Source organism: Haliotis rufescens, unplaced genomic scaffold, assembly GCF_023055435.1.
Source record: "Haliotis rufescens isolate VD_foot unplaced genomic scaffold, xgHalRufe1.0.p SCAF_7, whole genome shotgun sequence".
Classification (NCBI taxonomy): domain Eukaryota; kingdom Metazoa; phylum Mollusca; class Gastropoda; order Lepetellida; family Haliotidae; genus Haliotis; species Haliotis rufescens.
In genome coordinates, this window is record NW_025964361.1 from 56039786 (window position 1) to 56109994 (window position 70209).

A 70209-nucleotide genomic window follows, 5' to 3' on the forward strand; every position below is an offset into this window, starting at 1 on the left:
TGGAATACTGTTAAAAGCGGCGTTAAACCCAACTCATTCACTCCATGTAAGTTAACTATTGGTTCTTGTGTATTTAAGGTACTTGTAATGAAAACATTAATTGCGGTTCTCGTGTTTGTATTTTGTTCTCTTTGTATCCAAGGGTACTTAAACACATGTCTTCAAGGCCATTAATGTGATAGAGGGATCAATCATGCATTTCCTAAGTCGCCTCTTCGTTTGACACGGTGTATGTGATATATCGCCTTTCCACGCTATTAGCAATGCCTATCCCCCACTGTTAACCCTAAAGCAAGGTAATACATTAAGCTGTATGATTCTGCTTCTGATGTTATGGTTAAGTCCTCAGAATAAGAAGTGATTGCAATTATGAAGTTATATCTGCTAATGGCAACACTGAGAGTAAGGATGTGATGATTCTCGGTATCACAATACCATAGGGTGCTTTCCTATTTCATGGGAACAATCTGCAATGATTCGCTATATCGACAATTAAATATTTGCATGTTTGATCGTCGCTAAAATCATGTTGATAAGGTGAGGTGAGATGAAATGGAGTTTAACGTCGCGTCAAAAATAATTGCACTTCTATAGCGACTTTTAACGCCACTTTTAACAGTATTTCAGTTATGTTACGTAGTATTATAAAACAAATTTAAGTCCAATTAAGAAGACAAGACGAAGAGATATGATGTATTTTGTTTGTATTCCTGAAAGTAAACTAGCGGTTAAATTGTCAGTAAATTACGGCCATTTGCGAATTTTCTGCTACAGAAATGATACTCATGCCTGACAAGACGATGGTCCCATACACATTAACCAGAACAAACCAATATCGACTTTCGGTAGTATTTCAACATAAATCATTTTAATTAGAATGGTACATATAATGAAAAGATGGCATTTAGTTGATGGAAGACGCTTAGCAGTATATATTTGAGACCTGAGTAATAAAGTTATATCATTAGAATACAGGCATTTATTATAAACATGGTTTGTTTAGGTCTGAGGAACTGCCATTCGCTGTGCGGAGTTGCGTCCCTTAGGCTTGCCAGAAGCCAATTATCGTGGGTTTGAAACGAGTGAAACCAAACTCACTCCCTCACTCACACAGTTAATTGGGTTTGTATGCCGTTGAAATTATAGCTGCATTTGTAAAGGTGAACACATGGAGGTGTCTATTGGACTGATGTGTTCCCTTGTGTGATGCATATATTCCGAGATATTTAACAAAATTAAAAATGTACGAGTTGATAGTGGTTGGTTTAACACTGTCCAGGTTGTTGATTTGTTTATATGAACTGACCGTTGTGGTAGTTGTAGCTTGACAAAATCTCATTGTACCTTGTTCCTGCCTTTCAGATTGGACCCGGGAAGATTCCGGGGTAGAATAGGTCTTCAGCAACCCATGCTTACCGTAAAAGGTGACTATGCTTGTCGTAAAAGTCGACTAACGGCATCGGGTGGTCAGGCTCGCTGACTTGGTTGATGCATGTTATCGATCCCAAATTGCGTGGATCGATGCTCATGATATCAATCACTGGATTGTCTGGTCCAGACTCGATTTTTTACAGACCGCTGTCATAAAGCTGGAATATTGCTGAGAGCGGCGTTAAACAACAAACCAACCAACCAACCTTTCAGATTGCCAAAAAGACAAAAAATGATGCCATGTTGCAGATATGTATCCTTCTAGGAATGATGGAAGACATTTCTCATCGCTGTTACTGATTACAGTGAATTCTAATCACGTGCAGTGACAGCTAAGGGACTTGTGTTAAATGACACACACGACGAATCAATTGCCCCGATGTCCATGGTTCTGAAAGAAAAAGAATAATGTCAAACTGACACTAAAGACACACGAAATAACTAGGGACAAGTGGCAAATAAGTTTATGCTACATATTAGTTTTAGGTCTGTATGTCAACTGAGGAAGAAATCTGAAACACGTATTAGTACTATGGAATTATGACATGACTCTAAAACCTGAACACATGTCCTTTCCTCTTTTAGGGGGCACGGGTGGCCCAGTCGTCTAAGGCGCCGCGATTCGCTGTGCAGAGTTGCGTCCCTTGGGCACGCCAGAAACCTATGATTGTGGGTTCGAATCCCGTTTCGCCCCGATTATGTTTCTAGGTTTGTCAGCACCTTGCCCGTGCTCGTGGGTTTCACCGAAGTGGTAAACGTCTGAGACCTGCATCACTTCGGGCTTTCCTCCCACATTAAGCTGACACGCCGTGATATAACTGGAATACTGTTAAAAACGGCGTTAAACCCAACTCACTCACTCACCTTTCCTCTTTTGTACTGGAATCCAAAACTCAGGGATTTCTTTCTTGGACATGGGAGAGTTGTGTGGATATACAACTTCTTTATTACAATGAAAGCGACGTTTCTGTTCAGATACTAACACCGTTATCAAGCAAGTGATGTACATCCATATGAAGTAGGAAGGTTATATACATATGGATATTTGATGTACAAGGTATAATGATGGTTGATGCCCAGATAAGGTTGAAGTATGAATGAGTGAGTGAGATGGTTTTAACGTCGCTTTTAACATTATTCCAGTTATATCACGGCATGTCAGCTTAATATGGGAGGAAGCCCAAAGTGATGCAGGTCTCGGACGTTTACCACTTCGGTGAAACCCACGACCACGGGAATGGTAGTGACAAACCTAGAAACAGGTTTCTGGCGTGCCAAAGTGACGCAACTCTTCACAGCGAATCGCGGCGCTTTAGACGACTGGGCCACCCGTGCCCCCTGGTTGAAGTATGAAGCCTGGTGATGTACATATAAAGAGGATTAATATTCTAATATGTACATCACCAGGCTATATACTTCTACCTTCAAAGAAGAACTTCGTTGTCCAAATTCAGAGTAACGGAGTTTTTCAATACGTTAGAAACTAGTATGTGGGTTGTCTATTCTTCACAAACTATTTGAAACTTGAGCCTGTAGAACAGGGTTACCTGTCATTTTACGTATGCTTCACGTCAGTCCCGTGTTAGTTTGTAAATTCGAGGCGACGAGCAGCAAAAGGCTGACAACCCACTTTTGGTACGCGGTATTCGGCGTCTATTTAGACGGTATTCGGTACTCGGTAGTGTGGTATGCGGCACGCAAATAAAATCATATTTGGTACGCATTATCAACATTTGAAACAAATCAGTTGTGTAGTTAAAACTTTCCGTTATAATAAACTGACGGTCGGGAGAAATTTTACCACTTTAAAAGTAAAATTGCAAAAACTAAAAAAATACAAGTTCAAAACTAAATCAATACAAAAAACATACTTTTTTTGCAGAAAAAGTGAACGTGCCGCTTGCGTAGTCGAAACTCCACGTGCAATAAGGGTACATATACATGATACGGACGGCATGTCAGAGACTGACGAAAAATCAACACAGAAATGCCACGACTGACACCGCGAGCGGGCCCTGGGTATGTACAGATAGGGGACATCCATGCCCACATTGCTGGAAGTTTTGGTCGCTCCCGTGTTGCTGTAGCAAACCTAATGTAACGTTACATACAGACCGGGCAGACATCAGACAGGCCAAGAACAGGCCGACCCAGGGTAACTACGCCCAATGAAGACCGGTACTTAAGTACTTTGAAGAATGATAATGCACAAAATGTATGATTTTAACGATGTGTACATTCACACTAGTAATCTAGAGCAGTTGCGATCCTAAGCATCTACTGATAATTATATTTAGTTCTTGTTTATGGGTAAATAAGGCGCCGCAATTCGCTGTGCCAAGTTGCGTCCCTTTGGGCACGCCAGAAATCTATGATTGTGTGTTCGAATCCCGGTTCTCCCCGATTATGTTTCTAGGTTTGTCAGCACCATATCTTCGTCACTTCGGGCTTTCCTCCCACACTGACAGGCTGCGATTTGAAGGTTGTATGCTTGAGTTCATGTAGAACGCCCTACTTGGTACTGACGTAACACATGATGCAGAACCTAACATACCCTTCATCACACTGAACGAAAAAGCAGCAATCATACTTTAGCCATATATATTCCAGCAACATCATTGCTGTAAGTACAAATAAAATAAATACGCTGTTCACAAAAAAACACATCTTAAACTCACTTTGAGCTATGTTTGCGGGGGGCGGTCGGGTAGCCTAGTGGTTAAAGCGTTCGCTCGTCACGCTGAAGACCCGGGTTCGATTCCCGACATGGGTACAATGCCGTGATATTGCTGGAATATTGCTAAAAAAAGCGGCGTAAAACCATACTCACTCACTCATTCACTCACTATGTATGCGGATAGTCCTATATTCGATATACCCATATATCGCGGTGGGTAGACATATATCTTCATAGCGGATTTAAATGCATCAATTGCGGGTCCAAATCTTTGTATTCATACTACACTTCGTATCATTTCCACACAAAACAATTGACCACTCAATCTTGAGAATTATTACAGAAGCCAGAGGGCACTTCTTCCTAAGACATGTTAGAGAAGACAGGGTCACATCATTTTGAAGAGATGTAAACAGGTAGGGATCACTTCATCTGAGAACACTGAGAAATGTTAGAGAAGACGGGGACACTTCATCCTGAGAAATGTCAGAGAAGACGGGGGGACACTTCATCCTGAGAACTGTCAGAGAAGACGGAGACACTTCATCCTGAGAAATGTTAGAGAAGACGGGGACAATTCGTCCTGAGAAATGTCAGAGATGACGGGGACACTTCATCCTGAGAAATGTTAGAGAAGACGGGGACAATTCGTCCTGAGAAATGTTATAGAAGACGGGAACACTTCATCCTGAGAAATGTCAGAGAAGACGGGGACAATTCGTCCTGAGAAATGTTAGAGATGACGGGGACAATTCATCCTGAGAAATATTAGAGAAGACGGGGACACTTCATCCTGAGAAATGTTAGAGAAGACGGGGTCATTTTATCCTGAGAAATGTTCGAGAAGAACTGAACACTTCGAAGCGGCGTGAGCCAAGCGAATACAATGGAACTATTCAGTGGTAATCCTTGAAAAATTAACTAATGAGAGAAAATCTCATTTGACACCAAGGTGATGAGATTGTTCTAAGCATTATGGGACATTACAAATATTTAATGAGATTTGTGACAATTTTCATCAGGATTTGAACTTGTTTTCTCATCATATGAAGTTGACTTGTGACTAAATTAATAAAACAATATACAAACAAAAGTGTGCTTTGCTTTCCATATTTGTTTTATTTGGGCACAGACCTTGTAATTAACTTTGACTGGCACAGAACTTGTTCATTAACTTTGACTTTGGAACAGAAGTTCAACATAATTTTCTGTAAATACAGAGTTTAGTCCTTGGGACTTAAACTAACTCATAACGAATCCCCTCAACATCTCTCCAATCCTGCGAGGCAGCCAGAATGCTGAACTCGCCCTGATCATGACCATGAATCAGGACTCTCATCAACTGGTCACACTGCCCAGAAGACAATCTGCCCCTCACATGGTTCGCATTGAGCTGAGAAAGTCTGATGTTAGAGCTGGAGTTCGTTTTGTCCTTATGTACAGGAAGTGCAGACAACAGCTCCATTCGGAACTTTTCCGTGTGACTTTAATTGTCTATTATTTCTTCGCAACCTTACGATGCCGAATCGGTCAGGTGGACTGGTGCCGTGTCATTCGTCACCACTCGCCCCGTAACCTGCGAGAAGACTATTCGTATTCGTGACCAACTCGTGTTATTCCAGGACAAGCCGAATGCAGGTTACGGAAAGGGGCGAGTGGTGGCGAATGGACTATTCGGCTTGTCCCGGAATAAGACGAGTTGGTGACGCATGGTGCCTGGTGAGTTTAGACTGGTTTGTCTGTCCAAGAGCGCTTGGAGCGAAGGACAGCGAACCAGTCTACTTCTGAGTTCTGTGGAAACATTTCGCTATTCGGGACATAGAAGGAAACGTTATGCCGAAATGTGGTCACTTTACTGATTTATGGTCTCTGGTAGTATCTACCACATGCAGTTCTATTGTCAAAAATAAACAACCTTTCTGGATCAAAACCAAAATAATTCGTAAGGAAAATATCCTCTGGGTTCACCTCCGATGCGCCCGTAAAATCACTTTATATCAACCCGCCTTCTACCAGATTTATTAATTAAAGTCCGGTGGCAGAAGTATCAGAGCGCGTGCTGCAACGAGAACTAATCTTATCCTAAATTGATAATTTGTTCTTTGGCAATTCCATAAAATGACAATACAGACGGTGAAATTATCATATCGATGTTTGGTCTTTTAGAAAATGAAAGACTTAGTTTCCAATCTTACCTCTTGACAGATGTCATGAAAGGTGATGTGAGGTGAAATTGGGTGTAACGTCGCGTCCAAGGTTTTTGCACTTATATAACGACGTGCATGCACGTGTGTGTGTGTGGCTGCTTGTACTAGTCCGGACTGGTGCCGATTTATAGTGCTAGCCCGCTGAGATATCATGCCGCAGTTTAACATGAATACCCCACTCAGACACAGTATACTGACTCCGAACCGACCAGTCCTTGTTTTAGCCCCTTCATGCCGAGCGCCAGACAGGGTAACAACAAGTACCAACTTTTAACGTCTTTTGGTATGACGCGGCCGAAGATCGAACCCCGGACCTTCCGCTCTCTGGGCGGACTCTCTGACTCTAGACCACGGTGGCGGTTGATCTCATATGGAATTTGGAATAGGGTGGATTCCACACATTCATTTGCAAGCAATTAGTATGGTAATAATAATTTTCGAAATAATAATTTTGATATTAAATCAAAACCAAACATATGTATTATACGCTGGGCAGAAGTTGCATTACAAAAAAACATAATTTGTTTTATTGCAGCTTTTGCGACTTAAGTATATTCCAACAAAGGTATGAAGAACTGTCCAACCCGTTTCTAAACCAGTTTGCCTACTCTTCTTCACACATTATAAATAATAAGCCACACGTGTATGTATTTTATTTCTGTCTCGTAATAAATACAAAAAAAACATTTCGTTATTCTTGTCGTTACGGATACCAATTAAAACAAATGTACATAAATGCAATTTTAATATAGAAACAAACAATTGACATGGTTGGTATATAAACAAGGAACTGCTAGATATCTATCTCTGACTGTTAAATTTGCGTTTGCATTAGAAATTAATAGCCCCCACATCATATATTTCCAACACAAATAACAGCTATGTTGCTTTGTAGGTTCATTGTAAAATATGTTTCCAAATGTGAAAAATTGTTCTAGATAATTCAGTTACATTTAAAAATTATAAAAATTAATTTCCTTGTTCAACAATCCACATCAGTGCGGCGAGGGTGGAGCTGACATGTTGCTTATTCGACAGGAACGTTTGTTGTTTCAAAATGAAATTTGGAAACACAGATTTCATGTCACTGGAGACACCTAAATGCTACATACAATGCACAATAAATGTAAATATTGTCAATACAAATTTCACATTATGTAGTCTAAATAATACATATCCCAATCCATTAATGACAATACTCTTAGATTGTTTTTTTAGCATTCCACGTTCGCTGGGCCCCCAGCTGCCTATGATTCATATGCGAGGCAACTTAAATGGATCAGATTGATAGCGTATCGTTACCTAAATGGCGTGCTCATTATATCAATCACTGGTTTGGCTGGCCCAGATTTGATTATTTACAGGCCACCATCGATCATGTGTCTTGAGCTTGAATTTTACTGAATGTCTCGTAAATCAACAAGCAAGCAAATGCATGTATGATTTTGTAAATCGTCCTTTCAACCAGTGCATCAAAATATGCAAAATAAATATAATGCTAAGGACAGATAAATTCTGTATCGAGCCCGCACAGAGAGGAAATATATTTCTGCTTCAAATGTATGAATGGGACATCAGCTAGAAAAAAAAAACAACTAACAATTTCAAGTGATGATCTTTCAGTCTGTATATTACCAATATATCAGCTTCTCTTCTAACAACGTTAGCCTGAAAAAAACTATGGTTTTAGACTTTAATCATGCACTTTCGTTAAGAGTGTAAATGCCCATATATTTAGGCTTATGTGCTATAAACTCGGCACATAAAATGTACCATAGAATACTGCGCTAGTTTCTTTGGTTCTTCTTTTTCATGTTATAAATGTAGCGCAAAGCCAATTTTATTGAGATACGGAGCATTCGAAGCTTCTATCTGATAGATCTGTACCAGCCTGTAATATCAGTTAGGATTTACTCGGCTCTGAGAGATGACGTTTTGCGAGATTGGGCGTCACAGCACGAACAACCAATCAGAATAATTCCTCACCGTCGCTGCGACCCTGTCACATACCGAAATGTTTTGATTTCGCATGGTTAGCAGGGAGACAGATATCACCGAGTGTGTGTCATGATTTGATTATACTCACCATCTAAATTGCCAATCAAGCTCGGGATAAATCATTTTGCGTGCTGAGACTTTCAAAGAACAAGCAAGATGCCGGTGAGTGTAATTGCCTCGAATGACCTGAGTCACTAAGCGTAAAAATGTAAATTTTAGGCCTAGGCCTGTTTGACATATCTGTTTTTGCCATTTATTTATTCTGTGAAAAGATGTTAAGTCCGTCATCAAGTTTGGACATTTCCGAGGAATTCATTGTACATGTCAATCGTTTGCAAGTGTTGACCAAATTGTATATCATGACGTAATGTGATCCTAATGTATTTTGTTTTAATTTAAATATTATAATGAAGGCAACATGTTTTTTACTTGTTGAATTAAGTCACATAGAGATTCTAGCCGTCAGTCACGACTCACGAACTATACTTTTATTAATATTTTGTATTCTTCATTTCCTGATATGCAAATATGTATACTTTCTCAGGTTATCTGTAACTAACCCGTCTGGAGTATAATCTAGAGGTATATTCAGCTCTTTGATTTCACTTGCATCTCTGATCTTAGTCACAGCACGCTTTGATTTGCCGATTTTAACCTTTGGCTTTGGAAACGGGGAATCCTTTTGTATTCTTAGCTGCAGAGTTCATTCCAGGCTATGTCATTGCACCATTCCCACTGTTTAGTTTTATCCCATTTTGAATATGACGTAAATCTAATTGTTGGGGTAGTTCACTAGTTTACATATCAATATCAATTAGTATTGGTGACCTCACACTCAGCCGCAGTGATGACATACCATTACAGTACCAGCATAACACCACTGCCAAGAGCTAATTTGCATATCACTTGACCAGACTTTTAATCTGGGCTGATACAAATATTCCAGTGGTATTTACAGATCATTTTGCATAATTATAAAGATATACAACCACAACTTGGACACCAAAGTATGACTATATATGACGAATCGTCACATCTCGTTGGCCTGTGGAAGAGGTACTAGTTGGACGACAAGAAACGCTGGGTAGGAGAGTGTCATGACCTCTCAGAATGAACAATATTTTAGAGACCATGAACCAAGATTTGAAATTAGCAGTAGCCCGCTAGCCCGGGGCTAGTACAAATTCCTGTGGGCGAGTAGAATATGTCCAATTTTCCCTATTGTTTTAAGGGCATTTTATCTTTACCTGGGCTAGTAAAACATTTCAGTTAAGTTATAACTCTGTGAACCCACAACCGAACGTCTAGAATGAGCTCTGTTTAGGTTAAGTTTGATGTGGGGTCGGATGTTCTATACCTGAAGCACCACTATCACGCACTGCACAGATTGCTCTACAATCAACTTTTCAGCTTTTGTATCCCTCGCCTTGATATGGCTGGAATATTGCTGAAACCCTCAATAAAGATAACTCGCTAATGAGCTTTTCACTCAGCAATGTTCAGTCATTCACATTCATGTTCATCATGAGACAACGTATTGAACGTATTAACAAAATTGCAGTTACTATTACTAACCATAGACCAAATGCACAGCAACACATACCCCAGTGTCGCTTGCTTATGAGATGCCTGTTCACTTAACATGCTTAAGTGGCAATTGCAAGCAAGAGTTGCAGTTGGAACCATGCACAGAGTGACAGGTACTGCAGGGATATAAATTAGCTCTAACCCCCTCGCCAGGACCATTTTTTAAAATGTTAATGGTATCCTGAGGTCTGTTAGAAGTTTAAACACTTTTGTGTGGTATTGCTTTTTGTTTAATATCAATATTCTGGACAGATTTTCTTGATTAATTTCTATCCCTGCGGTAGAAATATATACTTCACTAACTAACACAATACACCATATTCACATGAATTCAGTTCTAGGTCAATATATATATATATACTACTCAACTCCTTTAAGGATACTGTGCTAGTTAACACGCTTATGGAAATAGGGAGACAACAATATACATGTATGTAAATATTTACTTTTAACATATATAAATGTTGTCTTTTGTTTATTGATTCTTGACATGAAGCTTAACATGCGACAGGTCCGGCCCAAATCACATCCTATTCGTATGACAGTATCTCCAGACAACCAGTCAGATATAGGCCCCATCTGGACACCCAGAATCCCTTTCAAATGTTGAGTAGTATATATAGAAGCAGTCCAAACTGATAGTAGCATGTCATGGGGGTATTGCTTCAGAGCCAAGGTAGTCAAGGTATTGGTAGTAGTTACCCTGTCACCTAGTTACCATGGTTACAAGAAAACATTGGAAAACAACACTGATTCAATGTCAATATTTTTAGCAATGACACATTAACCATGTTATTGTAAGACTGGTTGTTACATAGCTCAGTTGCCAATACATTCCATTTATATTTCATGTCAGAACTTCTCACATATTTATGAATTACCTTCACTGATTTAGGTATTTGCATATATATTTTGAGTACAAATGTTTTTACCATAAAGCTTTCTTTCTTACCCTTCTTTCTGTTTTGCAAAGTCTGTGAGTATCAACATGATTTTGAGCAATTATATTTTGATAAGTCTTTGTGCATTTACCATGTTTACCAACTGATTTCAATGATCACTATTATTATATTTGTGTAAAAGAGTATATTTCTTTCTACTTTCTCTTAACATGTTGTGTTAGTTTTGTTATAATATGTTCATGGTCGCTATGATCAGCTGATGATAGATCAGATTTACTTGTCATTAACATGATGCATCATCATGTGAACATGGTGAACATGGTGAAAAACATTAAATTATAAAAATTGTTTGTTTCAGGAAAACAAAACAAAAAGCATGAAAGAAACGGATAATGTGCGGGTTGCGGTCAGGTGTCGTCCCCTCAATGAGAAGGAAATCTCTACAGGATGTAAAACTATGGTTAAGGTAAGAATGCTTGAACCTCCGAGAATTAGTTTAGGGTCTTTCATTATTGTCAGTGAAGCAAGTTTAGTGCTGTTTATGGGTGGGACAATTCACTGCTGTGTCATCATACACCAGGTTTCAATACATGTCTTAGGTTGACTTACTGATTCGAAACAATTTATGACGTTATGAGTACGCCTAAAAGAATTACCGTATTCGACATAATAAGCGCCCAGGGCGCTCTCAAAATTAGAAATAGGGGGCTCTTATTAGAATATTATTTTGGAGTTGAAAGATAAATTTCGTGTGTTATGCTGACAGCCTGAAATGTTTATGTACGACAGATATATTTTTCCAGAATTTAATTGCCAATAATTAAGGGTGCACATAACACACGAGTGCGTATTATACGCAAATAGGGGAAGGAAGCGGTGCGTATTATATGCGAATAGGGGTCGGAAGGGGTGCTAATTGGGATTGTTCACTAGCCAATATATTAGCAAATCTCGACGTGGGCGCTTATTAGAGCGGGGCGCTTATTATATCAAATACGGTATCGTATATTGAGGACTACAGATGTGCACCCCAGTACCTTTCTGCTTGCTGAAAGATACCCGAACTTAAATCAGAATACACAGATTATATATTGGCAGATTTGGCATGAAGGATCTGTCCATTCGACAATGCTGGACCACTGTCCAGAAGTTCTAAACTACACAGCTGGTAAATTCTTAAATATACTCGTCCTGGCTCCAGTGCTTTCCTGGCTTTCCTCCCACATTAAGCTGACATGCCGCGCTATAACTGGAATACTGTTAAAAGCGGCGTTAAACCCAACTCACTCACTCACTCAGTATACAGAAAGGTACATGGGTTGATTAACTTGATATCATTGTACCCCATAGGGATGCTGGGTTAGAATTCGTCACCAGCAAACTATGCTGGTCCTATGTGGAGACTTGATGGATCAGACTCGGTGACTTGGTTATCTGATAGTGTGTCATGGTACGCTGATGGCGTGGATCGTTGCCCAAATGTCAAGCATTTTATTTGTCTGGTCCAAACTCACTTACTAACAGACCGCTGTCATATAGCTAGATTATTGCAGTGCGACGTTAAACAACAAACAAACATATCAGTAATACTCAATATCATGTGTGTGACAACGATTCCTTCCCCCAGTGTCCAACCCAGGCCGCGCGATTCATGCTAAAAAAATCAAATCGCCCCTCATAAAAAATCAAAGCGCGATCTGTCGTGCACAGTAATTTCTTGTACAGTCACTTACTTTATCAGCTGTTTATCCCTACCTTTAGATTCAATACTCACTAAATTTTTAATCAATTAACGAAGAAAGACAGTTGACAGCAAACATTGTAAACAACTGTCGAAGACCGATCGATAACAACTGGAAGTTCGAACACGAGTGACGTCCCTTGGGTTGCTGAATAAACTATCGATAGGATTTGCATAGGAAACGAAATTTGATTTACTTAAGTAGAAAACGTATCAAAACTTTGATCAAAATTATGTTGTATTTTGTTGTTTAGTAATCAAAAACCTTTGACAAGATGTTAAAGACAATAAATATTCTATCTTGAATAGTTCTGAAAATATTTTTGAGCATTTGAGTTCGTTTTAGTTTCATTTCTGAAATCACACTATGAATCGCCGACTGTCATAGCAGACGATCTTTTGAATAGTGAATGACCATGTCGCGCAAAAACAAAAGAATTACAGACTTTTTTAATCAAAATAGAAAAAATCACAAAGCATTGTTATTCATTTCAGTTCTTTATTCTGATCTGTTACACTTTTATATGATGATGCTCCAGTACATAATACAAAATACGACATTTTTGAAGAAAGCAATTATCTCCCCTATTTTTTCAAAATCCCTCCTATTTTCTACATGATGGGGGGACAAGTCCCCCCTTGATTTTCAGTTCTGGGTTGGACACTGCTTCCCCATGTTCAATGCTACATCAACAGCATTGTGGGGTAGTCTATTGGTTAAAATGATCACCCGTCATGTCGAAGGCCCGGGTTCGATTCCCCACATGGGTACAATGTGTGAAGCCTGTTTCTGGTGTCCCCTGATACTGCTGGAGTATTGCTTGAAGCTGTGTAAAATCACACTCATTCTTTCACTTAATCATGTTAATTCAAGTACCTCAAGGATTCCAGAACATCCCTTAATTTTAAACACTAGTAATCATTTATCATTTTAATATAATATCTGCCCTGATTCCAACAATAATATGGTTAACAAGATATTAACTATGTGTTAACCTCTGGTGAGAGAAATTGTGAAATTGTAGTTAGTTTTGACTAATATTACGCCCTAAATGTTAATTCCTATTTAGGAATTTTTACCATGTTAACTGACATTTCCTGAGTTGGGGCCAAATAGCGGCCTCTGAGCAGGCAGGTATAGATAAATCCCTATCATGACACATGACACAAAAGAAATAGTGTGCAATCAGTGTTGGATATAACCACAAAAGGCAAAGGGTTCTTGAAATAACCCAAATGTTCAAAGAAAATATTATGAGTTCCCTAGATTCAAATACAAAAGGAGCCAACCTCAAGGACTCCAGAACACCCCTTACTTTTAAGCATTAATCATTTATCATGTTTATGATATCTGCCAATGGTGCCGGAAAAAAACATGGTTAACGAGATATTAATCATGTGTTTAAATTATGAAACTCTTCGAAATATATCAGGTGAGCTAATCCTCTGTCAACCCCCTGTGTTTTGTGTGATCAGGTGGAGTCCGTGAGGGGGACTATCACGGTCAACCACCCCAACGCCTCCCCGGGAGAACCGCCCAAGATCTTCACTTTCGACATCGTGTTTGGCCCCGACTGTAAGCAGCTGGATGTGTACAATGAGGTGGCCAGGCCTATAGTGGACTGCTGCCTTGCAGGGTACAATGGTAGGTCCTCACAGGAGCTCATACTAATTTTGTGATTTTTTTTGTATATCTTTTGCAGGTCAAGTCTGATTTTTAGTCTTTTTTCAATAAGTCACAAATGTTAGACTGGCATGTTTGACTGAGGATGTCTGCTGGTATGATTTTGTAATCACTGTACAACTTGAACTCTTGTGTATGAGAGTGTTGTTGCAACATGTCGGTAATTAATTTTTTGGGTATGTCTTTTGCCCTCCTGATTTCTTTAATCATAATTAGTGAATCTTAAGCTAAAATTCAAATTGTCCAAGTTACATCATTATCATGATTACATAAACATGATAAAACAAAGAGTCCCATATTATGATTTTTGTGGCATATTGCTTAGTGCAAAGGTGAATGTCGCTGCATTTTATAAATTGACGTAAATCTCCATGTTTTTATCAATTTTGCCAAATACATCACACGAACATATAGGTATTTAAAAGATATTTTATGATTTTTCCTCATGGATAAACGTGTATGGGACAATTACATATATGACCCTGTTGGGTTTCCAGGTAAGAATAGGTCCCCAGCAACCTATGCTGGTCATGAGAGGCGACTAAATTATACCGTAACTAAGGATACATGATCTGTGTGAGATGGAACAAACTGTCTGTTTACAAAGGGGCATAACTCTTGTAGCCCTTCTTGCATACCACTAATAATATAGTAACCTCATAACAATATTCAGAGATTGTTCATCTTTCAGGGACCATTTTCGCCTATGGACAAACGGGTACTGGTAAAACATTCACCATGGAGGGTGTGAGATCTGTGCCAGAACTTCGTGGAATCATTCCTAACTCTTTTGCACATATTTTTGGTGCCATAGCAAAAGCTGAGGGAGACATCAGGTAAAGAAAGAGTCAGATTAAGACATACATATCTGTCAATGAGATAGATCAGATCAAATGCTTTATTCTGAAACGCCAAATGGTACAACTCTCTGCATGAAGGTCTGACAACGTTGTCATAGAAGTCAGATCAGGTGTACCATGTGCTAACATTGACTGCCCACTGTAAATGATGGATGTTGGGCTCTTTAGCCAAAACCATGTCAGCTTTCTAAAACAATATGACTTCATTTATTTTCCACCTCGATTCCGAAATTATTATTTTTACAAAGGCTAACAAAAATAATAGTCTTGGTTCTCAGGCACCGCTTGGCTCCCTAACAAACAAACAAAATTAGAAGGATGAGCTTTGGACTCCCATGGCTGTATTGTACTGCTGACGATTCACAATAACAGTCACTGGATTGTCTGGTGGCAATCATACAGCTGGAATATTGCCGACTTTGACATTAAAGAACAAACAGATACTCACTCACTTTAGCATGTATCACAAGTGCTTCCATGTTTTTTACATTGTTTATCAGAAATTCAGTGTTTTACTGTTCATGATTTTCTGTTTTCGTTTTGTTAAATTCAGATTTTTAGTGAGAGTGTCCTACTTGGAGATCTACAACGAGGAAGTGCGGGACTTGTTGGGGAAAGACCAGGAACACAGACTGGAGGTAGGTAGAGTTGACAACACAAGGAAACTCACCTCATTACTCCTCTATTTTCATGTACTAATTAAAGTATTACATTACGCATGTTAATTATAAGGGATTAATGTTTGGTTCAGTTCAGCCACAGGTCAAGTAAGCTGATCTTAGACTTTTACATTTTACAACTGTTTTATGAAATCTTACATCAATTGAAATGATTGAAACTCATCTAATTGTATTTGATACGCTACCACTGTTCACTCCAGGTCAAGGAACGCCCTGATGTTGGCGTGTACGTGAAAGATCTTTCAGCTTTCGTAGTGAGCAATGCAGATGACATGGACCGAATCATGACCCTCGGCAACAAGAACCGTGAGTTTCAGCTACTTCTATGGTGGGGCAGAGGGGTGGCCTAGTGGTTAAAGTGTTTGTTCATCACGCCGAAGGCCTGGTTTCAATTCCCCACATTGGTACAATGTGTGAAGCCCATTTCTGGTGTCCCCCGCCGGGATATTGCAGGAATATTGCAAAATCCAATTCACTCACTCACTATTTCTACCATATGTTACTGGGAATTAGCCGTATTGCTTTACAAATCCAAGGTATGAAAAAGGAGGTCAGCCAATACCTGAACCGATGATCTTTGAAAGTATTGTGCAGGACAACGGTCTGAAGAGAGTATGAGACACATGATGCGTATGAACTTTGAGAACGCGTCAAAATGTAAACACAATTGATGACACTGCTCAGGCATGCTTGTTTTGCAGCACTGATTACATATTCTAAATTAGTAATTAATTGTACACCAGTATTACTCGGAGAACTTAAAACACCACATTGTCTTTCTGAAAACTGGTGTCACAAAGTAGTTTATTAATGCTTGGAGCTATGACCATGTGTTTCGCTTACGACTGGGGCTACTGAAAATGTCGAAGTGAAACCCAGCATCACGGTACTGTCAACATTATTCTTTTTCACATGAAAGTATGCTGTTACATCAAAGCTTCAGTTAGGATAGGCTTCTCTGATTGTGTGGTGTTTGTTTCCAGGGGTAGTGGGCAGCACCAACATGAACCAGCACAGCTCCAGGTCTCATGCTATCTTCACAGTCACCATCGAGTGCAGTGAGAAGGGAGCTGATGGTCAACAACATGTCCGTGTTGGGAAACTTCACCTGGTTGATTTAGCAGTGAGTTGCAGATTTCTGTCGGAATAAACACTTGTTTTTCAAATTTATCCTATCCCACACTTTGCATTTCTCTGTTCTCAGCCGATCCTAGAGTGGAAACGATCCTTGAACCCATTTCCGGCTTCAAAAAACACCTCAAATGTACACATCCCAGCTGTGACCATTGTCACCACTATCACCACTGGCTCTTGCAATGCATGGACCTCATGCAGCCTGACCATGTGACCTGCGCTGCCAACACATTCTTGTTTGTTCAGTAGCTTTTGTTTGCCACACTTGTTATTACCCACGAAGGTCCGGGGTAGAATAGGTCTTCCGCAACCCATTCCTGCTGTAAAGGCGACTATGCTTGTCGTAAGAGGCGACTAACAGGATCTGGTGGTCAGGTTCGCTGACTTGGTTGATGCATGTCTCGCATTCCAATTGCGTGGATCGATGCTCATGTCAATCACTGGATTGTCTGGTCCAGACTGGATTATTTACAGACTGCCATCATATAGCTGATTAATATTTGTCAAGCCGTTACCTCCATACTTATAACATGCTCAAAGTACATGGTCATAAAATAGAAGTAGCCATGGCTTCGAATTTGAAAGGGAGATAATAATTGTTTTATCGCATTATCTCCCCTCATTCTATGACACATTTAGGTCCTGTTGTAGGAAGTTTGTAATATATTTCAGGGCTCTGAGAGACAGTCCAAAACAGGGGCCACTGGTCAGCGCCTGAAGGAAGCTACGAAGATCAACCTGTCTCTTTCCACACTGGGAAATGTTATTTCTGCACTTGTAGATGGGAAGAGTAGTCACATCCCCTACAGGAACTCCAAACTGACACGACTACTCCAGGATTCTCTAGGAGGGAACTCAAAGACTGTCATGGTATGTCCTGGGAATTGTTGACAGTGATCTCCATGGTCAAGAACTCCAGGGGTCGGTGGGGTAGCCGAATGGTTAAAGCGTTCGCTCATTACACTGAAGACTCAGATTTGATTCCCCACATGGGTACAATGTGTGAAGCTCATTTCTGGTGTCCCCCGCCGTGATATTGCTGGAATATTGCTAAAAGCGGCATAAAACCATACTCACTCAAGAACTCAAGAACTCCATGGTACTCCATGGTGTTATGTGAGGTCATGGGTAGCTTCTCTGCTTCATCAATTTGTTCATCTTACACCTGAGATTGTTGTAGGACAAAGATCACTCTCCTGAAGCATATCCTAATTTGTTTTATTCAACTATGTTCAGATAAACAGTTAGGTCTCTGGGTTTGGAGTGCAAATTTTAGTAAGTTCCTGTGTGGAGTTGTACAAAGCAACCTTAGTGCTAAGGCTGTCGTAAGTTAATGTAAAGGTATGGGAGTTACGATCACCTTAGTGCTAAGGCTGTCGTAAGTTAATGTAAAGGTATGGGAGTTACGATCACCTTAGTGCTAAAGCTGTCGTAAGTTAATGTAAAGGTATGGGAGTTACGATCACCTTAGTGCTAAAGCTGTCGTAAGTTAATGTAAAGGTATGGGAGTTACGTTCACCTTAGTGCTAAAGCTGTCGTAAGTTAATGTAAAGGTATGGGAGTTACGATCACCTTAGTGCTAAGGCTGTCGTAAGTTAATGTAAAGGTATGGGAGTTACGTTCACCCTAGTGCTAAGGCTGTCGTAAGTTTATGTAAAGGTATGGGAGTTACGATCACCTTAGTGCTAAAGCTGTCCTAAGTTAATGTAAAGGTATGGGAGTTACGATCACCTTAGTGCTAAAGCTGTCCTAAGTTAATGTAAAGGTATGGGAGTTACGATCACCTTAGTGCTAAAGCTGTCGTAAGTTAATGTAAAGGTATGGGAGTTACGATCACCTTAGTGCTAAGGCTGTCCTAAGTTAATGTAAAGGTATGGGAGTTACGATCACCTTAGTGCTAAAGCTGTTGTAAGTTAATGTAAAGGTATGGGAGTTACGATCACCTTAGTGCTAAGGCTGTCCTAAGTTAATGTAAAGGTATGGGAGTTACGATCACCTTAGTGCTAAAGCTGTCCTAAGTTAATGTAAAGGTATGGGAGTTACGTTCACCTTAGTGCTAAAGCTGTCGTAAGTTAATGTAAAGGTATGGGAGTTACGATCACCTTAGTGCTAAAGCTGTCCTAAGTTAATGTAAAGGTATGGGAGTTACATTCACCTTAGTGCTAAGGCTGTTGTAAGTTTATGTAAAGGTATGGGAGTTACGATCACCTTAGCGCTAAGATTGCTTTGTACAACAGCACCCTGGTGTTTGAAAGGCATGCTTGGATTTCACGTTTCTTTGATAAATATAATGCCTTCTGATGATGACTTGATGCAGGAAATCTGTATGCAAGTTTTGGAATGAATGCTGCTGTTTCTTAATTTGATGCTACTTTTTAACCTGGGATGCCTACAGAGTCCCCTCGGCCCTTATATAAATAAGCCAGGTAGGTCCACAATATGCAGCTATCTTGGATAACCTGTTCAACTGTCATTGATCTACAATATGAATGTACAGTCATCCCATGACCGGGGCGGTCGGGTAGCCTAGTGGTTAAAGCGTTCGCTCGTCACGCCGAAGACATGGGTACAATGTGTGAAGCCCATTTCTGGTGTCCCCCGCCGTGATATTGCTGGAATATTGCTAAAAGCGGCATAAAACCATACTCACTCACTCACTCATCCCATGACCCTATAACATTGCAGAAAGTGGTCATTAGTGTATACGATAGTGTTCATAAAATGTAATCACTTGATAGAACTCCTTATCTTACTCATGGGCATTTCATTGTGATTTTCTCTTGCAGGTTGCCAACATAGGCCCAGCTGACTACAACTATGATGAGAGTATCAGCTCTCTAAGATATGCCAACAGGGCCAAGAACATCAAGAACAGAGCCAAGATCAATGAAGATCCCAAGGATGCACTGCTGAGACAGTTCCAGAAGGAGATTGAAGAACTACGCAAGCAGCTGGAGGATGGTAGGCAGTTGTGCTTTCTTTGAGGATTGAATTGAACCTCATATGAACCTTGAATTGTTTCAACTGGTTTTGTGTCTTATGAATCTAATTAAGATCAGATCTTATTGCACGCTACTGCAACACCAAAGATGTGAGGACATCCCATTACAGGTCACATCAGAATAATCTTTCGCAAATATTGAGGGACCAATAACATGGCCTACAGGAAGTAAACATTAGCCAATCAAAAAGCAGCTTTCGAAAGCTTAACGTCTCAAGTTTCAAAATAGTGACTTCTATTTTAGACTACACTCTGAAAAATATTTGAAAAAATTCACAATTCAAAATTTGAACCTGAATAAAAATAATTCTTAAATGTTTATCAAATGACTGAGATTGTCTGGCAATGACCTGTAATGGGATATACATAGATATTTGTGTAGCAGTAGGGAGCTCTAAGATTGGATTTTAATGAGATAATGTTTTTCATGTTCCTACTTGGTTTGATTGTTTTCTATCAACACAATCTTGACCACATGGTTTGATGCTCACTTTATCGACCACTGGTTTGTCTAGAACTAGTGGCACTGCAGGCTGCCAAGGTTTGTTTGACATACAACCCAGTCTGCAACTTTTGTCACAACGATGGCATATCACCAGCTAGCTCTCACAGAGTGTAATTTGTTGCCCTGCAGGAGTGACAGATGAGGAGGGGGAAGATGAGGAGGACTCGGAGGACGATGACGGAGAGCCTGGCGAGGGAGGAACAAGGCGGAGGCGGAAGAAGAGAGGTATGTGATCATCTCCTCATTTTTCCATCAATTCATATTGTGAGCCTTCTTGTCAGCACAGGGGAGCACAAGTCGCCCTGTTGTTGAAGGCGCAGTAATTCACTGTGGGAGTTGTGTCCCTTAGGCAGGCCAGTATCCTTTGTTCAAGGCAATGTTGAACCAATCTCCCAATTAATACTCACACAATATTCGATGCCTCTTTAAAGTGAACTTCTCTCCTTAAGGTGTTGAGAGAGCGAAGTGAAAATGTTAACCCTCCTGATCTGAAGGTTCAGTATTTTGTTTATGTTTGCTGAAACCACCACCCCCATGAAGTAACTTTGTATACATCTTCCTATAAACAATGAAATCTTGTCTGAATGGTGTTACCAAGCGACGTTAAAGAAGGTACTGGTTGTTACCCTGCCTGGCAGTCGACAAGGGCTGCTTGGCGCAGGGCATACTGTGTCAGAGTGGGGTATCCATGGTAAACTGTGGCATGGTATCTCAGTGGGCTGGCACTATAAAACAGGAATTCATCCGGACTAGTACAAGCAGCCAAATACACACAAACATGTGCATGCATGTCACTACATAAATGCAATAACCTTGAACATAGTGTTAAACCTGATCCATTACTCATGGATACAAGTTCTCTGATTGGTTGTTATGTTCAAACACACTTATGTCATTTTATCCATCTTTGTGGGTGCAGACAGGGAACTAATTGCATGAACACTGATATTACTTCAGAAAACAAAACACCACATCGTCTTTCTGAAATACAATTAATTAGGTGATGGTCAATTAGGTCACATGGTGATTTTTATGATTGCTTAGAGCTTTGACCACGTGTTTCATTTATGTCTTGGCCTAATGAAAATGTTAAAATGAAATTCCACATCACGTAACTGTTAACATTACTCTTCTTCACATGAAATTACACTTTTGAATTAAGCTTCAATTAGAATTGTCACCTCTGAGTTATGGTTCGATGAGTGGCAGGTCCCTTATATTTAGCATTATTTGCAATACATGTCTTCTGTAACCATGGTAACACCCCATTATCTACTTGTCCATGCTGCTCAGGGGGAGATGTAGGTGAGTACCAAGGAATGTCTCCAGGTTAGATGGCATGAGGGATGGATGGTGAAATGACTTTTTTAACTTTAGAGAACTTATAAATAAAGTGCATGTGAGAGGCAGAGAGAGAGATGGGTGTTCTTTTATCGTCATACCTCAACAGTAGTGGTGGCATGATGCATCAGTGGATCGCAATTTTTTACTCCTCGATACAAGTATCGATCACAGTCACACACTAAGTAAAAATATTGATTCTGACCTTAAATGTTTGGTTTAATAACTGTTCCACTCAACACTAATAACTAGTGCAAGTTAATAAAATATTTTCATTTGTTGTGCCATACTTCATGCTGCCAACTGTAAATCATCAGTGTGCCAGGTATTTGGCCAACTTGTCTATGAAAAAGATTGCTTGCGCACTACAGATAAGAGCACATGCAAGTATCGTGATACATATAGGATCGTGAGTAAAATATCGTGAAACGAATCGGATTGCACAGTTGGTGTATCGTCCAAGCTCTACTCAACGGTGTGGATCAGTGCATTTATTTCAATCATTGATCTTGACGCAAATATTTATAGGCCACCATCATATTTAGCTGGAATATTGCTGAAATATTGCTGACAAGCAACATGGAACCTCGTTTTACGTAATGGTCAAAATCATGTTTAGGATTTAGTATCATGTGGTCTTGATGGATATTTGTTGCCTAGTAGTTCTGGTCTGCGGTTGCATAGCCCTTTTGTTCACAATGTGGGACTTGGTACTCATAACTTGGATTACGCCTATTGTCCTGTCTTGCATTGTTTTGTGTGGGAGAGGTTTATGTTTTTTATTGTTCAGTAGAGGAAATGCATGTGTAGATTCCAAAGGTGTTCCCCCACATCAAATTTCAGTAGAGAAGTGACTTCCGAACCATCACATGGCATGTGACCACCTCCGTGGTCTAGTGGATAGAAAGTGGCATTGAAGTAGTAAAACTGGTTGACTCAGAGACAGTGTACTGCAAGCATGTCACTATATAAAGTGCAGTTATCTTGAATGTGACTCCGGATTCAGGGCTAGAATAGGTCTTCAGCAATCTGTGCTGGTCCACCCTGTGGGGATTCTGGGTTAGAAAAGGTCCTCAGCAACCTATGCTGGTCCACCCTGTGGGGATTCCGGGTTAGAATAGGTCCTCAGCAACCTATGCTGGTCCACCCTGTGGGGATTCCGGTTTAGAATAGGTCCCCAGCAACCTATGCTGGTCCATCCCGTGGGGATTCCGGGTTAGAATAGGTCCCCAGCTACCTATGCTGGTCCACCCTGTGGGGATTCCGGGTTAGAATAGGTCCCCAGCTACCTATGCTGGTCCACCCTGTGGGGATTCCGGGTTAGAATAGGTCCCCAGCTACCTATGCTGGTCCACCCTGTGGGGATTCCGGGTTAGAAAAGGTCCTCAGCAACCTATGCTGGTCCATCCCGTGGGGATTCCGGGTTAGAATAGGTCCTCAGCTACCTATGCTGGTCCTCCGTGGGGATTCCGGGTTAGAATAGGTCCTCAGCTACCTATGCTGGTCCTCCGTGGGGATTCCAGGTTAGAATAGGTCTTCAGCAATCTGTGCTGGTCCTCCGTGGGGATTCCAGGTTAGAATAGGTTCTCGGCAACCCATGCTGGTCCACCCTGTGGGGATTCCGGGTTAGAATAGGTCCTCAGCAACCTATGCTGGTCCACCCTGTGGGGATTCCGGGTTAGAATAGGTCCTCAGCAACCTATGCTGGTCCATTCCGTGGGGATTCCGGGTTAGAATAGGTTCTCGGCAACCCATGCTGGTCCACCCTGTGGGGATTCCGGGTTAGAATAGGTCTTCAGCAACCTATGCTGGTCCATCCCGTGGGGATTCCGGGTTAGAATAGGTCCCCAGCTACCTATGCTGGTCCACCCTGTGGGGATTCCGGGTTAGAATAGGTCCCCAGCTACCTATGCTGGTCCTCCGTGGGGATTCCGGGTTAGAAAAGGTCCCCAGCTACCTATGCTGGTCCACCCTGTGGGGATTCCGGGTTAGAATAGGTCCCCAGCTACCTATGCTGGTCCTCCGTGGGGATTCCAGGTTAGAATAGGTTCTCGGCAACCTATGCTGGTTATAAGCAGCGACCAATGGAACGTGTGGTCAGACTCGGTGACGTGGTTGATGGCGTGTACTCATACCCCGACAGCATGGGTTGTTTGTCACAATATCAATCACTGGATTGTCTGGTCCAGAATGAATTATTTACAGGCTGGAGTCAGATAGCTGGAATATTGTTCAGTGCAGCTTTAAAAAAAAAAAAACGTGATTTAAATTGAATGAGGTTTTTTGGAAGAAGCCAGGCAATACTCACTGCATTAGAAAGAGGCACTCATATTAATTTTTTTTTTTTATTATAACTGCCATCTGTAGGCCCACTTTTCTTTGGAAGATGATTATCATTTAGTCATAACCACTGATAACATTCCCATCTCATAAAGAGTATAGAGAAAGATGTATCCAATTGTACATAATTTTCCTTTCAAGCTTTGATTAATACGCAAGGTATACATACATTCTTTAAAAGAAATCTCCATTTGATATACATGATATAGTCCACTATTGTTAAAGTACTTTGAATTAAAGCTAACTGTAGATTTTGTACTCCACGTATCATATGTCAGTATTCTGTCACATAGTTGTGGCCTGGGTCATGTGGCCTGGATTCGCAATACAGAGGATGTGTATCTTTGTGTATGTCTGCTGTAGGTGGGAAGAAGCTGTCGAAGGAAAAGATGGTGGAGATCCAGGCAAGGATCGACCAGGACCGCCGGCTGCTGGAGTCAAAGAAAGACATGGCCGAGGAGGAGAAGAACAAGGTCAAGATGGACCTGGAGAAGAAAGAGTCGGAGCTCAGGAAATACCAGTGAGTCAACCAGCTTGGTTAAAGCCAACTTTTATTGATAGTTATCAAATATCAAAAATTTGGCATGAGATTCTGATCCCATGTTTAAAAATTTATTGTAAAACACTGTGGTTATTCCTGGTTAGAAAAGGTGTCCAGCAGGCGATTTAATCGAGTGACTTTGAGACTTCGTTGATAGCGTGTCATCATACCCTGATGGAATGGATTGTTGCTCATAATATCAATCACTGGTTTCTTTGGTCCCCATTCATAGAGCTGATATATTGAGTGTGGCAAAAATATAAAGTTTTATGAAAAGTTATATTTATTTTTTGTTAGGATTTTTTCCCAAATTGCCCAGCAAGTGCTGATCATTTTGTAGTAAAACTTGACTTCCTGATGAATGTCCTGTCTGTTTGACAGAGATGAGCAGGACCAGTTGACCCAGAAGCTGTCAGCCATCGAGAAGAAGATCATTGTTGGTGGGGAAAACCTGCTTGAGAAGGCAGAGGAGCAAGAGCGTCTCCTCGAGGAGAGTGCCCGGGAGCTGGACGAGAGGAAAGAGGCTGAGGACACCCTCCGCAAACAGCTGGAGGAGAAAGAGGTGAGAGCAGGCTTCTCCATCAGCTGCAATGTCTTATGAATGTCTTTTCGGTTCACTGGAGTCCCATCTCACATGACTCGTTTGAATTTCTTCGGCTTTGGTCCTTTGAGTCCATGGTTATAAAACCTTTTGCAAGTGAAGTTGGATTATGGCGTACTGTGATCGTAGGTTGAGAGGGTAAAGTGAGTATAATCTACTGGCACCAAACAGCAGTGTGGGTTTTAAAACTTTGATGCTCCCCAGGGAGTGGAGAATTATGTGTGCCCGGTGATCTGTTGATGGGGTAACGTGGTGTGCAAAATCAGCCTAGTTTGACACTATAAAGCTGTGTGTGAAATAGCCACCTGTCCACTAGCCTGTAGCCTGCAAATTTTCAGTCAGGCCAAAGATTCTCAAATGTCCCTTGCCCTACTGGCTATTGAAATTTTTGTTTCTGGAAAATGTAGCATATTTAAGCTAGTGAAATTTGAAACTGGCTATTAATGTTTTAGGCTCGCTAGCCCACCTGGCCAGCAATATTTTGAGACTATTTCACAAACTGTATGTAAGTGGGTATTGTGTCGGTAATGAGACTGTGTGGGTTGCAGCAAGAACGCCTGGATATCGAGGAGAAGTACTCCAACCTACAGGAGGAGGCACAGGGCAAGTCTCGCAAGCTGAAGAAAGTCTGGACCATGTTGATGCAAGCCAAGTCCGAGGTAGGTCAACTCTCATCATCTGCAATGTCATTGGCCTTATTAACACATTTGTTCACAATGGTGTTAACTTTTATGTTATTGTGAAAATCAATTTGGATGTTTAACTTTTCCTGGTCACATACATTACAGCATGTACCAAGTTGGAATGTGTGTAATGTATTATGAGTGTGTAATATGTAATGAGTGTGTAATATGTATGTAATATGTAATAGGTTTTTAGTATGTAGTGTGTGGGTAATATGTATGTAATATGTAATAGGTGTGTATATGTGTGTATAATATGTAATGTGTGTAATATGTAGTGTGTGTGTGCATTACTTAGACGTTGACGGATGACAAAGCAGCGTTAGAATTTGGCACTAGTCCTGTAGTCCTTGCCAAACTGCCCAATAGTTAAGGTATCATAAGGACTAGTAGAAATTTGGCATTTTTAGGGGTTTTGCTATATGTTATCATTATAAGGACTAGAGGACTAAAACTGTTAGTTTCTACCACTGCAAAGTAGACACAATTTATGGATAACAACTTCTTTAATGCTGTAAAGGTGACATTTCGATATAGATCCTTATATCGTTGTCAAGCAAGACTGATAGAAGAATATTGTACAGAATATATATAGTAGGTGGAGGATTAACAGTAGAGGATAAACAGCAACAACAATTGCATACGTGAGTGGGATGACATAAGTAATTAATAACAGAAGGATAATACTGTCACAACAATTGAACATGATGGATAGAGAACACATAGGTGGAAGCCAATGGGACATGAAGCCCATTAAACAGGATAAGTTTGTATAAGTGTAGTGATTATTGCTTAATGAGTTCATAGTAGGCGTATGGGATGAAATAGCCTTGATCTCTGTTGATTTGATGGCTTTTGGCAGCGAATGTGGACTGCTTCTGTTGGAGAGGATTTGGACGTTGATGTTGTGATTAGGGCAGTTGCTGATATGGTCCGAGATGGCTGATTTACTGTCTGATTTCATGGTTGAGGTTTTGTGCTCTTTGATTCTGGTGTTGATGGAGCGGATAAGATTGTCCACAGTTGCAGTCAATTTTATAAACTACACAAGGCTCTGGGGGTTTGGTTGTGTTCCTGCCGTTGGCTCTAAGCAGGGTGTTGAGGGAGATGGAGCTGGTGAAGTAGGAGTCAATATTGGCTTGCTGTTTGAGGAGGCGGCTGGCTGATGATGTGGAAGGCTTTTCCTATGAACGGGAGGGCGATAGGAAGGGCACTGATTCTGGTTTAAGGGTCGCAAATCTGGGTGTAGTACAGAGGAGATGACTTTGTTGACGAGATTCGGTGTATAATTGTTGAGTTGGGTGAAGACTTGGCGGAGGTGTTCGATCTCAGGTTTGGGGTCATCAGAAGAAAGCTTGATGGCTCGTTTGGTGAGGGTGGAGATGATTCCAGTCTTAGTTCTAAGGGGATGGTTGGAGTTGAAATAGATGTACTGGTCTGTGTGTGGGGGCTTCCGGTAGACACTGGTTTGGATTCTGTTTGTTGGGGTTCTGGAGATGAGGACATCTAGGAAGGGTAGTTGGTTGTTCTTTTCTATTTCAATGGTGAACTGTACTCGGGGGTGTTGTTGGTTAAGATGTTGCAGTTGCAGGGTTGGGTCTTGGTCTTGTTTTAGGATGACGAAGGTGTCGTCAACTTTCCTGTAGCAGCAAATAGGTGTGTGTAGTATGTAATGTGTGTAGTATGTAGTGTGTGTAGTATGTAGTGTGTGTGTAGTATGTAGTGTGTGTGTAGTATGAATTGTGATATGTAGTGTGTGTGTGTAATGTGTGTGTAGTATGTTATGTGTGTAATATGTAGTGTGTGTGTGTGTGTAGTATGTAGTGTGTGTGTGTAATGTGTGTGTAGTATGTTATGTGTGTAATATGTAGTGTGTGTGTGTGTGTGTGTGTAGTATGTAGTGTGTGTGTAGTATGTTATGTGTGTAATATGTAGTGTGTGTGTGTGTAGTATGTTATGTGTGTAATATGTAGTGTGTGTGTGTAATGTGTGTGTAGTATGTTATGTGTGTAATATGTAGTGTGTGTGTGTAATGTGTGTGTAGTATGTTATGTGTGTAATATGTAGTGTGTGTGTGTGTGTGTGTGTGTAATGTGTGTGTAGTATGTTATGTGTGTAATATGTAGTGTGTGTGTGTGTGTGTAGTATGTAGTGTGTGTGTGTAATGTGTGTGTAGTATGTTATGTGTGTAATATGTAGTGTGTGTGTGTGTAATGTGTGTGTAGTATGTTATGTGTGTAATATGTAGTGTGTGTGTGTGTGTAGTATGTAGTGTGTGTGTGTAATGTGTGTGTAGTATGTTATGTGTGTAATATGTAGTGTGTGTGTGTGTGTAATGTGTGTGTAATATGTAGTGTGTGTAGTATGTAGTGTGTGTGTGTGTGTAATATGTAGTGTGTGTGTGTAATGTGTGTGTAGTATGTTATGTGTAGTATGTTATGTGTGTAATATGTAGTGTGTGTGTGTGTGTAGTATGTAGTGTGTGTAATATGTAGTGTGTGTGTAGTATGTTATGTGTGTACTATGTAGTGTGTGTGTGTGTAATGTGTGTGTAGTATGTTATGTGTGTAATATGTAGTGTGTGTGTGTGTGTGTAGTATGTAGTGTGTGTGTAATGTGTGTGTAGTATGTTATGTGTGTAATATGTAGTGTGTGTGTGTGTGTGTGTAATGTGTGTGTAGTATGTTATGTGTGTAATATGTAGTGTGTGTGTGTAGTGTGTAGTATGTAATGTGTGTAATATGTATTGTGTGTGTAATGTGTGTAATATGTAGTGTGTAATATGTAGTAAATGTGTGTGTGTGTGTGTAGTATGTAATGTGTGTGTGTAGTATGTAATGTGTGTGTGTAGTATGTAATGTGTGTGTGTAGTATGTAATCATGGTAATGAGTATGTAATGTGTGTGTGTGGGTTTTTTCAGCTGGCTGACATGCAGCAGGAACACCAGAGGGAGATGGAAGGACTCCTGGAAAATGTCCGCCAACTGAGTCGAGAACTCAAACTTCACATGACAATCATCGACAGCTTCATACCAGCTGAATACCAGGTCAGTAGCCATCATTGGAGATACTGTAGTAGTACTCATGGTTGTTTACTCTGCAGCTAGCCGTATTTCAGCAATATCAGGGCGCCCTGTAAATAATCAATTCAAGACCAGACAATAAGTGGTTGATGCTATGAACAATGTCCCACAAGTCAATTACAAGCAGTCAACAAAGGCACGGTTTCTGTTTCCATCGTGTAAGTTGTAGCCATTGTTTCCATACAATCCACATTTTTCTGATTCAGGGCATCTGATTCATCTGCACTAGGCGTAGGTGACCACAATTAGTATAAATAGGTATAATTTTTGTTACTACAGTAAACCACGGTTATAACAAACACGCTTATAACGAACTGACGGAACTAACATTTTAGTCCCAACTATTTGCTGTAGTTATGCTGTATATATGCTTATAACGAACTACGGTTATAACGAACTAAAAATAGTAGTCCCTTTGAATTCGTTATAACTGTAGTTTACTGTATTACGTTTAGCATATGGGACAATAAATCCACCCAGGACAGATAATCCCAAATCTTGTAAATTCTTGTCCATCATAACGGTGAGGTTTGGTTCTTGCAGGAGATGATTGAGCAGCACGTCCACTGGAATGACGACATCGGCGAGTGGCAGCTGCGCTGTGTGGCCTACACTGGCAACAACATGAGGAAACAGACACCACAGCCAGAGAAGGAGAAAGAAAAGGTCAGTGATCCATGGAGGGTAGGGCTACAGATCCAGGGAGGGTAGGGCTACTGATCCAGGGAGGGTAGGGCTATAGATCCATGGAGGGTAGGGCTATAGATCAATGGAGGGTAGGGCTACAGATCCAGGTAGGATAGGGCTACAGATCCAGGGAGGGTAGGGCCATAGATCCAGGGAGGGTAGGGCTACACATCCAGGGAGGTTAGGGCTACAGATCCAGGGAGGGTAGGGCTACACATCCATGGAGGGTAGGGCTACAGTTCCATGGAGGGTAGGGCTACAGATCCAGGGAGGGAAGGGCCATAGATCCATGGAGGGTAGGGTTACAGATCCAGGGAGGGTAGGGCTACAGATCCAGGGAGGGTAGGGCTACAGATCCAGGGAGGGTAGGGCTACTGATCCATGGAGGGTAGGGCTACAGATCCAGGGAGGGTAGGGCTACAGATCCAGGGAGGGGAGGGCTACAGATCCAGGGAGGGAAGGGCTATAGATCCAGGGAGGGTAGGGCTACAGATCCAGGGAGGGTAGGGCTACAGATCCAGGGAGGGTAGGGCTACAGATCCAGGTAGGGTAGGGCTACAGATCCAGGGAGGGTAGGGCTACAGATCCAGGGAGGGAAGGGCTACACATCCAGGGAGGGTAGGGCTACAGATCCATGGAGGGTAGGGCTGCAGATCAGGGAGAGTAGGGCTACTGATCAAGGGAGGGTAGGGCTGCAGATCCAGGGAGGGTAGGGCTACAGATCCAGGAAGGGTAGGGCTACAGATCCAGGGAGGGTAGGGCTACTGATCCAGGGAGGGTAGGGCTACAGACCTATGGAGGGTAGGGCTACAGCTTGCACTCTTGGATAGGGACGGAAGGACCTTACATTATTAAGCCTGCATTATCGATTGATTGATCAACAGCAAACTCAGTAAAAGAACACATGAAAAGACTTCCGTCCATATCACCCCTCCAAAAGTTATGTGCTATAGGGCTGGGACGTGTAACTCAGGTGCTCGGGTCAGGTGGGTACTGAGCAGGACCTGGGTACCCACAGGACTACCCGGACCTGTGGTTAGACAAAAATTATCTGTATGGTTACACTACAAGTCACTAATGTTCCCATTTCTCTCTGACTATGCACCCATTCCTTTTGACCTTTATGTGTTTGAATAAAGATAAAACTTCAGTCAACTTCAGTGTATGCATAACCAGATCGTTTTATATGTGTATCTAAATACATTTTACCAGGGATACAGTCAAACTATTCCCAATCAGACATTTTGTACCCAACTCATGAGACCTACAGCAGGTAGGGTAATAGCGGGGTGGGTACCCAGGTAGTAAATTTGGACTCATCCCAGCCCTCATGTCCTATGCTTTGACCTTCCATCCATTTATTATACTAATTTTTTAGGGAGGATGCAGGCGGAAGTCTTACCAAACACATTTACAAGTTAGTGTGGTCACAATTAATAACAATAATGTGGCAGGACTGTGTCAGTGTTTTCATACTTTTATGTAAACACGTACCAGCTATAAACAAGCGTATACCATATTTTCTTGAGTATAGTGCGCACCCATGTATAATGCGCACCCCCCCTCTAGCGGGTTCAGTATTTTGGAAAAAAGAAATTTGAATATTATGCGCAGAAAAAAATTACACCGTACCGCTTCAGCGAAGTCCGGCAAACGAACAGGTGATGAGAAACTTCGTCGGTACAAATTCGAAATTTGAGATAAAAAATCACCAGACATGTTGATTTACCGTTTAAATTGTATTTTTTGTTCAGCTAGGCATTGTTTTATATCCAGGGATTAAGATTACCTTGTGTATTTTCTCGTAAACTAAGCCGGACACAGCAATCAGCTGTACACATGTTTTCTTGGAATCTACCGGTGATTCGGTCAAGACACACCCAATGATATAACTTTACAGTATTTTAATGCAAGGATCGGCAAAAGTTGTATCTGAAACTATTTTTTTTATCAGGAATAATATATTCCAATATCTTGTTAATTTAGATGGATCTTTTACTAAACATATTTAAAATAATAAAAACCCTAAGCAAACAGCTGATCGCTTTTGCCGGGTATTATTTTTTACATGGAACCACATAGAATCGTCCAACAAAAACAAATATGACTTTTAACGAATCAAAGTATGGCATTTATGATATATGTATCCATTCTCTGTCAACTAAAGTTTGTTTCAAGGCGTCAATAGCGGTAATCTGACCGTGGTTGCTGTTAATAACGGTGAGTTGTGCAATCTTTCGATTGCTTCACACAGGATTTCGCCAAAATTAATTAAAACAATATTAAAAGGAATTTTGAATAAAATTAATGAAATAAGTTACAAACAGATATACAAAAAAACACACTTTTTATAGCCAGACAGTGTAATTACATGATTAATTTGCAAACTTCAGTATGGATTTGTTGACATGGTATTTCCGGTGTTACGTGCTCACGGTCTTTCAATGGGAGAAAAAACATCAAAACTCATTAATTCATGTATAATGCGCACCCCCTTCTACACAGCTGTGTTTTTTGGAAAAAAATGTGTGCACTATACTCAAGAAAATACGGTAAGTATAACCATATGCATGTCAAAAGTAGTCCTGTTTCCATAAATAACCTATACATACACTAGATAGACATTATACACAGTTTTCCAATCTTGTCCAAGAGTATGAAGGATTCCAAACCTGATCGTATGTTCTGACATTCCTAGTGGCTTTATTACATAAAAATAAATGACACAGGGTTTTACCTTGACCTACAAAAGTGGGGGATGAATTTTAAGCATCTTTGTGGGCAATATGAGGGTCTCGTAAAATAATGAAATGGTGTAGTGTACTGTTTGTTTAGATAATTAATTTGACATATACAACAAAAAAAGGTTTTACCTTGACTAACAAAAGTCGGGGATGAATTTTAAGCGTTTTTGTTGGCAATATGAGGGGCCCGTAAAATAAAGAAATGGTGTATTGTACTGTTTGTTTATATAATTACTTTGACATATACTACATAAACCTACCAGCTATCTGATCCAGCCACATGTAGATGAGGCTTTGTATCCTACAACCCTGTGTAGTGTAATAGGCCCCTAATGTCTCTAATAGGTGCCCAGTGACAGCAGAACAATATAGAAATGTGGCAAGGGTCGGATGTATACTGTGGTGCTTTGCGTTGTGTTCTCCTCTCCCTAAGAAGTATTCGTTGCCTACATGTGCTGTAAGGCTGCTGGCCTGGGTTATCAGTTCTAATTATAGATACAAGAACAAAAAGAAGGAATGGAGTTTAATTTGAAGTTTATTACCAACCAAAAATGAAGGCCAAACTTTCATGTGCTTATTTAAGAAAACCCTACATACTTTTCCCCCTTCCCTGCCAAAGTAAAACTTTTGTAAATCAACTGTTGAATTTTATATTACATCCACCCTGCTCCCGTAATAACATATCCCCAAACAAAACCTATTCAAATCCCATGGTATTTCTCCACCACCCATAACTATCCTTAATCTAACAATTTTCCCAAACAAGAAAATAAAAGAAAACTGGATCTCTCAAACATGGCTGCTGCCTAGCCATGCATGCAAGAAGCGTGACATCATCACATTTTCCCAGCCACTCCTTCCACGTAGGCATAAGCTTCTACAATAAAATTATTACAAGGGTAGATACTGCATCAGCCGCCCAGACAAATCCCACCGACTACGTTTCAAATTATATGAATTTACCCTCAAATCACGAATCATCCCCAGCAGGAAAGCAGAGTAAAAAAGTTTCATAATTGTGTTACCTGTTGCCATAGTTACCTAAGAATTGACAGTTTTCATGTACTTTAGGATCCTTTCATGGTATAGGACACAGTTTGGTCAGTTCTCTGTTTAAATTCTTCAATATTTTTTGAAATATTGATTTATGGAATAAGGATCAAGGTTGCCTTTAAGTCAAGACACAGGTGAGAGAAAAGATTCTAAATGTATGGGATGTGTTAAGTGAGTAACTCTCCAATACAGATCTTAAGAAAATTCCCACAGTATGCTGATTTGGTCCAATATTGAGCATATTATTACTGAATGCTATTCCTCTGTGCCTCCAGTTCCAGGAAGTGGACCTGTCCCACGTGTATCTCGCCTACACAGCCGAGGGAGCCGCGGAGGCCATGAGACCAAAGACAGCAAGATCAAAATCCGGCAGACCCAAAACGGCAAACAGGCCTAAAAGTTCAAAGAAGTAAGTAATGAATAAGAACTCTAGGAGAAGGTGCTGCGATTTACTGTGGAGAGTTGTGTGCTTTTATTAAAACCCTGATTCCCCCTGAAATTATCCTAGGTGTGTATGCGCCATACCTGTGCTGAGAGGTTTCATCAGAGTTGCAGCATCTACGAATTGTGTCACTTTGGATTCATCTTCCCGAGGCAAGGGAGTTAACTTACTGTAACAGTCCAGTTTCTTCCCTTGCCGAACTAGGCTGGAATTTCCACGTTCACCGTAGCACCACCAGTGGCTATTACAAGTTATATCCCTACTATGTCCCTCCTATTGACCAATCAGATTCCACCTCACTTACATTTGCTTCAAACAAAATGGCACTGTCCAGTCTGATCGGTAATCAAGATCTCTATTGTAATAAAATGGTCTTACCTTGCGAAGTGCATCAAATCATGTGAGCACATTGATTAAAAACAGGAAAAGATTTGACGGTACACTGCTCTGCCAATGTCCAATTGACTGAAATCTGCATGGCAGTTTTACGAACTGGATGTCTATTTCGTTAAGCGATTTTGTTTGGACTGTGCATAGATTCATTTGTCCAGCCAAAATATAACTCCATGATTGCAGCCTAGTTTGGCACGGGTGGAAACTAGACTTTCATAGAGGCTTTGGATTTTCCAGGAATGAGAATTTTCAACAGATCGGCAGAGTTCCATGGATTCCGTAATATCAAGGGTCACTTTTGTAATGCATGTCATTACAATGTACATATAAATCATATATTCCCCAGAATCCTGACCAACTTTCAGTGTGTTTTTTTTTTTTTAAAAACCATTCAAACCCCTGAAAATGGCTTGCTATGATATGACTGAAATGCTGTCCAAAGCTGTGTCAAACAAACCTAGTTCACTCACTCACTCATGCTAAGTAAGTAGGCTATTAACAGGGCAATAGAAAGGTCAAAGGTTTTGTATCATGAGAAAAGAAACTTTAAGGCCAACCTCGAGTTCAAATGAAAAAGTTCATTAAAATTTCCATCTGGTCCTCCATGTTGATGGTTTTAATAATGGTTCCATTAATGAATGAATACATACACGGTAGTGAGACCAAAAGATTGAAGTTATGTTATACTTGTTCGACAACACTGTTTTGGCTCTCAGTTTAGAGAACATACCCACTTTCAGGTTACCATGTCTGTTAGATATGCTGTCAAGAATGCCATATTTTTGGTTTTGAAGTTGTATGTCATTCACATTTTCATCACACTCTCTTCTTGATGGTAGGATCAACCAACAATGAGACCAGCAGTTGACACTTGTACAGAGTGATGTTCCTCAAGTAGATAGGGCTAATTGATATGTATAAGCAAAAGACCTCCTGCCCCCTGATAAAACTGATAACATCAACTAGATAAGATGTCAGAAAGTTAGACCGTCGTCAGCCTTTAAGTGGGGAGATAATGGGACATGGACCTAAGGATCCAGCTAATCATATTTTATATGGATGGAATATTGTTTTTCCACCAGTCCAAGACTCCTTAATTGTGCTGAGCACAAGTGAAAATCCAAGGATGGTAGTCATGAATTCAAACTGAATGAAACTGATGGTAGTAGGCAGTTTTGCCTCATTCAAGCAGGACCAGCAGAGGACTATTGAAATAAGTTGTCATTGTAAACAATGAAAATGGTGAGGTATCGTAAATGTATGTGTCTTTTAATTAAGAAATAAACAACTCGTGGTCATTGCTTATCATACCGTAAAACCCTGACGTAAAACTATTTACCCAGATTTAAATAATGATGACTACTTGAATAGAATCTGACCTCAGAAATGTCAGACAAGTCCATTTTACGAAGAGGTGGGTTAAGTTATGCATATTCTCACAATGGTCACGTCAAGTATCTATACCTTTTCTCCTGATACTGATTGTCATAGTTCTCCCACTGTTGGATGTGATCGTTCAGCCACTGTGTTCATCTGTGTAGCCCAACTACATCTATGGGGAACAATTTACTGGACACTTCCTTCTAAACAATAATGTCATCCAATATTTTACATCCACATTTTACATCATCAACAATCTCCTGAAATGACGTCATATCATATCATATCTATCTTATATTCGTTATTGAATGTATAATATAAATGCAGCCCGTGTGTTATGGCATAGGTTTCATATCTGACGAAAATTCCATTGCAGGAAGCGAAAGGAAAACGAACTGGAGACCTTGCTCCAGTGACTATTGTCAGGGGCATTCGCCCTGACTGTGTTCAAAGCAGTGTTGCTATGGGAACAGTTCCAGGAGAATGCCGTTGCCACAGTGCTGGCACACTAGAGCCGCCAGCCGAAGAGGAGTGAGTGAGTGCAGTACGGCGGATTCCTGTCAGGGCTAGACGCTGGAATTCCATGACAACACATCTAGCCTGTTTACTGTGATATCTTGCTTATGTCATGCACCAGTCATCAAATCACCAGATCATCTTCATGTTGTCCGATCTGTTGTGGCATTTATCCATGAGACAATTTATTTACTTCTTCTTACTTACAAATGTATCTGTCGTCATGATAAATGCCAAGAATGTTTACAGTCTGCATCTCGAACCAGTGACTCACTCCATTAAATTATGCTAGCCCATACAAGGTGGATATGCATCATGATACATGTCATGAAATAATGCTGAATTTGCAGCGCTGTGAAATGGGAAAGGTTTAATGTCTTGTTAGAATTTGACCTCCGTAGGTGATTTTTCTAATGGCTACGACCCAAAGGTTATTGACATCAGAGGATATCCTACAATGGTCGTATTCCACATAGACTTGGGGATTCTTTAGGGTAAGGATCTCAATATAGAAGTCTCACCATTTGTACTGCTGATCTTGAGGCAGTTGTGTGAAAAAAGCAAAAATTGCAAATTGTCTCCCCTTTGTCACCAGGGATTTCAGACAGTTAAAAGAACATGCACAATGCACCTCTGCTCTGAGGCTTTGGTCATCCGTATGCCAGTGTATGGATCTGGTTTTTAGAATGTTTCGTACCAATTGACTGAAAACAAGTCAGGTCTGCTACGCAGGAATGAGAAAACGAATTCTATGAGGTAAAAAGCTCTTTTCCCTATGTGTGAGTACTGTTGATGGTTATGATGAAACACGTCCTTGGTCTGTGTTGTAATGCATACCTGTTGTTTTTATCAGGGATTAAGTCTAATTTTTGTTGACCTTACCTCTTCCAGGATACAACATTATTAATTTGATAGCTTAATACAATAAAGTGTTGGAAAAATTCTGAAAAAAATCTTTCTGTTCAGTATTCAACATGTTTTAACATAATCTCAGTTGAAAGATCTGAAATAGTGTCACGTGATCTGCAGGGAACTCTCAACTGCACATTTGAGCAATATAAAGCTGTGAGGAGTATGTGAAGTGTTACCATGGTTACACAAAGACAGGAACAATATGCTTGTCTAATGTCTTTGTTATATAGATTAAGTTATCTCACCAGCTGTAACCATGGGAACCTTTTTTCTCAGATATGCTTTAACGGACAATTATATAAACTGATAATCCTTGTCTGTACATTTTGAAAGTGTAACTAGTTAGAGAAATAGAATTGTGTGGTGAGAATATATAATTTGGAATTGATAATTTACCTTTGATTCAACTGTCTCTAGTAATAATGAAATCCTTTTGTTTTCATTTTTACAAACTTTGTGATGACATGAACATATTTTCATGTTTGTTCGTGTATTTCTACAACAGCAATGTCATGTTTGAACAGAAGAAACATCACTTTTGATCAATTATTTCATCAAAATTAAGATTCACATTTCATGATGAAAGAATTTCAAATAGATTCTAATGTCAGATAAGTGAAGAAAATATACATTGTTTTTCGATGAAAACTTGATAATACAATATAAATTACAAACTTTCAGGCAACATCAGGAGAACTGAAACATTTCGTTCTCGGGAAACATCTGTTGAAAGCTGTAGTTGTATTCGTTAATATATAATGTGCTACTCATATGCTCAGCATTTTTAATTTCTTCCTGAAGCAAGATGGCAGTTTGTTCCCAAGATCCAGTGTCTATTTGCTGTATTTTGTGTGATGTTTCTCTTGTTTGAGTTGGAGCTAAGATGTGTGATAATGTACCTATCCTGTTACTAAGGACTCTATTTGTATTTGTTCATGTTTTACAAGTATACCATGTAACGCATAATGTGTCATTCACCCATTGTCACTTTTTACGTTTGTATATATGTGAAATCCACTGTAGATAATTCATAAGTTATTTGTAAGTTATCGAAAAGATAAAGAGCAAGAATCATACGTACATGATTTGATGTTGTTTATTTATCCAGCAAAGTGCATTATGTTGACTGAACAGTACACTGAAATCTCTGATTTGGGAAATCAAATTGAAAAACAGCAAAATGTTCTTCGGTATGGCTGAGAGTAAAAACACAGGATTTCCCCCATCGTATTAATGGTGGAAGAAAGCCATTAGGTCGTAGATCATAATCATGGCAAGTTGGTTGGTTGGTTTGTTGTTTAATGCCGCACTCAGCAATATTCCAGCTATATGACGGCGGTCTGTAGATAATCTTGTCTGGACCAGACAATCCATTGATTAATATCATCAGCATCGATCCACGCAATTGGGATCGATGACATGCATCAACCAAGTCAGCGAGCCTGACCACCCGATCCCGTTAGTCGCCTTTTACGGCAAGCATGGGATGCTGAAGACCTATTCTTCCCCGGAATCTTCACGGGTCCATGGCAAGTTGGGGTTAAATACCATGATCAGTTTCGGTGTAAATGTGAATTCCCTTGGCCCGCTGGCCTTGAGTAATGCTTATGGTAATGCAATGCAATGCAGTCATCCTGGCTATTCCATCTATCTATTTCCTGCTGAACTCTTGGCTGCTAATTCACTGAAGGAGGCGCATCAAATGCTGGACCAAAGCTCAAGTGACTGAAAGTCAAATGCACTTACATGTCAAATTGTCTGCCAGTCATTAACTTTTAAGTTTTGACAGCTCAAAAGGCACAAGGACAATGGAGCTAAACTTTGCATGTGTCTGAAAGATGCATGCGTAATTCCGATCTGTTTTGAAAAAGTCAGGTGAGCTTATGTCATGGCCTACTTGTCTGGCATCAGCGTCATCAATATCTTCTGTAAATGTCAACTCCTCAGCGAGTGAGTTTATTTTACGCAGCTTTGAACAATATTTCAGTCATATCACAGTGTGTCAGCTTAATGTGGGAGGAAAGCCCAAAGTGATACTGGTCTCGGACATTAACCACTTCGCTGAAACCCACGAGTACAGGTATGGCGCGGACAAACCTGATATATAACCGGGGCTAACCGGGATTCGAACCCACAACCATAGGAACAATAGACTCATTGTTTATAATTCTAAGAATACCTCCTGTACTTTGGCTGCAATATCACAAAACTAATCAGAGTGAGTGAGTGAGTTGGTTTTAACGCCGCTTTTAACATTATTCCAGTTATATCGCGGCGTGGGAGGAAAGCCCGAAGTGATGCAGGTCTCAGACGTTTACCACGTCAGTGAACCCCACGAGCACGGGTATGGTGCTGACAAACCTAGAAACATAATTGGGGCGAACCCACAATTATAGGTTTCTGGCGTGCCCAAGGGACGCAACTCTGCACAGCGAATCCCGGCGCCTTAGACGACTTGGCCACCCATGCCCCCACTAATCTTCAAGTCCTCTTCACTGTCTAATTGCTGTTTCCTACCCCGAAGGTGACAAATACTATAACCATATGCTCCTAAATTATGTGGTATGTAATATGTTCTGTGTGGATTTTAGATAGTAACATGGAAATCATGATTTAATGTCAGTTTTGTAGACGCTTGTTGTTTCTTTTCCTTAGTATTTATTTGTCTTTAACTTTTCCCTCATTTCTATCCAAAATATTGTTCCAGAAGAATTCAGAAGAGCTACAGAGCCTTGTGACTATTTTAAAAAAATCATTTGTGCTTTGGAATTTCCCAATAAGTATGGGCAACTGGGTAGCCTAGTGGTTAAAGCATTCGCTCATCACACCAAAGACCCGGCTTCGAATCCTGACATGGGTGCAATGTGATAATGCTGGAATATTGCAAAAAGCGGCATAAAACCATACTCACTCACTCACCCCCAATAAAAACAAAATACATGATTCTAACATAACATTACACAGTATGTTTATTTGACAACATCCTATCAATATATACACAAATCAACAAAAATATGCATGATATGAGTGACACTAAAATAGGACATTTTCATAGACTGAAAGGTCAATATCAAAACATGTAGTAGGGAACTCTAGCTCTGCAAAAGAAACTTAAACTGGCATTCACTTATTTCTTTGAGTTATTCTTTACTTTTCTCTTAGTGATGACCTTTCAAAAATATCTCAATTAATATTCAAGAAACATTCCAAGTGAGCTTCAGAGCCTTGTGTCTATTTTTTGCATAATCTTTAAATTTTGGTGCTTTAGTATTTCCTCAAAACGAAATATATATGCTTGAAACATTATGCAAATGAACACTCTAAGACTAAACAGTGTTTGACAACATCATATCACCTTAAACAAAATCTTAAATACATAGTATACTATAATAGACAGATGTAGTAGATGAATCAGGTAGGGTTGGAATTCTGGTTCTGCACAACAGAACTGGCATCAAGACCACATAATTAGTTTCCCAGCTAATTAAGCTCAGTTCATTATAGGTTACATTAGGGTGGGGTGTACCAATCCACTAGGGCTGGGACTGTAACTCTGGGGTACCCAGGTCTGGTGGGTACTGAGTAGGACCCAGGTACCTTCAGGACTACCCGGACCCTAGGTTAGTCACGTGATATATTGCTTAATCACAAAAATTATCTAGAACTCTATTGTTACGCTAATGTTCACATTTCTTTCTGACTATGCACCCATTCCTTCTGAATTTTCATATGGTTAAATAAAGATATAACTAGGTCAACTTCAATGTTTGTATGACCAGATTGTTTAATACATGTATCGAAGTACGTTTTGCCAGGGCTTTGGTAAAAGAATTCCCAATTGGACATTTTGTACCTATCTCTTGAGACCTACAGTTGGTACCCGGGTACGGTTGGGTAATAGGAGGGGTAGGTACCCGGGTAGTAAATTTGGACACGTCCCAGCCTTTCAATCCACTTATCTTAAAATACGAGAAGAGAAAAATAATCAGAATGACAATGCTGTTTTAATGCTACCCACTGTAAACATTACTGTGACAATTACCTAATCCAAGGAATGTTTATATGACTAAAACAGAAAATTATCAAATGATAATCGTCAAATTGGTTACAAGTCTAAATTTAGATTTGATATTTACAAGGACCAAAACCACTACCGATCCTAATCCAAACTGATATTTAAAAAATCCTGGACAATTCATTTTATTTTTTCAATAAAAAAAAAAAGCACACCCCAAAAAATAGTGTCTGGCCTTGGACAGAAAAAAATGCTGGTGAAATCAACGATGAAAGCAAATTTCTAAAGATCTCACTGCATCCATCAACCAAACAAGCAAGCTGCCAAATTATACAGAAAAGACAAAAGGACCACCACAAATTAAAACAGGAATGCACTGAGGTCTGTGTCATTGATCGAACAAGACAAACAAATGAATGATTTGATGGAGATCGCTTCATCGTCACAATTGAGTATCTTGCTATTGCCAGTAATGATGGCTCCATATACTCAGTCCCTTGCAATGACTTCTGAAATTGGGACAGGTTCTGATGATATAAAAATCTTTGTGGCAACAGATTAAAAACAAATGCAGTGTTAGAGCTTTCAACAAATCATCAGTCAAGTCAATCATATTTTATCTCATATGATCAAACTAATGATAACTGTCACCTTTCAAATGCAAATTGACAACAAATATACCGAGCATGCATTTAGTTAAACTATTTCACAAAATAACAAAACAACACAAAGAACAATATGTCAATAAGGCCTTTCATTTCTTATGAGTTGGTGTACAAAAAGTGGAATAATGTTTTAATTACATTATGAACTAATGAGAGAGAAAAAAGATATTATTGTAATCCGCATACATGGCGATTTTTATGACTTCTTTTGAGAGATCACGGCTCACTTGTATCCTCGCACTCATAAGGCCCCCCTTCCCCTGGTGGGGCACATTTCTTCCAAAAACAGCAGTGACTAAATCTTGTTTTTTCCCTTTTATCCTAATTGTAAAGTAACAAAAAATGTTTGTCAATTTATATTTTTTTTCTGTTTTCAAGTTTTGTTGGTAAGTCAGTCTCATAAACCAACTAAATAATATATACAAGGCCTAAGAGAAATATATAATGTTGAAAGAACGAGCAAAATGGACATAAATGAGTTCCAATGTAATGTAGGATGTATAACAGCGAACTCATACCATATGTAGTATACGACAAGAACACAGAGAAGATGAAAATAAAGCTTTGGGGTAAAGAACATCCTTCCCGGGAGATAGCCTCCTATAATGCCGGACAAACAAACCTGAGCATGGTGAGACTGCTATCTTGTCTTCATGCATCATATTTCACATGGTTTCTATATGTGAAAATGGAGGACTCGCTTGAACATTTAACAAAAATGTGAACGACAACTGTATAATATATTTCTTTATTATTCAATTAAAAATTTAACTTTGAGCACATCTTAAAAGAGAATCTAATTTTGCATTCTTGTTTACAATGACAAAGATAAAAAATACAAAAATATCATTTTCACAACTGATGTATGTATGGAAAACGCACGCCATTTACTCGTCTCTTAACTTATCTGAACCAGCAAATACAATGAGTTTCATAGTCACCACAATTAAGCCGAAACAAAAGCCTTTTTCAAAAGTTGATCCACCTGGAATACAATATGGAGAGTTATAATGCTTAGTTGCTTATTACTTATGTTAATAAAACAGGTCAACTGTGAATATTATTGAGATGGTATTCGATAGGCATAGACACTCTCAGACCTTTCTAGGGAAATCTCACATATCAGGTTGTATATTTAACAGCAAACAGTTGTAACAATACTAACAATATGTCAAAACAAATATTTCATGAACTGCAAAAGTAAATTTCAACTAGTCTAGACAGGGAAATGTTTCAATTTAGAATTGACTTCAATATGTTTTTACGTTAATACGTCCATAAATGCAAAAACATATTGAAGTCAATTCTTACAAATAAATATGTCAACAGTAATAACTTCACAGACTGCCTATCCAATCATTAACACACAAATAACTATAGACAACAATACAAAATCATCGACATTGTTCAGCGCAATAATGCAACAGAAGCCCCTCCCATTTCATATCAGCCTATCAAAGAGAAGTCTGTTGGTGGGCGTGGCTCAATTCTTTTTCAGTTTATGGAAACAATACATAAAAAGCTTGATCAGCCAAACAAATGCCACAGAATCACTGCAAATTATTTATTCAAATTATTAACTGAAAGCTAACAAATCGCATCGCCGTCATGAAATATGCTCTTGCAGTTAGGATAAGATCATGGTAACCCTACTGACTGAAATATACACATGAAAATGCAGTGGAACTCTACAGCTAAACACAATGGTAGCAACCAATGGACACACAGTATTGGCAGTACATGCACGTTCACACATGAAACGTGGCCATCTTTTCTAGCTACAAAAATAATTTTAGATCACAGATTACAATATGGGTATACTTTTAACATTTTCAAGTTAACAATAACTATAACATAATATAACAGATGCTGCTGTTTTCCTCTTAAGAGTTTGTGGAATCCTCCATATGAGCGAGTCAACCATCGCCACTACTTTTGTGATTGTCTACACTATGTTCCTCCATCTGCCGCGAATACATACAGTTGATCTCAGTTTAGTTGCTAGTTGCTATCAAGTGATGGCCTGGCTCAAGTTCGTGGCAAACTAGCAAGTACTGACCAATGAGCTATCAGGTTACATCTCAAAAAGGCCAACAATGTGTGCAACATTAGCTCCACACATTGCTTCAGTGTCAGGCAATGGTAGGATTCACACAAAGTCTGTGCACGGAGTTTGGCTCATTTGGCATCCTTGAGTTATACACGGTTTCATTTCTTTCTTACCGTAACAGACCCATGTCAGCCGTATTTACTAACAGCAATGGATAAACAGTGTCATATTATATTAGCAAGTGGCATCATGGTACACATTACACATTGCACAGCAGTCAGAGTAGGACTTCAGCCTCCTAGAACAGGATTTCAGTTATATCATAGTGTCAGCTGAAGGCTTTTGTCTGTTATTTTCATTTGAAATTTGACCGATGAAATTGTCTGTAAATCAAGTACGTTATTTTCTTGTGTATAGTGCACAATTGAGTATAATGCACACATACCATTCTTGGGTTTCAAGGAAACATATCTATATTTGTAAATTGTGCACAGTCAAACACTACATTGTATCACTTCAGATGACAAATATCAGATAACAAACTTTGTACATGAAAACGTGAAACATGTGATAAAACCCTGAACATGATGATTTACAATTTCAAGTGTGTTGACTGTATGCAAGGTTTTTTTACTTTTACCAGATTTTTCCAAAATAAGATATGATAAAGTTTACATGTGGAACGGGTCACCATCAGGGGCTTCTCGTGGACTTTCTATTTTGATCGCAAAAACATTAAGTTGACATATAACAGTCAAACTAACAAAGTTCATTTCAAAGACCTTAATTTGTATTTACCATATGCTAGACTTCTTACAAATCTGACTAAGATTTGTTTTAAAGCGTTGGTAGTGGCAATCTGACCGTGGTTGCTGTAAATAATGATGAATTGGTACGATCTGCCCATCTGCCAAACACCATTTCACCAAAATAATGTAACACTATTAAATGATATCTTGAATATAATTAATATAAGATTAAGTACAGATAAACATTCTTTCTAACCAGATAGTGTGATATCAGGACTATGTTGCATACTTCGGTACGCATTTGTAACAATAGATACAGTGTAGCAAGCTCACAATTATATCTTTGTGTTGAGAAAAATAATCAAAACTGGATGTATGTGTGTATTAAGTGCACCCTACTACATACTACATCATTTTAAAAAACAGTGAGCACTATACACAAGAAAATACAGTAACAAAAAAATACAAACGACATATCTTGAACTGTACCGACTATTATTCAGTCAACATGGACTCAACCCACACTGTACTCTTGGAATGATGCACTTGTTAGGCCAAGAAACAAACAACATGACAAGGCACAACGTGTAACAGCTACTCGTCTGCAACAGTGTAGAACTAGCTCACCATGAGAGGGTAAGCATGGATGATCAACAGTCTCATAACCTATCCTCCTGTTCACAGCATCATTCAGTGGACAAGTCCACAACCAGTCACTCCTCCTTCCAATCATCACTGTACAATCTTTATTGAGACTGATCAACGGAAACGTTTTCTTTTATGATTTTCCGGACTCATACTTGGCCATTGAGATCTTCATTTGTGAGTTTTCTTTCTTTACTTTTTCAAGCTCATCGCGAAGAACTGAGTTTTCCTTCTCCAAGAATGCAGCTCTCATGGCTATCTGGTTCTCCTTGATGCGTCTGGCGTCCCGGGATCGTTTTGCTGCGACATTGTTCTTCTTCCTCCGACACCAGTACTTGTCATCCTTGTTGTCGTCGGGGACAAAGATCTGGAAGTACATTGCAGTGACTTTACAATATGGAACATGGTTTGTTTGCTATTGGTTTTTGGTTTACAGTCACCATGGTTACAGCTACATCATGACTGCAAATAATGGGGTCAGTTCCAGACAAACTAAGGGTAAATATATGATCAACCTCCTGGATGTTTGGGGTAGAATGACACACAATCAACCAGTGGGGTCAGACAATCAACCAGCAGGGTCACACAGTCAACCCACTTTGTCACACAATCAACCCACTTGGTCACACAATCAACCAGTGGGGTCACACAAGCAACGCACTTGGTCACACTATCAACCCACTTGGTCACACAATCAACCAGCTGGGTCCACACAATCAACCCACTTGGTCACACAATCAACCCACTTGGTCAGACAATCAACCAGCTGGGTCACACAAACAACCCACTTGGTCACACAATCAACCAGCTGGGTCACACAATCAACCAGCTGGGTCACACAAACAACCCACTTGGTCACACACTCAACCCACTTGGTCACACACTCAACCCACTTGGTCACACAATCAACCCATTAGGTCACACAATCAACCCACTTGGTCAGACAACCAACCCATTAGGTCACACAATCAACCAGCAGTGTTACACAATCAACCCACTTGGTCACACAAACAACCCACTTGGTCACACAATCAACCCACTTGGTCACACAATCAACCCATTAGGTCACACAATCAACCACCAGTGTTACACAATCAACCCACTTGGTCACACAAACAACCCACTTGGTCACACAATCAACCCACTTGGTCACACAATCAACCAGTGGGGTCACACAATCAACCAGCAGGGTCACACAAGCAACGCACTTGGTCACACTATCAACCCACTTGGTCACACAATCAACCAGCTAGGTCCACACAATCAACCCACTTGGTCACACAATCAACCCACTTGGTCAGACAATCAACCAGCTGGGTCAGACAATCAACCAGCTGGGTCAGACAATCAACCCTCTTGGTCACACAATCAACCCACTTGGTCACACAATCAACCCACTTGGTCACACAATCAACCCACTTGGTCAGACAATCAACCAGCTGGGTCACACAAACAACCCACTTGGTCACACAAACAACCCACTTGGTCACACAATCAACCCACTTGGTCAGACAATCAACCAGCTGGGTCACACAATCAACCCACTTGGTCACACAATCAACCCATTAGGTCACACAATCAACCAGCAGTGTTACACAATCAACCCACTTGGTCAGACAATCAACCCACTTGGTCATACAATCAACCCACTTGGTCAGACAATCAACCAGCTGGGTCACACAATCAACCCACTTGGTCAGACAATCAACCAGCTGGGTCACACAAACAACCCACTTGGTCACACAGTCAACCAGCTGGGTCACACAATCAACCAGCTGTGTCACAGGTAGGATTAACCTCACACAGCTTTGTCTCTCTGTCAAAAAACAGCAGTAAGTGCATTAAGGAGTAATCCAGGAGACGTTAAAATATCGAAGCATTACAGCCTGTTTCTAATTGTTGGTCTTGCTGTAATACAGGTTACTTCTACAAAGCCATAACATTAGTTATTAGATATATGTATTACATGAATTAGGAAATGTTTTGTCCCAAATTGGGATTTTTTTTATTGACATTTGCTGCGGACTTGGGGCCAAATATTGGCCTCTGAGCAGGTCAAGATAAATACCTAGGTAATGGTTGTCAAGAAAAATGTTGTTCTACCTTTCTTGATTTCTTTATCATTGGCTGAGGTTTCAACTCCTCTTCTGAAAATACCCTCTTACGAGGATCAAAGTTCTCTTGACCTGGAAAAAACAAGACAAGTCATTTCAATTCCTCGATCCAGTGTCTTTGGTAATGGTAGGTATTCATGAGCGGTTCTCGACATACAACAAATGGGGATGCATGTCGCGTAGCAGGAAGATTATTGCTTTTACATAGCAATGTGCACACATGGTGCACGCTTGCAATTATCTGGACTAATGACAGTTTTATGGAGACATACCAAGTTCTCATGTTTTGTAAAAGGTTCGAATATCATGAAATGGATTATCACGTGATGTCTTGATTCTCATGTGCTATCTTGATATGGATTCTCATGTTTTGTAATCGGCTCTAGGTTTCAGTGAGTGAGTGAGTGAGTGAGTGAGTGAGGTTTTACACCGCTTTTAGCAATATTCCAGCAATATCACGGCAGGGGACGCCACAAATGGGCATCGAACATTGTACCCATTTTGGGAAACGAACCTGGGTCTTCAGTGTGACGAGCGAACGCTTTAACCACGAGGCTACCCCACTGCCCTGACAGAACTTTCAGATAAAGCGTAGCTCTACCTGTCTCACTCTCAGTCATTGGGCAAATCACAACCCCTCAGGTGAAGAAAATAAATCACTTTCAATAAAAATAGATTTACACAAATAACCCTCAGGACCCAGTGAATGTCTTGTGTTGTCATGGTGGTGCAAGTATGAGGACCTAAGTTTCTTGAATAACAGTGTTATAGCTAATACGGTACACATGGTAACAGGGATAAATGAGTATAATTTAGCCAGTCAAGTCCATCCATACTAGTGGTTCATGTATTAGAGATAGATCTTGCCAGAAAACAATCATTCCTTCTCAGTTTTCACAAGTCGCAGACCAACAGACTATGGTCCATGTCTTACCCAGGGAAATAAGGTATATCTCACAATCTGAAAAGCAGAAAGCAACCAAGATAAAATGAATCTGTTTTACCTTCGATATTAACGAGAGTCAAATCATCTGAAGACACAGGAAAGTCAACAGATTTAGGACTGGCTGCTGGACTTCCTACAGGACTGTAAGCTGCTGAGGAGGTCACTATAAAGTAGGAAAACATGGGTCAGAAAAACAATACACACCTGGTATGCTCACCAAAGCCAAATCAGGAGGTGAAAGGGCAAAGTCTACTCTACATGCTCTAGGCCCGGGCCCACTCGTGTACGACGACTCAGTGGCCTTGGATTCACCAAGCTTACTTTCTGTTGGAGCTGAAAAGGATGCAATAGCACATCTTAGTGGCTACAGAGGATCAGTGAGTGAGTGAGTATGGTTTTACGCCGCTTTTAGCAATATTCCAGCAATATCACGGCGGGGGACACCAGAAATGGGCTTCACACATTGTACCCATGTCGGGAATCGAACCCGGGTCTTCGGCGTGACGAGCGAACGCTTTAACCACTAGGCTACCCGACCGCCCCTACAGAGGATCAGATACTACAAGGAGAGAGTTGGGTTTAACGCTGCTTTTAACAGTATTCCAGTTATATCATGATAAGCATGTCAGTTTGATGTTGAAGGAAAGCCTGATGTGATGTCTTACACATTTAGCAATTTGGTGAAACCCACAAGCATGAGTATGGTACTGACAAACCTAGAAACATAAAGGGGGCGAATCAGGATTCAAAAACATGATCATAGGTTTCCCATACAGGAGAAAAACTAGTTTAGAGTACTTATAATAAATGTTGCACAGTCCAGTGTTCATTTTTTGCAACAAAAATAGCACTGTCAGTCTGCATAGTCCATCACTCATAGAAATAATGGCTAGACAGGATGGCTATGATAAAGTCAGTGAGTGCTTTTCAGCTACTTTTAGCAGTATTCCAGCAATATCATGGCAGGGGGATACCGGAAAAGAGCTTCACACATTGTACATAAGTGGAGAATCAAACCTGGGTCTTCGGTGTGACGAGCGAACGCTTTTTCGACTGTCATAAAACTGGTTTTATATTTGAATCTGGATAAACCATAAATCTTAGATTGTTAATATTACATTTACAGTTATGACAAGAGCCCCCGGATTTTCATACTTAATTCCAAAACACTGCGGGAATTCCAGGTTAGAGCAAACCCGGTAAGCTATGCTGGTCGTAAGGGGTCTTGGATGTCTTAGACTTTATCTCGGTCCATTCACTGACAATGCAGCTCACTCTCCTTTCCAGAGTTCCATGCAGCCAGCATAGTACCTCTGCCACTGGCCAGCGCCATGTGATGATGCGTCACATCTTACAAAGTCCAGATATTGCATATGTTTTTCATCTGTTTCATTTTTGACAAGTCTATATATCTAGATAAACATATGTCACAGAATGGTTAACTTTCATTGAGAAAATATCCTAAATCGTGAAAAACTATTTCTATTTGCGTAGTTATCCTATTTTTACATTGGTTGTAGGGCATCACGTGCTGTCATCGAAGCCCTACGGAGAGCTAGCGATACAGTCACTTTGATATGTACATATGCATTGTCATGCAACTCGCAGTTGTAGTAGCGTATCTATATAATTATGCAAAACAATATGAAGAGTGCCCCCAAATACTTGCATTAGTCCATTCTATTCTGATTTCTGAAAAAGCGTGATTGTTTACAAACAAGAGAAAAGTCTGGTCACGTGATATGCAAATTAGCCTGTGGCAGTGGTGTTATGCTAAGCCAGCACTGCACTGGAGTGTGAATGCAACGACATACGACAGATACCTGATGCTGGTGATGCCGGTTGGCTATCATACGTGGCAACAGGGGCAACTGGGGACACAGGCTGTGGCTGTGGCGGTGACTGAGGCGGCGACTGTGGAGGTGACTGTGGAGATGGCAGTGGAAATGGCTGAATATGACTCGGAGGCGAGGCAGGGGGCAAAGGTGATGCTTTGGGGCTTCGTTGGCCTTTGTTGGACTGGCTTGAGGATGACTGGGAGTCGCTGAGCTCAGCCTCATTCAAGACATTGTCCAGATTGATGGGGATGCCATTTTCTGACAGGAACTCATCCAGATCCATGTATTCCAAATTGAAGTCTGTATTGTCATAGGTCTTCTCCCACAAACTAGGGCCAAGGAAGGCCGACCCAGAATCATACAGGCCATCTTTGCCAACTTTCTTGTCCTTCTCTGCAGCTGGAACAGTCAAAATATTTCAAAACTACACACGTGAAACTAATACGGGTATCAGTGGTTCTGGTGCTGACAAACCTAATAGTATCAACATCAGGGCGAATGTGGGATTCAAACTTAGGTTTCGGATACACTTCAGGGATGCAATGATTTACAATGCCATATTTAACTGGGCTGCCAGTGTTGAAACAAAAGCTAATAAATTCATTTAAAATTCATTCAATATCTGACCAACTTAACAACAATAAGCATTCCTAGAGGTGTAAGAATACAGTGGGGTCGCGATATGATACATATCCCGATACTATGAGTGTGATACAATTTGTATCCCGAAACAGTACTTTCATTTGGCTAGTCATGACAACTTAGGCCTAATAAAAATACACATGTGGTTTTGAATTAGTAGTAGGACCATACACTAATGCATTGCGATGTTCTACTTCTCGATAAAAGTATCGATCACAGCTGACACATAGTAAAAAGTATTGATTCTTACCCTAAATGTTTGCTTAAAAAACTTTTACACCAAATACTAGAAGTGAAAATAAGTGAAAATAAGTGAAAACGATGGATAAGAGCAAATATAAGTTTCAGTTCAGATGTCATTTCAAAATCAGTTCATATGTCGATAAAACTGATTTGTTAAGAGTTACATATGCACTTATTTACACCTTCTACACTGCTGGGTTGTGTTTTTTTCTTCAAATATACAGACTGTGATGTCAATTTAAGGTTCTAAAGCTCATTCAATCTTGTCCTAGACTCAACTCTCTGTGAAACAGTGTCCCGATATAATTTTAGTCCGACTCCGAGCAATAATTTTATATAATCTAATAATGAGGGCACGGGTTCTGTCAATACCTACATAATGTACGTCAGGGTCAATATATATGTCATTTGGAGTTGGCATAAATTCCTCAACACTCTACACCTAAATAACACAAGAATCAAAGGAAAGTGTGGGCCTACAGCTATATCGACTTAGAAGTAAGTTATTTAACCGCAATCAGGTCTGCGGCCATGCCATAGGCTTTCAGGTACATATGTACCTGCCCACATTTGACCTATATCACTGCGAAGTCACGTTGGAGTAAGTGTGAATGACAACAATCAAACAAAATCACTAAATCAATCCCGGATATGTATCATGAACAAACTACCCCTTGTTATTGTAGTGTACGACGTAGAAACATGAACCATTTTGAATGCTGAAACTGACATGCAACGAAGCGCAGGGGTCTATGCGGATATATCATTTATACTCCAGTGTGATATCACACTGGCGATGGTGGTAGATTTTCTAGATGTAAACCAGGCCGCTGGAGCGCCCAAACTGACAATAAATACTCACTGTTCGCTACCGGCGGGCTTTGAAGTTCTGGGTTCTCTAGAAGTGCCTTAAGAGTCAAACCACTATTTAACATTCCGTAATTTGCCATTTTTCGAGTTTTCTGTCTGTGAGCGCTAATCCTTCTCAACCCTCGATAGACGATGCGTTTTGTTACTACAGTGCGTTCAACCAATCAGAATGCAAATACGGGGATCATGTGACCTGGTGTACGATTGGCGAAACATGACGACAGCTCAAGGCTGCAAGCACGTTTTGGCCATGTGAGCCGGGGGTTATTTTTCTGACCCTAGAAGCGACCTTGGACAAGTGTGGCTTCAGGTGGTCAATAACCCGTGGAGTGAAGAGCTATCAGTTTGGGCAGCTTTGTTGTGCGGTTGAGACATTTCTCGTATACATATTGATAAGATCTGTCTCCTTTATGTGGATGACAGGTTCAATAATCATCATGTTTTCCAGATAATAATGACGAGGCCGACGGGAATGTACAATGTGGTTAAATTATTATTCGTGTGATGTAGATGCATAGGTAGTATATCTATATATCAGGAATATCTACTTGTCCATGTCAATCCTACATTTGACATTTTAAAATAAGGTGCCAGACTTGGTACGCTGGATGCCGAGACCTGTTTGTGAAATAATATTCCGGATGCCGCTGTGGAGGCCAATGTTTCCAATGTTGTTGTTTTTGTGAAATTTGTTTTTCCGTCATTTATTTTCCAAAGAATAACAAATCAATAAAATATTTAGCCCCAAGTTTATAAGCACGCAGGATCATGCCTTCTATGTGAAAATCCTATGCTAATATTTACTTATACCAGTGTCGCGCGCGCGCGCGCGCGTGTGTGTGTGTGTGTGTGTGTGTGTCAGGTGTACGAGAAAAGAGTTACGTACCATTCCCGCTGAAAGTGCTGAACTACGAATCTTTCACACCATATATCCTACATTGATTATTTCTTGGTATTTATTTGATAATTATTTTTTACACTTACTTAAATGAAAAAAAGATGGAAACAAGTCGCTCAGGTTGAGGTAGCTAAACTTGTATAGAGCGTTTGGACTAATATTGCTCTTAGGGATATTTTTTTAAATCCACTCCCCCCTCCCCCCTCCCAAATCAATATGGGGGGTCGAGGATTGATATGGGATAATATATAAAAAAAACTGACATAAACCTACTCTTTTATCACATACTATAACATCAAATTGTACAATGTATCTATTTGCAAGTAAATGCAATACTTGTTAACCTTCTTTGGAAGACATTGTCACAGGAAAAGACGAGCAGATGAGCAGACGACGCACTAAGGGACGTAACTCCAATTTCTGACCACCCGGGCTGATATCGATCGCCCATTGAAAATGCATTGACAAGCTGCATCAGCCCTGCAGGAGGTGTAATACGGGTTTGGTAAGTACACCCCCTGTGATATGACCGTCTCGGGGGGCACGGGTGGCCCAGTCGTCTAAGGCGCCGCGATTCGCTGTGCAGAGTTGCGTCCCTTGGGCATGCCAGAATCCTATGATTGTGGGTTCGAATCCCGGGTTCGCCCCGATTATGTTTCTAGGTTTGTCAGCACCATACCCGTGCTCGTGGGTTTCACCGAAGTGGTAAACGTCTGAGACCTGCATCACTTCGGGCTTTCCTCCCACATTAAGCTGACACGCCGTGATATAACTGGAATACTGTTAAAAGCGACGTAAAACCCAACTCACTCACTCACTATGACCGTTTCTGTGTTGGCTCTTTTGCACATGCAAAATGCCTCATAACATTGATAGGTATGTGATAATACATATTATTAAGAGGGGGCACGGGTGGCCCAGTCGTCTAAGGCGCCGAGATTCGCTGTGCAGAGTTGCGTCCCTTGGGCACGCCAGAAACCTGTGATTGTTGGTTCGAATCCCGGTTCGCTCCGATTATGTTTCTAGGTTTGTCAGCACCATACCCGTGCTCGTGGGTTTCACCGAAGTGGTAAACGTCCGAGACCTGCATCACTTCGGGCTTTCCTCCCACATTAAGCTGACACGCCGTGATATAACTGGAATACTGTTAACAGCGGCGTTAAACCCAACTCACTCACTATTAATAAGAATGGCAATTCAATTTATACATATTGATAAGATCTGTCTCCTTTATGTGGATGACAGGTTCAATAATCATCATGTTTTCCAGATAATAATGACGAGGCCGACGGGAATGTACAATGTGGTTAAATTATTATTCGTGTGATGTAGATGCATAGGTAGTATATCTATATATCAGGAATATCTACTTGTCCATGTCAATCCTGCATTTGACATTTTAAAATAAGGTGCCAGACTTGGTACGCTGGATGCCGAGACCTGTTTGTGAAATAATATTCCGGATGCCGCTGTGGAGGCCAATGTTTCCAATGTTGTTGTTTTTGTGAAATTTGTTTTTCCGTCATTTATTTTCCAAAGAATAACAAATCAATAAAATATTTAGCCCCAAGTTTATAAGCACGCAGGATCATGTCTTCTATGTGAAAATCCTATGCTAATTATTTACTTATACCAGTGTCGCGCGCGCGCGCGCGTGTGTGTGTGTGTGTGTGTGTGTGTGTGTCAGGTGTACGAGAAAAGAGTTACGTACCATTCCCGCTGAAAGTGCTGAACTACGAATCTTTCACACCATATATCCTACATTGATTATTTCTTGGTATTTATTTGATAATTATTTTTTACACTTACTTAAATGAAAAAAAGATGGAAACAAGTCGCTCAGGTTGAGGTAGCTAAACTTGTATAGAGCGTTTGGACTAATATTGCTCTTAGGGATATTTTTTTAAATCCACTCCCCCCTACCCCCTCCCAAATCAATATGGGGGGTCGAGGATTGATATGGGATAATATATAAAAAAACTGACATAAACCTACTCTTTTATCACATACTATAACATCAAATTGTACAATGTATCTATTTGCAAGTAAATGCAATACTTGTTAACCTTCTTTGGAAGACATTGTCACAGGAAAAGACGAGCAGATGAGCAGACGACGCACTAAGGGACGTAACTCCAATTTCTGACCACCCGGGCTGATATCGATCGCCCATTGAAAATGCATTGACAAGCTGCATCAGCCCTGCAGGAGGTGTAATACGGGTTTGGTTAGTACACCCCCTGTGATATGACCGTCTCGGGGGGCACGGGTGGCCCAGTCGTCTAAGGCGCCGCGATTCGTTGTGCAGAGTTGCGTCCCTTGGGCATGCCAGAATCCTATGATTGTGGGTTCGAATCCCGGGTTCGCCCCGATTATGTTTCTAGGTTTGTCAGCACCATACCCGTGCTCGTGGGTTTCACCGAAGTGGTAAACGTCTGAGACCTGCATCACTTCGGGCTTTCCTCCCACATTAAGCTGACACGCCGTGATATAACTGGAATACTGTTAAAAGCGACGTAAAACCCAACTCACTCACTCACTATGACCGTTTCTGTGTTGGCTCTTTTGCACATGCAAAATGCCTCATAACATCGATAGGTATGTGATAATACATATTATTAAGAGGGGGCACGGGTGGCCCAGTCGTCTAAGGCGCCGAGATTCGCTGTGCAGAGTTGCGTCCCTTGGGCACGCCAGAAACCTGTGATTGTTGGTTCGAATCCCGGTTCGCTCCGATTATGTTTCTAGGTTTGTCAGCACCATACCCGTGCTCGTGGGTTTCACCGAAGTGGTAAACGTCCGAGACCTGCATCACTTCGGGCATTCCTCCCACATTAAGCTGACACGCCGTGATATAACTGGAATACTGTTAACAGCGGCGTTGAACCCAACTCACTCACTATTAATAAGAATGGCAATTCAGTATTAGTATTTCGGTTGCCTGGTAACAACTGAACTGTCAATCACTTCGAACGTTTTATGATCACATTCAAATCCGTGAAATTTACAGGATTCTTTTTTTTTCTTCTTCTAAAAGTAACGATTATTCTTTGCGAAAAACACACTTGAAGTTGAATAATGATATTCAAGTATATTATGTTACAAAACATGACATATACGTAGGATTATGCCAGGAAGGCATCACGCGTATGAATCGATATTCTGACAACGTCGATTATCCAGCTGGTGTATCATATTTCCATTCTGTATAATCACAATAGAATGGCGATATAACACACTGGATAATCGAGGTTGGTATCCTGATGGCGAGAGATATAACGTTTATGTTCATGTTATTAGTTTACGGATTTCTGTTTGTGAAAAATACTGGTCAGGTAGATAGGTAAAATACAATTAAAACGATTTCAGATTATTTGTTATGTGTTTGTTTCAAAAAGCTTATTAGCCTGTCATACAAATATATCAATAAAGACCATGTAAGTCTACAATACATGTAGTTGGCAAGTCTAGATTGGTTCAGTTTCATAAAATGAACAGTCTCTAGGCTCCTTTACATTTATATCGTATTAGGATAATTCAACAACTGTTTTTCTGTAAAATATTTCATTTCAGAAATATTGTGTTTAATCATTGGGCAATACTCTAGTCTTACTCTCCAAATTAACTCACACGTCGTGTTTCTACCGCGCTTAATATATCCTCATTTAGAAGAGCAAACAACCCATCTTTGTAGTTTCCATTATTGCACGGCGTTAACTTTACCTTTGTCTCGCATGTGTATGATGACATGCATACGTACGAAATACATAAATAATTTTGAAAAGGCGGCGAGACTAGCCTGCAGCATATCGCTCTGCGAGAAACTTTGGACCAGTTTCCGTGTTGGGAGGTATTAGCACTTTTGGACATCGTAAATAATTGACGTGTCAGGCTACAGGAGTAAACGTGTTAGCATTAGGGAGGTAACTCTCATGGAGACCACTCAAAACGTTGTGGGTTTCAATTTTAACAATATCTGCATGTTTCCACTTAATTCGTCCAGTATGTAATACTATTTCGACAAGGTAACTATTACTTTGAAAAGAAGTTTATTTATGAAATATGGTTCTGTCAACTTAATACCCCTTGTTCCTAAAACAATAGCAAATGTTTCAGGACGCCATTGTTGTAAAAACATATAACTGGTTTTGTTTTCATAATATGTTTGTTTTCTACTTTTCAACTACATAAATATTTAAACTGAAATGTGAAATATTCTCATTCCTGATTCAGAAGGTACCACATGCATATATAATTTGTTTTACCTTCTGGGTTAAACATGTGAACTTTATGACAGTATACAATCTCATTAAAATCAGACCTAAGTTCTCGCTGCCGCAAAACAAAGATCTGAGAACATCCCATAACGGGTCACGTCAGAACGACATTTTGCGAACTTTGACCGACCACTGAAACGAATAACAAGAAGTCGACATCAGCCAATTAGAAAGCAGCTTTCTCGAGCTTCACGGCACTCGTTTCAACCTGTCGACTTCCATTTCAGACTACGTTTGAAGAATAAGATGACACAGTTCTCGATTAAAATTTTGAAAACTAAACAAACGAACATTCCGGAATGTCTATTAAATGGTTGAGATTGTATGGCAGTGCATGCCACGTACTGTGCAACCCCCCCTCCGTTCAAATGATAATCACACGGAAGCGAGAGATAGACGATAATTTAGTACGGGCCGTAACTGTTGTTCGGAATACCCGGTGTAAACGTTTTGGAGGTTGCATAATCAGAAAACACATTCCGACTGTCACTTTCGCGATCTGGTAAGCAACGCTTTGATTGGTCGGATGGAAGGTCGTTCTGACGTGACCCCTATTGGGATGTCCTCAGACTGAGGTCTGATTTTAATGAGATTGGACAGTATAGGTACTTGCATCAATAGGTAGGTATGATTCACAAAACAAATCGTCTGTTGATCGACTGAATCAAAGTTACATTGTTGTTTTGTTGTGAAAAGATGTGTGTCATTGGTTACTAATCTGCCCTGACCTACGTTTTAACTTAGATTGTTTAGCAACGTTTTAGTGACGAAAATAGGGTTTTGTCCTATGTACGAAAGTTCTGTTTTTCGATGTCCAACAGGGACATAACTGTTAATACTGCCCAAACCCTTTATCGTGTTAGTTCGACATCAAGGGTCGTTTTATTTTTTTACTTCTTACGCATGTAAATCTTGCATAAATTGTGGTGAGACTTAAATAAACTATCCGTCTGTCTCAAGGGCGGATCCAGCATTTTTTAAAAGGGAGTGTCCAAAATTTCAAAATCCTCTCTCAGATAATTTTACTGCCTACAATACTACCTTTGGTTTTCAAAGAGAGGGTTTTTTTATGGTTTAATTGGGGTTGTTTGTTTTGGGTTGGTTTGTTGTTGTTTTAGTTGTTTCTTTGTGTTTTTGTTTTGTTTTGTCTTTTTGTTGTTGTTGTTGATTGTTTTTTGTTTGTTTGTTGTTGTTGTTGTTGTTGGGTTTTTATTTATTTTTATTTTATTTTATTTTATTTTATTTTATTTTATTTTATTTTATTTTTTATTTATTTATTTTTTTTTTTGGGGGGGGGGGAGGGGTGAAGGTTGGGGGGATGTGGATGTGGGTGGGGGGTGTAGAGGGCTCTGGATCCGTCTATGTGTCTGTTATTAGACCCGTGTTGATCAGACCTGCTGACACATGGTATATCCACAGATTCGGGTTTCCGTTATCGCACATCGGGATTTTGATTGCAGGAGGGTACTTCCTTCAACTGCTGCACCAGAACCATGGCCCCCACTCTCTGCACGGTAAAGATAATGAGTGACAGTAGTCACACAACGTCGCGCTATACAAACCGGATCTTGCCAAGTGATTGTTTACAGCAAGCTAGACAGGCAGGCAGACATTGGCTTATTAACGTCTCGCCTTGATATGCAAGAGAAATATATCATAAAATTATATAAAGGACAATCTAACACCCCACTGCTCATTTACATACCTAATGTACGATGAACCATCATTTAACCATTGTCCTCAATATGTTCATACCGTCCAGATTTAATCTTTATTAAAATCAAATAATATGGCTGACTGTGGTGCTATACAATTTATTCACTCATGAATATATATAACTGACTAAAGCTGTGTTATATAGATGTCACATAGCCGCACAGATGGCGAGATATGCGGATTATTAACAAATATTCAGTTGTGTTTCTATGTGGTACCAGCTATTCAAATTTAATAAAATATATTTTAGATTTAGGTTACGCCGATCAATCAGCTACATAGCATACACTGTTAAAAAAAAAGAAACGCTCGGGTAGTTTGTAAATCATTGAACCTGACTACACAAAAAAAAACGGTATAATAATTGGATATATGTTATTGGAAAATGTTGGTGGCCTCATATTCAACAAACGGTGCGTCAAAACGCATTTTTTGTTGATTTGCAATGTCTTAAACGGCATTGTTTTCACACTTGTTCAAAAATGTCATGGAGGAAAATGGTAAAACAAAATGCACGTGCATGTTATGACATTCGTAACTCGTGGTAGTGGCTATAAACTTGCAAGCATAAGCAAATAATTTGTCATTCAATTGTCAACATTTTTCAAGTTCGAAAATGCCGAGACTCAGCGCTGCCGATCGGAACATCGCCCATAGGACGTATCCAAAGAGGGGAACCGCAGTCTTCTGTTGCACGCCATTTCAACGTCCACCACAGCCGCCTTTGGGAGCGATACACACAGTTCAATTCCACTGCAGACCGTCCGAGAACCGGCCGACCAAGAGTTACCACCCCTGCACAGGATCGCTACATTCGACTGTTCCACCTACGTCATCGCAATGCCACAGCTACGGAGACCGCAGGACGGATCCCTGGTTTGGGGAGGATATCGGACCAGACTGCCAGGAACCATCTTCGCGAGGCTGGAATCCGAGCCAAAGGCCAGTTATCGTCCCTGTTTTGGAACAGATCCATCGACAGCGATGCCATACCTCACAGCCTTGGAATTTGTGGTTTAGCGATGAATCACGATTTCTTCTTCACCGGCGAGACGGAAGACAACGTGTTTATCGGCGTCGAAATGAGCGTTTTGCCCCACATTGTGTACGTGAATTCGACAATTTCGGGGCGGTAGGTTTGGGGGCACATATCCTACACCACGAGATCTGACTTGGTTGTGTTTCAGGGAAAATTAACAGCAAATCGTTACATGAATAAAATTCTTCAACCTCACCTTCTTCTAATCATTGACCACCAGAGGGAGCTGTTTCAACAGGACAACGCTCCACCGCACACAGCTCGTGTCACGGTAGACTAACTACGTAATGCCAACATCAACGACTTGCCCTGACCGTCGAGATCTGCTGAGCTCAACCCAATCGAAAACCTCTTGGATGAATTCGATCGACGTGTACGTCAACGCCAGAGCACGCCGCAGACACACCCACAACTGCCCTACGCGTTACAAGCAGAATGACTCAGAATTCCGCAGAACAGATTCGTACACTTATCCAGTCAGTGCCGAGGAGATGCAGAGCCGTGATTGCTGCCCGGGACGGTCACACGAGATACTGAGTTCAGCGCAACCTTGTGACGTCATGTGATATGACAATGAACAGTTTTCAATGCCTTTGTACAGCAACCCAATGTGACTATCGAGCTCAAATAATTCATATTTGTATCTATGATATTAAAAAAAATATATCGACTTTGTTAGGTACAATAAATTTACAACAAATCTACCTGTGCGTTTCTTTTTTTGAAGAGTGTATAATATAACTGTCTACAAAACCTCTAGATCCCCGAGGCCATGCAACATTTGGGGGTGGCGGTGGGGGTAAGATTTCAAGTCACAGCTTCATTGCATCCAATCTCTCTGTTAGTTACTACCAAACACGTTTTGTCTCTTGATGGTCGGACCGCCTCCGTGGTCTTGTGGTAGAGCGTCCGCCCGGAGAGCGGAAGGTCCAGGGTTCGATCCCGGGCCGCGTCATACAAAAAGACGTTAAAAGATTGTACTTGTTGTTACCCTGTCTGGCGCTCGGCATTAAGGGGCTAAAACAAGGACTGGTCGGCTCGGAGTCAGTATACTGTGTCTGAGTGGGGTATTCATGTTAAACTGCGGCATGGTATCTCAGTGAGCTAGCACTATAAATCGGCATCAGTCCGGACTAGTACAAGCAGCCACACACACACATACACGTGCATGCACGTCGCTATATAAGTGCAATAATCTTGGACGCGACGTTAAACCCAATTTCACCTCACCTCACCTCTTGATGGTCGAGAACGAAAGTTCGACTTCAATTGTGTTTTGTGTTATTACGATCCTTCTTTGTGACGCTCACAGGTTATCAATCAACCCTCGTACCTGGCGCCTGGCATGTTTCAGAGCAATCGTAATAAAATTAGATTTCAGGTCAATATTTGAAGACGACCTTAATTGTGGTTTGTGTTTATACGAGGCTTGATCGATAAAACCGAAGCCTCGCATAGATGGAACGTATGTAATCCTAGAAGGGAGAATTGATAATGTCGAATTGTCGCGCTTTTGTTAATTCTGACACTGTTTGCTTGTTATTGTAAAAGCGAGAATGCGACAGTGCGACAACGCGATAATGTCTCTTCTTGGATTCCATAGAATGCCGTACTGAAAACTGCGCGTTCCTCAAGATTGTCCATTTACCAAAGGTCAACAACCCCTGCATGTTTTACTGATTGTCACAGTGAAATAATTGGCTACATTTTTTAAGTTTTAAGTTTTGTACACACCACTTTGCCATCATGCATTATCATGTAACACAATATTTCAAGTCCTTCCAGGCTTAAAACTTACCAATCAAGCTTAGCATCTCCGGCTATGGGTGTTTGAAAATGTCAGGACGTTATACCCTTTCTATATCTAAAGCTCCATTTGATGCCCTCTGTGAAATAATAAATATAATAAATATGCAGAAAAATCGTCGTTTTATTGTCAATATTTTCTCGTATTTTTAATGAAATATTTCCTGGATATTTTTCGTTTCATCTGAAGAGGTCATGTGTCATGTTCATCCAGTGGTTTTAGCTTTCTCAAATCTCATTAAAATCAGATCTTAGTTCTCGCTAGCACTAAACAAAGATCTGAAGTTATGCTATTACCGGTCACGCCAGAACGAGCTTCCATCCGACCGGAAGGTCCGGGGTGGGGGATATTGACGGTTTTTGGTCACCGACAACCTCCATTTGGTAGCATACAGACTGTCTGCTGATGTTTCACGTGCATAATATGCACATGCAGAGATCCCCTTGTTCGCGTGTGAGGTGAGGTGAACTGGGGTTTAGCTAGCTAGCTAGCTAGCGTGCGTTCGTGCGTGCGTGCGTGCGTGCGTGCGTATGTCTGCTTGTACTGGTCCGGACTAACGCCGATTTTATAGTGCTATCCCACTGAGATACCATGCCGCATTTAACATGAATACTCCACTCAGACACAGCATACTGACTCGAGCCGACCAGTCCTTGTTTAGCCCCTTATTGCCGAGCGCCAGAAAGGGTACCATTTTTTTATTTCCTTTGATATGACGCGGCCGGGGATCGAATCCCCGACCTTCCGCTCCCCTGGTGGACGCTCTACAACTAGACCAAAGGTTCGGTCGGTTCTTATGTAGTGTTATCTTTAAGTTATGCGTTTGATCACTACTTCATTTTGACGTTTCCAACAGTGGCATTATTATTAAATGGGTATCAAATGACATCAGAAATATTCATGTATCCCATATCGTTTATGTGCTAATGTCTTTCATATATATTCTTATCAGTATTACTTGTGCGTTTCATATTTAGTTTAGCACTGTGGTAGATCCTTAACTTTTTTAATTTGGCAATTATTTACACTCTTGGTAGAATTGTCCTTGATGCATCTGAACAAAATTCTGTTTTCATTTTTGTAATGAGTCGACATGTATTTTACGAAAGCCTAATGGTGCAACTTTGGTAGTATATTTAAGAAATGAATTTCACGTTGTGGTAGTTTACTGGAGTATGAACGCTTTGAACCGTGCACTGTAGTCGGGGCCTGAAAAAAGATGGGAAATGGTAAAATGTAACAAGTAATTTTTTTTATTTCTGACAGGAGCCATGTTTTATGGAGCCTGAATCCACACTGACATTAATGTGGAGCTAGGCTGCCAGGAGGAGGAGAAACACAGCAGCCATTGCTACAACACATAACTACGGGAGGTTAACAAGTGTTTCATTGCTTGACAAAGCTGTCATTATACCTACTCTATTTAATAAATGTAATACAATATATTTCAAAATAACGAGGGGGCACGGGTGGCCCAGTCGTCTAAGGCGCCGCGATTCGCTGTGCAGAGTTGCGTCACTTGGGCACGCCAGAAACCTATGATTGTGGGTTCGAATCCCGGTTCGCCCCGATTATGTTTCTAGGTATGTCAGCGCCATACCCGTGCTCGTGGGTTTCACTGAAGTGGTAAACGTCTGAAACCTGCATCACTTCGGGCTTTCCTCCCACATTAAGCTGACACGCTCTGATATAACTGGAATACTGTTAAAAAGCAGCGTTAAACCTAACAATCTCACTCAAAATAACGCGTAGAACATCCAACGCGATACAAAGTAATCATCAAAACTGCATTATTAATGCTAACGTATTTATATCAGCAATCAACAATATTATTGTTAAAGCTACAATATTAAATTTACCTGATACGTATATACACAATCAATGCCTGGTTACCGTATTCGACGTAATAAGCGCCCCACTCTAATAAGCGCCCACGGCGATATTTGCTGATATATTGGCTAGTGAACAATCCCTATTTGCATCCTTCCGATTGATCCATGTACACAAGACTTATTTATTCGTGTATAATACGCACTCGTGTGGTACATGCACCCTTAATTTCTGGCGATTAAATTCTTGAAAAATATATCTGTCGTGTATAATACGCACAGAATTTTCGATTGTATCATTTCTGGCTGTCAGCATAAACCACGAAATTTACGATCTTTCAACCCTTTCACAAAAATTATATTCGAATAAGGAAGCGCCATGGGCGCTTATTACGTCGAATACGGTATATTTTTTTCCATTAAAATGCTTATATTCATCATTGAATCAACACAGGAAACTAATCCGCTAATCCGATGACGTTAATTGGAGTACCTCACACCACGCTTCAGTGAGTATTGGCAACGGAGGTCAACCAAGGTATGACGTAAATTAGTTGGTCAACATTGGTGAACAAGGTTACGTTAAGTTCACTTGGGTCGCCCAGTGTTTTCAAATGGAACGCAACGAGTATGACGTAGGACAGTGCGTCTGTGTCACGAGGTTTCCATGGATACCTAACTGGAGGAATACAATTGGTGGAAACTGCGATGTTTAATAATACGATATTAACATAAGCATTAAAATAATCAATACAACTGTTATAGCAAAGAAATGAGGGTTATATGCATGAGTTTATTACATTGTTTTCTTTGAAAGCAAGGAACATCTCTATAAATTGATGTATGGGACGGTGAGTTAGCCAACACGTCAAGCTGAAGACAAAGGTTCGATTCCCCAAAGGATATTGTCCAAGGATATTGCGTAAAAACCTACATCTTCACACACTCGTTCAAGTCATGTAAGATGCAATGTTTGCAATGTGTTGTTTAGATTTTCCAAGAGACCGACTTATTCTTGCATGATTTTACACAACGATCTAAAGATATTTTTCAATAAGAGTTGTCCACACGAAACCCCATTCCAGTAACATTCAGTCAGTCAGTCAGTCAGTCATTGTAATATCGTGACATTAGATAGCATCATGTGCATATAAAATGACCCGTGTTGGATCCAAACCAATCACTTCAAGTACTTTGGTCAAAGAATCCCTAAGGAATTCTTTTTGATTGTATACACGTCTTGCATCTAAAAATATACCCTAGATACAGTTAAACGTGTTCAATCATAATGCTGTATAAATACTGTAAGTCCCGTTGTGTCCTAAATAGCTTCTGGAATATATATGATATGGGGAAAATATACGTGAATCATTACGCAACGAGTTGACAATTCTTTTAACAATGCTCGTTTGTGCTGAGACGAAACCCAGTCGCAAAAATTGCCACGAGATGGTCAAAAGTCGCTATTCGGCTTGCCCCGGAATAACACGAGTTTCTCACGAATGGTCAACACCAAAACAGTTTTAGACCATGCCAGTATTTATGTATCTGCTGTTCATCACGTGTAATTAAAATGACGAAATATGCTCTTGTACCACCGTCAGTGGTTCTGAAAATATATGACTTGACCTATCAACATGACGTGCCTGGCCGACCTCCGACCCTTGACCCGTGCTAACCATTACCCTACTATCTAAATATACTTTTCTTTAATGCATTCCCAGTTGGATATGACATGATATTTAGCTCAGTGGAACATATTCACCTGCCTTAAGAATCAGCCTTACGACGCATTTCACAACGGGTGTGCACACATATATGCACGTCTTTGATCAATCCAAGAAGTTGTTTTTCTGAGCTCCAAAGGGCGATGGGGTATCCTATTGGTGAAGGCGTTCGCTCGTCACATCGATTCCCTAGATTCGTTTAATATGTGAAGCCAATTTCTGGTGTCCCCCACTTTGATAATGCTGGAATATTGCAAAAAGCGATATTAAACCTCAAGAGATATTGCCAAGAGAAACAGAAAAATGATCAGCTTTATGAAACATAAACCAGATACTAGTCTTATTTGTAATCTAACGCCGCACTCAGCACTATTCCAGCTGTATGATTATGACGATGATTTTTAAATAATTAGTCTGGACTTGACAATCCAGCGATTGTCAAAAAACATAAGCTTCGATTTACGCAACTGGTATACGATGACATGCATCAACCAAGTCAGCGAGCCTGACCACCCGATACCGTTAGTCACCTCTAACGACTAGCGTGGGTGGCCAAAGACCATTTCTAACCCGGATCTTCACGGGTCTAGTAGTCAATAATAACAACGGTGACTTGCATAGTTATATGGAACAGGCTGTCAGTGCAGGCGTTGGATTCGATGTTTACTTATGATGACGTAAGATCGATTGTGAGTAAACAAAGAAAGAAGGCGCTCGTCGGAACGGTATTCCGAGACCTCAAAACCCATTGTACTTATTGCTGCCTTGGCTGCCAGGATCCGCCGGTCGTTGGTTCGAATCCCAGATTCGGCTCCAATCGGCCCGGTTCGAGTGACTGAGTATGGTTTAACGCCGCTTGCAATATTCCAGCAATATCACGGCCTGGAACACCATAAATGGGCTTCACACATTGTAGCCATGTCGGGAATCGAACCGGGTCTTCGGCGTGACGAGCGAACGCTTTAACCACTAGGCTACCCGACCGCCCCCGGCCCGGTTCGAAACAGATCAGTTACACAAAGGCGTGCTATCGTAGTTAGACAACAAAAGCCCAATTGGTGTAGATTGTGAACCACTTCGTAGAATCTCACTAGCAAGGGTATGGAAATAACCCCTACCCCTACCCCCACCCCTACCCCTACCCCTACCCCTACCCCACCCCTAAAACACCATCTGGACGAAACTCGTGGCTCTGATCGTGTGTTGAAAATCTAATGTCTAAAAAGAGGCTTCATTAATAAGAATGCACACACTTTCTTCTACACTCAAAAAAGTATTTTCATGTTAAAACATATGTTCTTTAGACGCTGAGTAATGACTCCGTTGGTCTGTAATGGGGGCTATCCATAAAAGAGACAATTAAGACTTCACCCTCGTCTGAGGCAAGGTAGCCCATTTCGCGGACGCCCCAGTTTGCAGACAGCTTAAAGAAACAAGGGACAAGGTTAAATGTGCTGCAGGTTACTTCCTCCCTACCTCTTCATTGAGTGAGTGAGTGAGTTAGTGAGTTGGGTTTAACGCCGCTTTTAACAGTATTCCAGTTATACCACGGCGTACCTCTTCATTGAAGTGGTGTCGCCCACCTATACCTAACTTATTTACCCAACTTCTTTGAGTGGCATTTAGAAGTTGGAATGGTAACTAAGAAAAAATTGTTATGGATGAGCAACTTCTTTATTACAATTGGGCGACGTTTCGGTGCAGATTCTAACACAGTTATCAAGCAAAATGATGACGGTGTTAGCTCATCATTTTGCTGGATAACGGTGTTAGAATCTACACCGAAACGTCGCCCAATTGTAATAAAGAAGTTGCTCATCCATAACAATTTTGTCTTATTTATTTACCCAACTTTGCAGACATGAGTCTAGAAAAGAAAATAATGAGCTTTTTCATTCTGTCATACAATTATACATCACAACAAACATCCGACATAGTACATCCATTGTTCCCACACATTCTGTCATATGTTTTATTTCTCCACAGTCTCTTCTGTCAAAAAGCAGAAATCTATACTCAACAACAAACGTTCCTGTGACACCAATATTTTAGTGTATTTTTCAAACAAGTAAAGTTTGGTTTTCAATATTGTAGTACATGTATGGAATCAAGTCATAAAAACTACTATAGAAAAGCATTCATTCCATGTATAAGTTGACTTTTATGCAAGCCCCATGCATTTCACTACCCAAGAATGGGTATAAAAACATGTGCGTTAACGGGATTCCATATGCATTGTTTAGCATCGTGCTGACAACAAACACTCAGAAAAACAACAAAAATACGCAATTATTCAACATTACGAAATGCCACGCCTGTCCGAAAATGTGCGTCTGCGAGCCATTGGTATGCCTGAAGCAGGATCGAGTCAACGTGATGTTGCAAGGCAATTTAACGACCACAGAAACACCATTTGGTGTTTATGGCAACGTTGGCAACAGACGAATGCAGTCAGAGACCATCCTCGGAGTGGCAGGCCACGCGTAAACCAATAATCGGCAAGACAACTGGATTCGAACAACACACTTACGAAATCGATTCCAGCCAGCAACAGTGACTGCAAGAAGCATCCCTGGCCTTCGACGAATATCTTCACAACCCGTACGTCGTCGCCTCAGATGTGCAGGGATTGTCGCCAGAAGACCCACCAGACGTCCCATTTTGACAGGAAACCACCGACAAGCACGTCTACAGTGGTGCAGACAGCGTCTACGCTGGACGGCCATGCAGTGGGGACAAGTTCTATTCACTGACGAGCCTCGTTTTCACCTCAGCCACAGCGATGGACGGATTCGAGTGTACCGACGTCGAGGTAAACGTTACGTCAAACCTTTGTGCGACGCCTGGTCCATTCCATGAGACGAAGATGTGTTGCTTGCATCGCAACCAGAGGTGGACACACACGCTATTGATTTGTAAATTGACATTTTGGCATGTTCATGTTTTGTTTTTTTATGAAATCACGCATTTTCTGAAGTTAGTATGGCAAATTAAACCATTTGAACACTTACAGGAGTCTTTTATCTGTTGCAAACCGAAATTGTTTCAGATTTGGTAAAAATCATAACTTTGCATTTAATCTTATTCAATGTCACAGGGACTTTTGTTGTTCAGTATATTAAAACAGTCATCCAACATTTACCGAATATTATTTTGACTGTAGAAATGCCCAAATATTATCATGTCATCTAGCACTGATTTAGGCCAAGTGTATAGCAATGATTTCACAAGATCGCTTGATTTAAGCTTCAATTGAGGATCTTTTTTAAAGGTTGTATACAGAATACATGTGACCGCCGTGAAGGTACCGGGCTAGAATAGGTCTTCGGAAACCCATGATTGCGGCAAGAGGCGACAATACTTGTCGTAAGATGCGCTGACTTGGCTCGCTGACTTGGATGGTATTAATTCCATGTTGCACTGCTGCCTAAACATGAAGTCGAAGTGTTTATTTGACTGATAAAGCGTCACAGGACGGTATTATTACACAGGGCGGTGACCGATGACCTTTAATACTTGCATGATTTGTTTTCTTGTACAAGTCATGAAAATTTTTACGGGTAAGTTTATGACACACATCCTTTTCACATATCATGATATCACTTAACTAGGTGAATTTTAAAAATCGCCATCCCAAGACTCAATGATAGTTCGAGGACAAACAATAATGCTATTGGAAGACTGGTGAATCCTAAGCATCAGTGCCAAGGCATTTCCACGTTGCCCAGAGGGTACATCAGCATCATGGCACCACCAGAGATCGTCCAAAATCAGGGCTAGTCGGCATCAACACAGCCACCCAGGATCGCTGCATCCGGGTCCTTCACCTTCGCAAAAGGAATAAACACACATTCCTGGTTTGCGTCCTACATCTGCGCAGAATGCCCGTAGCGGTTTACGAGCCGCCGGGATACGAGCAAGAAGACCCTCCGTTGGCGTTATTTTGTTTCAACGTAATCGACTTCAGCGGCTGTAGTGGTGTCGATTACATCATCATTGCGCAATCTCTGGTATCCGTGACGGAATGAGCGTTACACCGGATGTTGCGCACAAGTCGGCAGATTCGATGGAGGAAGTGTCATGATGAGGGGAGCCATGGACAAAGAACACCTCTTTAACAGATGTCTTGATCGTGACGAGATCTTACGTCCTTACGTTGTCCCGTTTTGCAAGTATCAGGTGCCATTCTCCAGCATCACAATGCTCGTCTCCAAACACCACGAGTCTGTACTGATGTTACCGAGAGCTTAGAACATACACCCCTACCGTGACCGTCAACGTCACAGATTCTACAGGAAATACGCCAAGGTCTTCAGGAGCAATGGGCGGTAACCACACGGTATCTTCCGCAGGCTTCTTGGTACCATATACAGGCGGGGTTATTCAGTAACTTTCAATGTCAGATGTTTTCCCTCTTGGATAACTTCCGTGAAGATCCGGGATAGAATAGGTCTTCAGCATGTTTGCTGGAAAAGGAGACTGTGCTTGTCGTAAGAGGCGAAAAACGGGATCCCCGGTGGTCAGGCTCACTGACTTGGTTGATGCATGTCATCGTATCCAAATTGCGTGGATTAATGCTGATGATGTCAATCACTGGATTGTCTGGTCCAAACTCGATCTATAACTTACAGTGTCAAGTGACGTCCCTCGTGTATGACTTACAGTGTCGAGTGACGTCCCTCATGTATAACTTACAGTGTCGAGTGACGTCCCTCATGTATAACTTACAGTGTCGAGTGACTTCCCTCATGTATAACTTACAGTGTCGAGTGACTTCCCTCATCTATAACTTACAGTGTCGAGTGATTTCCCTCATGTATAACTTACAGTGTCGAGTGACTTCCCTCATGTATAACTTACAGTGTCAAGTGACTTCCCTCATGTATAACTTACAGTGTCAAGTGAATTCCCTCGTGTATAACTTACAGTGTCGAGTGACTTCCCTCATGTATAACTTACAGTGTCGAGTGGCTTCCCTCGTGTATAACTTACAGTGTCGAGTGACTTCCCTCGTGT

General features: G+C 40.7%; 2 protein-coding genes across 5 annotated transcripts; one reads left to right on the forward strand and one right to left on the reverse strand.

The window, feature by feature from the left end:
* Positions 1 to 8298: 8298 nt before the first annotated feature.
* Positions 8299 to 38199, forward strand: LOC124133732 (kinesin-like protein KIF3A). Of its 3 annotated transcripts, XM_046498238.2 has the most exons (19): positions 8299 to 8475; positions 8858 to 8895; positions 11161 to 11268; positions 14020 to 14188; positions 14919 to 15063; positions 15641 to 15725; positions 15968 to 16073; positions 16751 to 16890; positions 17574 to 17771; positions 19688 to 19862; positions 20537 to 20632; positions 21701 to 21712; positions 24452 to 24608; positions 25011 to 25191; positions 25779 to 25889; positions 28835 to 28960; positions 29540 to 29662; positions 33756 to 33889; positions 36072 to 38199. In XM_046498238.2, exons 3-19 carry the CDS (start codon positions 11179 to 11181, stop codon positions 36109 to 36111), a joined length of 2088 nt encoding a protein of 695 aa, XP_046354194.1. In that variant the 5' UTR covers positions 8299 to 8475; positions 8858 to 8895; positions 11161 to 11178; the 3' UTR covers positions 36112 to 38199. The 3 variants fall into 3 exon arrangements, with proteins under 3 accessions (XP_046354194.1, XP_046354192.1, XP_046354193.1); XM_046498236.2 differs by lacking the exon at positions 8858 to 8895; XM_046498237.2 differs by lacking the exons at positions 8858 to 8895; positions 21701 to 21712.
* A 1875-nt stretch (positions 38200 to 40074) lies between these two features.
* LOC124133734 (thyrotroph embryonic factor-like) lies at positions 40075 to 52072 on the reverse strand. 2 transcript variants are annotated; one of them, XM_046498240.2, is made up of 5 exons: positions 51893 to 52072; positions 50131 to 50544; positions 48512 to 48640; positions 47351 to 47433; positions 40075 to 45614 (listed from the first exon to the last, which is right to left on the reverse strand). In XM_046498240.2, exons 1-5 carry the CDS (start codon positions 51978 to 51980, stop codon positions 45381 to 45383), a joined length of 948 nt encoding a protein of 315 aa, XP_046354196.2. In that variant the 5' UTR covers positions 51981 to 52072; the 3' UTR covers positions 40075 to 45380. The 2 variants fall into 2 exon arrangements, with proteins under 2 accessions (XP_046354196.2, XP_046354197.2); XM_046498241.2 differs by lacking the exon at positions 48512 to 48640 and adding an exon at positions 48366 to 48470 and having other exon boundaries at positions 42538 to 45614; positions 51893 to 52071.
* Between the last annotated feature and the right edge of the window lie 18137 nt (positions 52073 to 70209).

Coding starts and splice junctions, on each gene's coding strand:
- LOC124133732 (XM_046498236.2), top strand. Junction 14,189..14,918: donor CTGCCTTGCAGGGTACAATG/GTAGGTCCTCAC, acceptor TTCATCTTTCAG/GGACCATTTTCGCCTATGGA. Junction 24,609..25,010: donor TCGGAGCTCAGGAAATACCA/GTGAGTCAACCA, acceptor TCTGTTTGACAG/AGATGAGCAGGACCAGTTGA.
- LOC124133734 (XM_046498240.2), bottom strand. CDS start 51,980: ATGGCAAATTACGGAATGTTAAATAGTGGTTTGACTCTTAAGGCACTT. Junction 50,545..51,892: donor AAGCCCGCCGGTAGCGAACA/GTGAGTATTTAT, acceptor TGACTGTTCCAG/CTGCAGAGAAGGACAAGAAA. Junction 48,641..50,130: donor ACCGGCATCACCAGCATCAG/GTATCTGTCGTA, acceptor CATCCTTTTCAG/CTCCAACAGAAAGTAAGCTT.